Source organism: Salvelinus alpinus, chromosome 37 (assembly GCF_045679555.1).
Source record: "Salvelinus alpinus chromosome 37, SLU_Salpinus.1, whole genome shotgun sequence".
NCBI lineage: Eukaryota > Metazoa > Chordata > Actinopteri > Salmoniformes > Salmonidae > Salvelinus > Salvelinus alpinus.
The window spans coordinates 17,292,765-17,364,389 of NC_092122.1; the positions used below are offsets into that span (position 1 = coordinate 17,292,765).

Consider the following 71,625-nt stretch of genomic DNA (forward strand, 5'->3'; position numbering starts at 1 on the left):
GTTACTTTCCATAACATATGTATATTTACAATGTTTAATTCCTCTATATGATTTTATTATATTAGATGTTTGAGCAATAGTTTTCAACATTGTGTACTCTACACTTCTCCATTATATTTCACCTGGTCTTCTCTACCTCTAACCCCCTGGGAACAGAGTGAACATCTGGTGACAGTGCTGCTCTATTCTGGGACAAGCAGAACCACCCATCCCTGTCCATGTAAATCTCAGTTTCACTCCCACAGCATCCAGTCTAGCAGTTGACCACTATCTGAAATACCCTGGACTGGGACAGATGAGTGCAGAGTTACTCTACAGAGTAGTCTATCTGGTATCTGGTTAGTCGACTGGTTTTAACCTCTATGGTGGATTCAGAGAGGGAGACATAACAGATATTCCACCATGCAATTAATGACAGATAAAACGGGTATTATACTTTATGTAAAAACACATATTTAACAAACTTTTAGCTAACTCAAATGGATTACGTTTCATTAAACAAAGATGGAATTTTCTTTACACTTGAAGCAGAAAGCAAGTGTGCAGGTGAAGATGGTGATAAAGGTCATGGTTGTTGTGGGTTCTGTTGTCATGAAGGACAGCTCTCAGTCATGAAGTGTTAAACTCACAGGGCTATAAACACTCCCAGACCACTGAAGCATGTGCTGCCAATGCAGAGCATCATCACTATGCAAATCATCTTCTGATCTTCTCCCCATCACCGTTATTCAGTAAACTTAGACCACTAAGGATCCATCAGATTACAACTGAGATTCCATTACAACCTGATGATCTTACTCCCACAATTGTCACCTAATAATCATAGAAGTCCTATTAATATGTAAATAAATTAAGCAAATAAAAATATTATGAATACAATGCTATTATTGGTTTAAGTGCCATAACATATGATCACTATCAATGTTGTTTAGCAAGACAAAACCATAATTAATACTGAAGAAAATACTCATATTAATGTATCTAAAGAACATATATGACTTTGTCTGTTGATTGGTGTTATAGTGTTATGTTAATATGGTATGGGAACATATTGATATTTATGGAAAATAGGAATACTAATTTGTCCTGTTTTGTCCCCTGCAGGCAAAGTAGTGTTAGTGCAGTGAACTGTGTGGACTGAATGCTGGACTACTGGACTATTGGACTGCCACTGAGAGAAGAGGGGCTCCACTGTGCAGGACTGCTACTCTGTTACTGACTGAGTTCAGCTTCCTCCCTCCTCTCCTCTGTCTCTGACCAGACACACCATCATTACGATACATGAAACCCAGTATGTTCTCTTTATATTAAGATTTCATTGTATTTATTTATCCTTTATTTAACATGAAAATTCCCATTGAGATTTACATATTGTTCAATTGAGCCCATGTCAAGAGAGCAGCATCCATACAGTATACACATGAGACACAACACCACATAAAACATGAATGGAAGTTAAAACATTAAAAGAGCAGGTTTAAAAACGTGCAATCTGTGGTCAGCCTTCCTCCAATCCGGGATTTTAAATCATCAATCAGAATAAGATGATGTAATTTTAAGTCCTTTTGCAAGGTGTTCCAATATGATGGGGCAGCAAGGCTAAACGCCCTCTTACCAAACTCAGTTCTTGTGTTGAGAACATTATATAAAATACAGTTCTGTGATCTCAGACAGTAATGTCCATGACTCTGTAGGGTGAGTAAAGTTCTTAAATATATTGGCAGCTGCCCTAAGATGTCCTCATAGACAAACATTTTTTGTGAATATGTGACCTCCCAGTTAAGGATGGCCATCCTGCTAACTGATACAAGGTACAGTGATGGGCTAGAGGTATTGTGTTGGTTACTAATCTAACAGCATCATGGTAGTGTCTAGTGTGTGCAGGTAAGATTTGTGTGCAGGGTGCTTTTTAGTGAGCTGTTAAATGTACAAAGTCATTGCTGCTATCCTCTGTTTAAGAAGATACCAGATTTGAACCTTTTTGTAGATAGATGGTTTCATGGTTCTCCATGAGATACTCAATAAAAATGAGTAAAAATGCAGAAAGGAACACATGGGATAATGACTGAATATGATCTAACAGCTTTGAGTTAACAGACAGATATTGTTGTTCAGCTCTACTACACACTGTGTCATTGTACTGGATCATCTCCTCCCCTCAGCACCTGCAGTAGGTCCCAGCTGTAGCAGTACAGTCACTGTGCAGTCTGACTGAGGGAGGTTTTTGTACGGCTCTGTATCACTGTGTGAACACTGGACCACTGTGGAAACTCTGACAGTAATAATCTCCTGCATCTTCAGCCTGGACTCCACTGATGGTCAGAGTGAAGTCACTCCCAGATCCACTGCCTCTAAATCTAGATGGAGTCCCAGACTGAAGTGTTGAAGCAAAGTAAATAAGGAGTTTAGGAGCTCCTCCAGGATTCTGTTGGTACCAGGCTAAAAATGTACTGTTGTAAACATTACTGCTGGTTTTACAGTTCAGAGAGACTGGCTGTCCGGGGACAACAGCTTTCACTGCAGGAGTCTGTGTCACAACGTACTGTCCTCTGGCTTCTGAAAAATAAAAAATAAACATGTATATAAATAAAATATTACATGTTGTAATGAATAGTTCTGAATAGAAATATTAACATTGATATACTGTACATGTATATAGATTAAATTAATCTTCAACAATAGATTCTGAAAATTGTAACCTTGTAAACAGAAAGCAAGTGTCACGATCGTCTTGATGTGGAAGAGTGGACCAAGGCGCAGCGTGATACGAATACATCCTTTTATTATAACGAAGACGTAACACGAAACGAAACACTTAGACAAACTAACAAAAACAACAAACGACCGTGAAGCTACAAAACGAAAGTGCATACACAAGCTACTAACGTTAGACATAGACAATTACCCACAAAATACCCAATGAATATGGCTGCCTAAATATAGCTCTCAATCAGAGACAAATGAACAACAGCTGTCTCTAATTGAGAACCAATCTAGGCAGCCATAGACATACAAACACCTATACAAGACACTGCCCCATTAAACATACAAAACCCCTAGACAATACAAAAACACATACATTCCCCATGTCACACCCTGACCTAACTAAAATAAGAAAGAAAACAAAGATAACTAAGGCCAGGGCGTGACAGTACCCCCCCCCCCAAAGGTGCGGACTCCGGCCGCAAACCTGACACAGAAGGGGAGGGTCCGGGTGGGCCTTCTTATGGCGGCGGCTCGGGTGCGGGACGTGACCCCCACTTCACCATAGTCAATTTCTGCTTTGGTGGCGCCTCTGGAACGGCAAGTCCCGGACTGAATACCATCCTAGATGGCGCCACTGGACGGAGGGGCAGCTCCGGACTGAAGGGCATCTCCGGACTGAGGGGCAGCTCCGGACTGAGGGGCAGCTCCGGACTGAGGGGCAGCTCCGGACTGAGGGGCAGCTCCGGACTGAGGGGCAGCTCCGGACTGAGGGGCAGCTCCGGACTGAGGGGCAGCTCCGGACTGACTGATGGCTCTGGCAGATCCTGGCTGGCGGGCGGCTCTGGCAGATCCTGGCTGGCGGGTGGCTCTGGCAGATCCTGGCTGGCGGGCGGCCCTGGCTGGTCATGGCTGGCTGACGGCTCTGGCTGGTCATGGCTGGCTGACGGCTCTGGCTGGTCATGGCTGGCTGACGGCTCTGGCTGGTCATGGCTGGCTGACGGCTCTGGCTGGTCATGGCTGGCTGACGGCTCTGGCTGCTCCTGTCTGGCGGGCGGCTCTGGCTGCTCCTGTCTGGCGGGCGGCTCTGGCTGCTCCTGTCTGGCGGGCGGCTCTGGCTGCTCCTGTCTGGCGGGCGGCTCTGGCTGCTCCTGTCTGGCGGGCGGCTCTGGCTGCTCCTGTCTGGCGGACGGCTCTGGCGGCTCCTGACTGACGGACGGCTCTAGCGGCTCCTGACTGACGGACGGCTCTAGCGGCTCCTGACTGACGGACGGCTCTAGCGGCTCCTGACTGACGGACGGCTCTAGCGGCTCAGGACAGACGGGCGGCTTTGAAGGCTCAGGACAGACGGGCGGCTTTGAAGGCTCAGGACAGACGGGCAGTTCAGGCGGCTCTGGGCAGACAGGCAGCGCAGGCGGCGCTTGGCAGACGGACAGCTCAGACGGCGTTGGGCAGGCGGGCAGTGCAGGCGACACTGGGCAGACGGACAGCGCAGACGGCTCTGGGCAGGCAGGCAGCTCAGATAGCGCTGGGCAGACGGCAGACTCTGGCCGGCTGAGGCGCACAGTAGGCCTGGTGCGTGGTACCGGAACTGGAGGTACCGGGCTAAGGACACGCACCTCAAGGCTAGTGCGGGGAGCAGCAACAGGACGCACAGGATTCTGGAGACGCACAGGAGGCTTGGTGCGTGGTGCCGGAACTGGTGGTACCGGGCTGGAGACACGCACCATAGGGCGAGTGCGTGGAGGAGGAACAGGGCTCTGGAGACGCACTGGAAGCCTGGTGCGTGGTGTAGGCACTGGCGGTACTGGGCTGGGGCGGGGAGGTGGCGCCGGATATACCGGACCGTGCAGGCGTACTGGCTCCCTTGAGCACTGAGCCTGCCCAACCTTACCTGGTTGAATGCTCCCCGTAGCCCGACCAGTGCGGGGAGGTGGAATAACCCGCACTGGGCTGTGTTGGCGAACCGGGGACACCATGCGTAAGGCTGGTGCCATGTATGCCGGCCCGAGGAGACGCACTGGAGACCAGACGCGTTGAGCCGGCTTCATGGCACCTGGCTCAATGCCCAATCTAGCCCGGCCGATACGAGGAGCTGGTATGTACCGCACCGGGCTATGCACTCGTACAGGAGACACCGTACGGGTGCACCCGTACAGGAGACACCCCCCCAAGAAATTTTTGGGTTTAACTCGCTGACTCCAGCCTCGCTTCCGTGCTGCCTCTTCATATCGCCTCCTCTCGGCTTTAGCTGCCTCCAGCTCTTCTCCCGGTTGTGCCCAAGGTCCCTTACCATCCAGTATCTCCTCCCAAGTCCAAGAATCCTGTATGCGCTGCTCCTGCTGCTGCTTATCACGCTGCTTGGTCCTGGTATGGTGGGTAATTCTGTCACGATCGTCTTGATGTGGAAGAGTGGACCAAGGCGCAGCGTGATACGAATACATCCTTTTATTATAACGAAGACGTAACACGAAACGAAACACTTAGACAAACTAACAAAAACAACAAACGACCGTGAAGCTACAAACGAAAATGCATACACAAGCTACTAACGTTAGACATAGACAATTACCCACGAAATACCCAATGAATATGGCTGCCTAAATATAGCTCTCAATCAGAGACAAATGAACAACAGCTGTCTCTAATTGAGAACCAATCTAGGCAGCCATAGACATACAAACACCTAGACAAGACACTGCCCCATTAAACATACAAAGCCCCTAGACAATTGAAAAACACATACATTCCCCATGTCACACCCTGACCTAACTAAAATAAGAAAGAAAACAAAGATAACTAAGGCCAGGGCGTGACAGCAAGTGTCCAGATGAAGATGGTGAAACAAGTCATGGTTGTTGTGGTTCTGTTGTCATGAAGAACAGCTCTCAGACATGAAGTGTTAAACTCACAGGGATATAAACACTCCTAGAGCAGTGAAGCATGTGCTGCCAATGCAAAGTGTCCAAGCTATGCAAACAGGGGTGTACTCATTCCCGCGACTCTGTTGCAAAACGTTTCTTAAACGGAAACAAACTAAACTAAACAGGGATGGACCTATCTGAAATTTTCCAATTGAAACTCTAATTTTGCTCTGTTTGCTTCCGTTTGTTTCTTTTGACTAACAAAAATACAGGACGTGACCACTACAATACCAATGTCCAAGCAAGGCACAAATTGGGATATCAAGAATAGTTAAATGGTCAATAATAAAATAATATAAAAATAATAACAACAATAACAGACAACTTAAAGAAAAAGTAGAATTAAGAATTATAATATTATTCACAGTTACACCACATTAGAAATTGACTTGAGTTACATCCATTATGACCTCTAAAGTCCATTAAGCCGAGCAATAAAGTATCCATTTGGTTCTAAAATGGTAAAGGGTTTCTGTAATGAATACACTTCCCCAGAGGGAACCTAATGGAACCTAACACAAGCAAACAGTAGCAAACGGAACAAAATGGGGAGGGACCTAGCTGAATTTGTCCAAAAGAAACTCTTGTATTTGTTTCAAATCTTTTTCCAATGCAAAAGTTTTGCTACAGTGTACAACTAATAAATTCTTAGTCCCACAGAGACAGTGTAATTGAAGAGATCTGTGTGAGCAGGAGCATTCTTAAGAGGTGGGGCTGATTGCCCAGCCAATCATGGCCTTGATTGGGAAACAAGCTTCAATTAAAGGCTGGGAAGGTGCTGGAATGTTCTAGCAGTGCGTGGTGTTAGAGAGGTTTTGTGTTGACTGCGCCACAGGTCATTTCAGGGCAGTGTTTCCCAAACCTCTCTTGAAGTCCCCCCAGACTTACAGTATTTGATGTGTTCCTGAACTAACACAGCGGATTCAAATGGTCCCCTAATCAGCAAGCCCCTCACTAGGAAAAGCAGTTGTAGTAATTCTGGAATAAAATCAATATGTGGACTTCCTCAAATACTTAAGGAGAGGTTTGGGAAACACTGTGTTAGGGATTAGGGGTTATAATCATGTAATACCATCTCAATAAATAAAGTAGATTTTTCGCTTGAAATTAAAACCTGACAGAATAATCTCACAGAGGCTGGAGGTTTTATTCTGAAATGTTGTGAGACATTATTAGTGTTCATAGATGGATTCCGTTCAACATATTGTGTAACATGTTTCAGGTTGGCCATAACAAAATGGGAGGACTGTTTATGTCATCTGGACGTATGGGTGTTATCACTTCAAGAATGATTTAACATGAGAGGGGATAAGTTGACATTATTGTCAGCATCACCTGTGTATTTATCTCAGTGTATTTTAGTTCACTCAGTGTTCCATGTCAATGTCTCTTCCCCCTCAGCACCTGCAGTAGGTCCCAGCTGTAGCAGGACAGTCACTGTGCAGTCTGACTGAGGGAGGTTTTAGTACAGCTCTGTATCACTGTGTGAACACTGGACCACTGTGGTAACTCTGACAGTAGTAATCTCCTGCATCTTCAGCCTGGACTCCACTGATGGTCAGAGTGAAGTCTGTAATTGTAATTATCTGCATTCTACAGTGGATTATACTCATAACCCAGAACTATCAGTCCCTATTGTATTATACTAGTACTGCAGTACTATCTGTCCCTATTGTATTATACTAGTACGTCACTACTATCAGTCTCTATTGTATTATACTAGTACTTCAGTACTATCAGTCTCTATTGTATTATACTAGTACTTCAGTACTATCAGTCTATATTGTATTATACTAGTACGTCACTACTATCAGTCTCTATTGTATTATACTAGTACCTCAGTACTATCAGTCCCTCTTGTATTATACTAGTACTTCAGTACTATCAGTCTCTATTGTATTATACTAGTACTTCAGTACTACCAGTCCCTATTGTATTATACTAGTACGTCACTACTATCAGTCACTATTGTATTATACTAGTACTTCAGTACTATCAGTCCCTATTGTATTATACTAGTACTTCAGTATTATCAGGCTGGTAACAGATATGCCACCATGCAATTAATGACAGATAAAATGGGCATAATACTTTATGTAGATACTGTATGTAGTGTAAATGTGTCTTATGTTTGAGTCCAGCATCATGTCTCATTCACAGATCTAACAGCCAGTAACCTGCTCATTAAAATAGTTAATATATAATGTTAGAAGATCACATCCATTTAAATCAGACATTTGTTTGAGGTCCAAATGAGGACTTGTTTTAGGGGGCTGAAGTTATTGTAACTTTGAAGTAATGTTAAGGTCATAACATATTTAGTTTTACTTCTGTAGATCTTGCTTTGCATATGGACAGGAATTGTGTTTCAAAACTTCAAATAACTTGTATATATATACACTTAAAGGCCATGACAAAAACTATAAGTAATAACCATGATGGTGATGATGAGTATGGTCATGTGATCTGAATGATTACTTTCTAACCATATTGTCACATGTCACAGTTGACCTCCTCTAGTGACCATTGTTCCATTTCACTGCCTCTGCCCCCTCACCACCTGCAGTAGGTCCCAGCTGTAGCAGTACAGTCACTGTGCAGTCTGACTGAGGGAGGTTTTTGTACGGCTCTGTATCACTGTGTGAACACCCTGACACTGTTGGGATAGTGGAAACTCTGACAGTAGTAATCTCCTGCATCTTCAGCCTGGACTCCACTGATGGTCAGAGTGAAGTCACTATGAGATCCACTGCCACTGAATCTAGATGGAGTCCCAGGCTCAAGTTCTTCAGCATCATAAATAAGGAGTTTAGGAGCTCCTCCAGGTTTCTGTTGGTACCAGGCCATACAGGTGTAATCACCACGACAACGATCTGCTACATCTGCACTGGTTTTACAGTTTATAATAACTGTCTGTTCTGGGAGAACAGCTTTCATAGCAGGAGTTTGAGTCACAGTGACCTGTCCTCTGGATTCTGAAACAGAGAGAACACTAATAATTGTACATCACAAGGAATTAACAAAACAAATCTTAACAATCTTTCAGTTCGCTGAAATTGTTTACTTTTCAGTATACAAACATAAAACTCCTATATATTATTTACCTTTGATGTAGAAAGCAAGTGTCCAGATGAAGATGGTGATAAAGGTCATGGTTGTTGTGGTTCTGTTGTCATGAAGGACAGCTCTCAGTCATGAAGTGTTGAACTCACAGGGATATAAACACTCCCAGACCACTGAAGCATGTGCTGTCTATGCAGTGCATCATCACTATGCAAATAATCTACTGGTCTTCTCCCCATCACCATTATTCAGTAAACCTAGACCACTAAGGATCCATCAGATTAGAACTGAGAGTCCGTTACAACCTGATGACCTTACAACCTTACTCCCACAATTGTCACCTAATAATCATAGAAGTCCATAATAATATGTAAATAAATACAATGAGTAAAAAGGGTATAAATACAATGCTATTATTGGTTTAAGGGCTATCACATATGGTCACTGTAATGGTGTTCCTCCTCCTCTTCATACGAAGAGGAGGAGTAGTGATTCGACCAAGGTGCAGCGCGTTGAAATGCCATAATGAATTTTATTAAACAAGAACAAAAACGAACTATACTTGAAATGATTACAAAATAACAAAACGAATGTAGACAGACTAGAACGACGAACTGACATAAAACACGCAGAACGAACGAACAAGTACTTACTACAAACAAAATGACGAACGAACGAAACAGTCCTGTATGGTGCAAACAAACACAGACACAGGAGACAACCACCCACAAACAAACAGTGTGAAAACACCTACCTTAATATGACTCTCAATCAGAGGAAATGAAAAACACCTGCCTCTAATTGAGAGCCATATTAGGTCACCCTTTAAACCAACATAGAAACAGAAAACATAGACTGCCCACCCAAACTCACGTCCTGACCAACTAACACATACAAAACTAACAGAAAACAGGTCAGGAACGTGACATAACCCCCCCCCCTTAATGTGAGAACTCCGGGCGCACCAGCACAAAGTTTAGGGGAGGGTCTGGGTGGGCATCTGACCACGGTGGTGGCTCAGGCTCTGGGCAAGGTCCCCACCCCACCATAGTCAATCCCAGCTTCCGTTTCCCCCTACGACTGACCATCCTCCTATTCCACCCACTGAATTTCCTGGGTAACATCGAGACAAGGGGCAGCACCGGGATAAGGTAGTTCAGGACAGAGATATAGCACAGGACAGAGAGGTAGGTCAGGATAGAGAGGTAGCTCAGGATAGAGGGGCAACTCCGGACTAAAAGGCAGCTCCGGACAGAGAGACAGCTCTGGACTGAGGGGCAGTTCTGGATTAATGGCCGCTCTGGGCTGAGCGGCAGCTCATGACTGGCTGACGGCTCTGGACGCTCATGGCTGGCTGACGGCTCTGGACGCTCATGGCTGGCTGACGGCTCTGGACGCTCATGGCAGGCTGACGGCTCTGTACGCTCATGGCAGGCTGACGGCTCTGGACGCTCATGGCAGGCTGACGGCTCTGGAAGCTCATGGCAGGCTGACGGCTCTAGACGCTCATGGCTCGCTGACGGCTCTGGCTGCCCATGGCTCGCTGACGGCTCTGGCTGCCCATGGCTCGCTGACGGCTCTGGCTGCTCATGGTTCACTAACAGCTCTGGACGCTCATGGCTCACTGACGGCTCTGGCATATCCTGTCTGGCTGGCGGCTCTGGCAGATCCTGTCTGGTTGGCGGCTCTGGCAGATCCTGTCTGGTTGGCGGCTCTGGCAGATCCTGTCTGGTTGGCGGCTCTGGCAGATCCTGTCTGGTTGGCGGCTCTGGCAGATCCTGTCTGGTTGGCGGCTCTGGCAGATCCTGTCTGGTTGGCGGCTCTGGCAGATCCTGTCTGACGAATGGCTCTAGCGGCTCCTGACTGACTATCGGCTCTGACGGCTCGGGACAGACGGGCGGCTCTAATGGCTCGGGACAGACGGATGGCTCAGATGGCGCTGGGGAGACGGATGGCTCAGATGGCGCTGGGGAGACGGATGGCTCAGATGGCGCTGGGGAGACGGATGGCTCAGATGGCGCTGGGGAGACGGATGGCTCAGATGGCGCTGGGGAGACGGATGGCTCAGATGGCGCTGCGGAGACGGATGGCTCTGGCTGATCCTGTCTGGCGGAAGGCTTTGGCTGCTCCTGTCTGGCGGAAGGCTCTAGCGGCTCCTGTCTGGCGGAAGGCTCTAGCGGCTCCTGTCTGGCGGAAGGCTCTGTAGGCTCATGGCAGACGGGCGGCTTTGCAGGCTCATGGCAGACGGGCGGCTTTGAAGGCTCAATACAGACGGGCAGTTCATGCGGCGCTTGGCAGACGGACAGTTCAGGCGCCGTTGGGCAGACGGCAGACTCTGGCCGGCTGAAACGCACTGTAGGCCTGGTACGTGGTGCCGGAACTGGAGGCACCGGACTGGAGACACGCACTTCAAGCCTAGTGCGAGGAGCAGGGACAGGGCACACTGACCTCTCGAAGCGCACTATAGGCCTGGTGCGTGGTACCGGCACTGGTGGCACCGGGCTGAGTGCACGCACATCAGGACGAGTACGGGGAGAAGGAACAGTGTGTACAGGGCTCTGGAGACGCACAGGTGGCTTAGTGCGTGGTGCCGGAACTGGAGGCACTGGGCTGGAGACACGCACCATAGGGAGAGTGCGTGGAGGAGGAACAGGGCTCTGGAAACGCACTGGAAGCCTGGTGCGTGGTGTAGGCACTGTTGGTACTGGACTGGGGCGGGGAGGTGGCGCCGGAAATACCGGACCGTGCAGGCGTACTGGCTCTCTTGAGCATTGAGCCTGCCCAACCTTACCTGGTTGAATGCTCCCGGTCGCCCGACCAGTGCGGGGAGGTGGAATAACCCGCACCGGGCTATGTAGGCGAACCGGGGAAACCATGCGTAAGGCAGGTGCCATGTATGCCGGCCCGAGGAGACGCACTGGAGACCAGACGCGTTGAGCCGGCCTCATGACACCTGGCTCAATGCCCAATCTAGCCCTACCAGTGCTGGGAGGTGGAATAACCCGCACCGGGCTATGCACACGTACAGGAGACACCGTGCGCTCTACTGCGTAACACGGTGTCTGCCCGTACTCCCGCTCTCCGCGGTTAGCCTGAGAAGTGGGCGCAGGTCTCCTACCTGCCCTTGGCCCACTACCTCTTAGCCACCCCCCAAGACATTTTTGGGTAGTACTCACGGGCTTTTCGGGCTTCCGTGCTAGACGCGTCCCCTCATAACGCCGGTTCCCTTCTCCGGTTGCCTCTGCTCTCCTCAGTGCCTCCAGCTGTTCCCATGGGAGGCGATCCCTTCCAGCCAGGATCTCCTCCCATGTGTAGCAACCCTTTCCATTTAAAACGTCCTCCCAAGTCCACGAGTCCTGGTTCCTCTGCTCGACATTACGCTGCTTGGTTCTGGATTGGTGGGTGGTTCTGTAACGGTGTTCCTCCTCCTCTTCATACGAAGAGGAGGAGTAGTGATTCGACCAAGGTGCAGCGCGTTGAAATGCCATAATGAATTTTATTAAACAAGAACAAAAACGAACTATACTTGAAATGATTACAAAATAACAAAACGAATGTAGACAGACTAGAACGACGAACTGACATAAAACACGCAGAACGAACGAACAAGTACTTACTACAAACAAAATGACGAACGAACGAAACAGTCCTGTATGGTGCAAACAAACACAGACACAGGAGACAACCACCCACAAACAAACAGTGTGAAAACACCTACCTTAATATGACTCTCAATCAGAGGAAATGAAAAACACCTGCCTCTAATTGAGAGCCATATTAGGTCACCCTTTAAACCAACATAGAAACAGAAAACATAGACTGCCCACCCAAACTCACGTCCTGACCAACTAACACATACAAAACTAACAGAAAACAGGTCAGGAACGTGACAGTCACTATCAATATTGTATAGCAAGACTAAACCATAGTGAATGCTGGAGAGAATAAAATACAAGTAATACATAATGTATTCAGACAACATACATCACTTTGTCTGTTTATTAGTGTTATGGTAATATGCTATGGTAACATACTGATGTCTATGGAAAAGAGGAATACCAGTCAGTTTGCACCTCCTAGTGATCATTGGCCATGTGTCGCCCCCTGCATGGAGACTAGTGTTAGTGCAGTGAGCTGTGTGGCCTGCTGGAGGTCATTTTGCAGGGCTCTGGCAGTGCACCTCCTTGCACAAAGGCGGAGGTAGCGGTCCTGCTGCTGGGTTGTTGCCCTCCTACGGCCTCCTCCACGTCTCCTGATGTACTGGCCTGTCTCCTGGTAGCGCCTCCATGCTCTGGACACGCTCTGACAGACACATGCTCTGACAGACACAGCAAACCTTTTTGCCACAGCTCGCATTGATGTGCCATCCTGGATGAACTGCACTACCTGAGCCACTTGTGTGGGTTGTAGACTCCGTCTCATGCTACCACTAGAGTGAAAGCACCGCCAGTATTCAAAAGTGACCAAAACATCAGCCAGGAAGCATAGGAACTGAGAAGTGGTCTGTGGTCACCACCTGCAGAACCATTCCTTTATTGGGGGTGTCTTGCTAATTGCCTATAATTTCCACCTTTTGTCTATTCCATTTGCACAACAGCATGTGAAAGTTATTGTCAATCAGTGTTGCTTCCTAAGTGGACAGTTTGATTTCACAGAAGTGTGATTGACTTGGAGTTACATTGTGTTGTTTAAGTGTTCCCTTTATTTTTTTGAGCAGTGTATATATTTTTTCTAAATGTGCTAACATTTTTGTAAAACTTTTTTTGCTTTGTCATTACGGGGTATTGTGTGTAGATTGATGATGGGAAAAAACAATTGAATCCATTTTAGAATAAGGCTGTAACGTAACAAAATGTGGAAAAAGTCAAGGGGTCTGAATACTTGCCGAATGCACTGTATACCACTACATCATAAAAAAACTTTAACTCTTCTGCAGTAAAATCTTGTACACCAGGTACTTCTCTTCAGCTACCACCTACACATTAAAACCCACTACCCCATTCCACTACTTTGACCATATCTGCTCCTGCACCATGCCAACGACCTGGGAGGACGGGACACCACCCCTCAACACACCCTGTAACTCTTCTGAAGTAAAATCTCGTATGTCCAAATACTTCTCAGCAGCTGCCACGACAACATCCATTCTCTGTGTTTTACCTACCATTCCTGTGGAACAGTTGATAAACATTGCTATGAACGCTAAGACGACAACCTTAGTGAAGCGTAACTCACTCGTTGCCCTATCCCTCTGTGCTGGCACAAATCTACTTCTCACTGGTATCAGTTCTAGGGTCCTGGAGAAGGATGGTCTGTACAGCTGGAGCAGCACCCTGACTCTCACTGGCCAGGAGTGGACCAAGGCAGGAGAGGTGACCTGTGAAGCCCAGCAGAAATCCCAGACTCCAGTCACCAAGACCCTGAGGAAGGCTGACTGTTCTGGATAGGATCCCTCAGTCACACATCCCTGTGGAGAGAGGCTGCTGGTTCCTCTGCTTTGACTCTGTTCTGAGATCAGATGTTCTCTGTCTTATTGATCACTGACATGTAGACTAACAGAGGGCTTTCCTCTCTTAGAGGGCACTGCGCCCGGCCCGCCACAGGAGTTGCTGGTGCGCGATGAGACAAGGATATCCCTACCGGCCAAACCCTCACGATGCTAGGCCAATTGTGCGTCGCCCCACGGACCTCCCGGTCGCGGCCGGCTGCGACAGAGCCTGGGCGCGAACCCAGAGTCTCTGGTGGCACAGCTAGCGCTGCGATACAGTGCCCTAGACCACTGCGCCACCCGGGAGGCAATATAAGGAATTTTCAATGATTTATTCTTGTACTTTTGATACTTAAGTATATTTTAGCGATTACATTTACTTTTGATACTTAAGTATATTTTAGCGATTACATTTACTTTTGATACTTAAGTGAATTTTAAACCAAATACTTTTTTACTTTTACTCAAGTAGTATTTTACTGGGTGACTTTCACTTTTACTTGAGTCGATTTCTATTAAGGGATCTTTACTTTTACTCAAGTATGAAAATTGGGTACTTTTTCTACCACTGGTAGGTTCACGGATCCCCCATTTACTGCTGCTCATTCCGTTCACCAGCTCCGGAGGTCTATGTCGGCGCCCTTCTAGGCATCACGCAACTAGATTCATTACCACCAAAACCGGACTGTCTTGTCTCATTACGCACACCTGGTTCCCATCCCCCCTGATTAGTATGTATATATATGTGCCCTCTGTTCCCCATTGTCTTTGTCGGTTATTGTTACCATGTCCGTTGGTCGTGTGACAAACGGACATGTGGTTGTAACTGAAGTGATTGTAACTTTGAAGTAATGTTGATGTCACAACACCTTTTGTTTTACTTCCTTATTTACATATGGAAAGGCATTGTGTTTCAAAACATCTAATAACTTGTATATACACTTTCAGGGCATAATAAATACTATAAGTAATAACCACGATGATGATGATTATGGTCATGTGATCTGAATGATTGCTTTCTAAACATATTGTCACATGTCACTGTTAAAACCTCATCTAGTGACCATTGTTCCATGTCACTGTCTCTTCCCCCTCAGCACCTGCAGTAGGTCCCAGCTGTAGCAGTACAGTCACTGTGCAGTCTGACTGAGGGAGGTTTTAGTACGGCTCTGTATCACTGTGTGAACACTGGACCACTGTGGTAACTCTGACAGTAGTAATCTCCTGCATCTTCAGCCTGGACTCCACTGATGGTCAGAGTGAAGTCACTATGAGATCCACTGCCACTGAATCTAGATGGAGTCCCAGACTGAAGTGTTGTAGCATAGTAAATAAGGAGTTTAGGAGCTCCTCCAGGATTCTGTTGGTACCAGGCTAAACAGTTATTGTTGTAAACATTACTGCTGGTTTTACAGTTCAGAGAGACTGGCTGTCCGGGGACAACAGCTTTCACTGCCGGAGTCTGTGTCACAACGTACTGTCCTCTGGATTCTGAAAAATATAAGAAAAACATTTATATGAATGAAATATGACATATAGTAATGAATAGTTCTGAATAGAAATATTAACATTGATATACTGTACATGTATACACTGTAGATTAAATTAATCTTCAACAATAAATTCTGAAAACTGTAACCTTGAAAACAGAAAGCAAATATCCAGATGAAGATGGTGAAAAAAGTCATGGTTGTTGTGGGTTCTGTTGTCATGAAGGACAGGTCTCAGTCATGAAGTGTTAAACTCACAGGGATATAAATGCTCTCAGAGCAGCGGAGCAGATGCATTATGCAAATGAATGTTTCAAATCTATTTCAGTTTCCAAGTAGGCTCCAATGATTAGAGTGTTTTATCCTTCATGTCACAGCTTTTAAACATCAAACAGCAACTGTTTACTCAGATAACTAATGTATGGTACCTTTTATGTCACACAACCATTATATTGTTATTCTGATGATGATCAAATCAAATTGTATTGGTCACATACACATGGTTAGCAGATGTTAATGCGAGTGTAGCGAAATGCTTGTGCTTCTAGTTCCGACAGTGCAATAATATCTAACAAGTAATCTAACAAAATCACAACTAATACCTTATACACACACAAATGTAAAGGGATGAATAAGAATATGTACATATAAATATATGGATGAGCGATGGCCGTGCGGCGTAGGCAAGATGCAATCGAATACAGTATATGCGTAAGAGATGAGTAATGTAGGACATGTAAACATTATAAAAGTGCCGTTATTTAAAGTGACTAGTGATCCATTTATTAAAGTGGCCAGAGATTGAGTCTGTGTGTTGGCAGCAGCCTCTCAATGTTATTGATGGCTGCTTAACAGTCTGATGGCCTTGAGATAGAAGCTGTTTTTCAGTCTCTCGGCTTCAGCTTTGATGCACCTGTACTGACATCGCCTTCTGGATGATAGCTGGGTGAACAGGCAGTGGCTCGGGTGTGGTTGTTGTCCTTGATGATCTTTTTGGTCTTCCTGTGACATCGGGTGGTGTAGGTGTCCTGGAGGGCAGGTAGTTTGCCCCCGGTGATGCGTTGTGCAGACCTCACTACCCTCTGGAGAGCCTTGCGGTTGTGGGCGGAGCAGTTGCCGTACCAGGCGGTGATACAGCCCGACAGGATGCTCTCGATTGTGCATCTGTAAAAGTTTGTGATTGCTTTTGGTGACAAGCCAAATTTCTTCAGCCTCCTGAGGTTGAAGAGGCGCTGCTGCGCCTTCTTCACCACGCTGTCTGTGTGGGTGGACCAATTCAGTTTGTTCGTGATGTGTACGCTGATGAACTTAAAACCTACTACCATCTCCACTACTGTCCCGTCGATGTGGATAGGGGGGTGCTCCCTCTGCTTTTTCCTGAAGTCCACGATCATCTCCTTTGTTTTGTTGACGTTGAGTGTGATGTTATTTTCCTGACACCACACTCCGAGGGCCCTCACCTCCTCCCTGTAGGCCGTCTCATTGTTGTTGGTAATCAAGCTTACCACTATAGTGTTGTCTGCAAACTTGATGATTGAGTTGGAGGCGTGCATGGCCACGCAGTCGTGGATGAACAGGGAATACAGGAGAGCGCTGAGAACGCACCCTTGTGGGGCCCCAGTGCTGAGGATCAGCGGGGTGGAGATGTTGTTACCTACCCTCAACACCTGGGGGCGGCCCGTCAGGAAGTCCAGTACCCAGTTGCACAGGGCGGGGTCGAGACCCAGGGCCTCGAGCTTGATGACGAGTTTGGAGGGTACTATGGTGTTAAATGCTGAGCTGTAGTCGATGAACATCATTCTCACATAGGTATTCCTCTCGTCCAGATGGGTTAGGGCAGTGTGCAGTGTGGTTGCGATTGCGTCGTCTGTGGACCTATTGGGGCGGTAAGCAAATTGGAGTGGGTCTAGGGTGTCAGGTAGGGTGGAGGTGATATGGTCCTTGACTAGTCTCTCAAAGCACTTCATGATGACGGAAGTGAGTGCTACAGGGTGGTAGTCGTTTAGCTCAGTTACCTTAGCTTTCTTGGGAACAGGAACAATGGTGGCCCTCTTGAAGCATGTGGGAACAGCAGACTGGGATAAGGATTGATTGAATATGTCCGTAAACACACCAGCCAGCTGGTCTGCGCATGCTCTGAGGACGCAGCTGGGGATGCCGTCTGGGCCTGCAGCCTTGCGAGGGTTAACACGTTTAAATGTTTTACTCACATCGGCTGCAGTGAAGGAGAGTCCGCAGGTTTTGGTAGCGGGCCGTGTCAGTGGCACTGTATTGTCCTCTAAGAGAGCAAAGAAGTTGTTTATTCTGTCTGGGAGCAAGACATCCTGGTCCGCGACGAGGCTGGTTTTCTTTTTGTAATCCGTGATTGACTGTAGACCCTGCCACATACCTCTTGTGTCTGAGCCGTTGAATTGCGACTCTACTTTGTCTCTATACTGACGCTTAGCTTGTTTGATTGCCTTGCGGAGGGAATAGCTACACTGTTTGTATTCGGTCATGTTTCCGGTCACCTTGCCCTGATTAAAAGCAGTGGTTCACGCTTTCAGTTTTGCGTGAATGCTGCCATCAATACACGGTTTCTGGTTTGGGAATGTTTTAATAGTTGCTGTGGGAACTACATTCATTGTTGTTGTTTGACGCAATGCGGAACATATCGCACTCCACGTGATCGAAGCAATCTTGAAGCGTGGAATCCGATTAGTCGGACCAGCGTTGAACAGACCTGAGCGCAGGAGCTTCCTGTTTTAGTTGCTGTCTGTAGGCGGGGAGCAACAAAATGGAGTCGTGGTCAGCTTTTCCGAAAGGAGGGCGGGGGAGGGCCTAATGTGCATCGCGGAAGTTAGAATAACAATGATCCAGGGTTTTACCAGCCCTGGTAGCACAATCGATATGCTGATAGAATTTAGGGAGTCTTCTTTTCAGATTAGCCATGTTAAAATCCCCAGCTACAATAAATGCAGCCTCAGGATATGTGGTTTCCAGTTTAGATAGAGTCAAATGAAGTTCGTTCAGGGCTTTCGATGTGTCTGCTTGGGAGGGAATATACACGACTGTGATTATGATCGAAGAGAATTCTCTTGGTAGATAATGCGGTCGGCATTTGATTGTGAGGAATTCTAGGTCAGGTGAACAAAAGGACTTGAGTTCCTGTATGTTGTTATGATCACACCACGACTCGTTAATCATAAGGCATACACACCCGCCATTCTTCTTACCAGAGAGATGTTTGTTTCTGTCGGCGCGATGCGTGAAGAAACCGGGTGGCTGTACCGACTCTGATAGCATGTCTCGAGTGAGCCATGTTTCCGTGAAGCAATGAACATTACCGTCTCTTATGTCTCTCTGGAATGCAACCCGTGCACGGATTTCATCAACCTTGTTGTCAAGAGACTGGACATTGGCGAGTAGTATGCTTGGGAGCGGTGCACGATGTGCCCGTCTACGAAGCCTGAACAGAAGACCGCTCCGTCTGCCCCTTTTTCGGCGTCGTTGTTTTGGTTCGCCGGCTGGGATCCGATCCATTGTCCTGGGTGGTGGGAAAAACAGAGGATCCGCTTCGGGAAAGTCGTATTCCTGGTCGTAATGATGGTGAGTTGACGTTGCTCTTATATCCAATAGTTCCTCCAGACTGTATGTAATAAAACATAAGATTACCTGGGGTACCAGTGTAAGAAATAACACGTAAAAAAACAAAATATTGCATAGTTTCCTAGGAACGCGAAGCGAGGCGGCCATCTCTGTCGGCGCCAGAAGTTCTTTTTTTTTAAATCAATTTTAGAATAAGGTTGTAATGTAACAAAATGTGGAAATAGTCAATGGGTCTGAATACTTTCCGAATACAGTACTTTACATCCTTGCTTTGCTGATGATAATCTCTTACTGTAGCTTCACTTGATATAGTTACTTAGTTGATGTGTTCTGGTTGTTCCAGGTAACAGTGCCCCCACCCTCACTGTCCTGCCCCCCTCTAGTGAGGAGCTGTCCAGTACAACAACAGCCACACTGACGTGTCTGGCCAACAAGGGCTTCCTCTCAGACTGGACCATCAATCAATCAATCAAGTTTATTTTATATAGCCCTTCGTACATCAGCTAATATCTCGAAGTGCTGTACAGAAACCCAGCCTAAAACCCCAAACAGCAAGCAATGCAGGTGTAGAAGCACGGTGGCTAGGAAAAACTCCCTAGAAAGGCCAAAACCTAGGAAGAAACCTAGAGAGGAACCAGGCTATGAGGGGTGGCCAGTCCTCTTCTGGCTGTGCCGGGTGGAGATTATAACAGAACATGGCCAAGATGTTCAAAATGTTCATAAATGACAAGCATGGTCAAATAATAATCAGGAATAAATGTCAGTTGGCTTTTCATAGCCGATAATTAAGAGTTGAAAACAGCAGGTCTGGGACATGTAGGGGTTCCATAACCGCAGGCAGAACAGTTGAAACTGGGACAGCAGCAAGGCCAGGTGGACTGGCGACAGCAAGGAGTCATCATGCCCGGTAGTCCTGACGTATGGTCCTAGGGCTCAGGTCCTCCGAGAGAGAGAAAGAAAGAGAGAAGGAGAGAATTAGAGAGAGCCAAGATGTTCAAAATGTTCATAAGTGACAAGCATGGTCAAATAATAATCAGTAATAAATGTCAGTTGGCTTTTCATAGCCGATCATTAAGAGTTGAAAACAGCAGGTCTGGGACAGGTAGGTGTTCCATAACTGCAGGCAGAACAGTTGAAACTGGAACAGCAGCAAGGCCAGGTGGACTGGGGACAGCAAGGAGTCATCAGGCCCAGTAGTCCTGACGTATGGTCCTAGGGCTCAGGTCCTCCGAGAGAGAGAAAGAAAGAGAGAAGGAGAGAATTAGAGAGAGCATACTTAAATTCACACAGGACACTGGATAAGACAGGAGAAGTACTCCAGATATAACCAAATGACCCTAGCCCCCCGACACAAACTACTGCAGCATAAATACTGGAGGCTGAGACAGGAGGGGTCAGGAGACACTGTGGCCCCATCCGATGATACCCCCGGACAGGGCCAAACAGGAAGGATATAACCCCACCCACTTTGCCAAAGCACAGCCCCCGCACCACTAGAGGGATATCTTCAACACCAACTTACAATCCTGAGACAAGGCCGAGTATAGCCCACAAAGATCTCCACCACAGCACAAACCAAGGGGGGGCGCCAACCCAGACAGGAAGATCACGTCAGTAACTCAACCCACTCAAGTGACGCACCCCTCCTAGGGACGGCATGAAAGAGCACCAGTAAGCCAGTGACTCAGCCCCTGTAATAGGGTTAGAGGTAGAGAATCCCAGTGGAGGGGAACCGGCCAGGCAGAGACAGCAAGGGCGGTTCGTTGCTCCAGAGCCTTTCCGTTCACCTTCACACTCCTGGGCCAGACTACACTCAATCATATGACCTACTGAAGAGATAAGTCTTCAGTAAAGACTTAAAGGTTGAGACCGAGTCTGCGTCTCTCACATGGGTAGGCAGACCATTCCATAAAAATGGAGATCTATAGGAGAAAGCCCTGCCTCCAGCTGTTTGCTTAGAAATTCTAGGGACAATTAGGAGGCCTGCGTCTTGTGACCGTAGCGTACGTGTAGGTATGTACGGCAGGACCAACTCGGAAAGATAGGTAGGAGCAAGCCCATGTAACGCTTTATAGGTTAACAGTAAAACCTTGGAATCAGCCCTTGCCTTAACAGGAAGCCAGTGTAGGGAAGCTAGCACTGGAGTAATATGATCAAATTTCTTGGTTCTAGTCAGGATTCTAGCAGCCGTATTTAGCACTAACTGAAGTTTATTTAGTGCTTTATCCGGGTAGCCGGAAAGTAGAGCATTGCAGTAGTCTAACCTCGAAGTAACAAAGGCATGGATAAATGTTTCTGCATAATTTTTGGACAGAAAATTTCTGATTTTTGCAATGTTACGTAGATGGAAAAAAGCTGTCCTTGAAACAGTCTTGATATGTTCGTCAAAAGAGAGATCATGGTCAAGAGTAACGCCGAGGTCCTTCACAGTTTTATTTGAGACGACTTTACAACCATCAAGATTAATTGTCAGATTTAACAGAAGATCTCTTTGTTTCTTGGGACCTAGAACAAGCATCTCTGTTTTGTCCGAGTTTAAAAGTAGAAAGTTTTCAGCCATCCACTTCCTTATGTCTGAAACACAGGCTTCTAGCGAGGGCAATTTTGGGGTTTCACCATGTTTCATTGAAATGTACAGCTGTGTGTCATCCGCATAGCAGTGAAAGTTAACATTATGTTTTCGAATAACATCCCCAAGAGGTAAAATATATAGTGAAAACAATAGTGGTCCTAAAACGGAACCTTGAGGAACACCGAAATGTACAGTTGATTTGTCAGAGGACAAACCATTCACAGAGACAAACTGATATCTTTCCGACAGATAAGATCTAAACCAGGCCAGAACTTGTCCGTGTAGACCAATTTGGGTTTCCAGTCTCTCCAAAAGAATGTGGTGATCGATGGTGTCAAAGGCAGCACTAAGGTCTAGTAGCACGAGGACAGATGCAGAGCCTCGGTCTGACGCCATTAAAAGGTCATTTACCACCTTCACAAGTGCAGTCTCAGTGCTATGATGGGGTCTAAAACCAGACTGAAGCATTTCGTATACATTGTTTGTCTTCAGGAAGGCAGTGAGTTGTTGCGCAACAGCTTTTTCAATTTTTTTTGAGAGGAATGGAAGATTCGATATAGGCCGATAGTTTTTTATATTTTCCGGGTCAAGGTTTGGCTTTTTCAAGAGAGGCTTTATTACTGCCACTTTTAGTGAGTTGGGTACACATCCGGTGGATAGAGAGCCGTTTATTATGTTCAACATAGATGGGCCAAGCACATGAAGCAGCTCTTTCAGTAGTTTAGTAGGAATAGGATCCAGTATGCAGCTTGAAGGTTTAGAGGCCATGATTATTTTCATCATTGTGTCAAGAGATATAGTACTAAAATACTTAAGTGTCTCTCCCGATCCCAGGCCCTGGCAGAGCTGTGCAGATCCAGGACAGCTAAGCCCTCGAGGAATACGCAGATTTAAAGAGGAGTCCGTAATTTGCTTTCTAATGATCATGATCTTTTCCTCAAAGAAGTTCATGAATTTATTACTGCTGAAGTGAAAGCCATCCTCTCTTGGGGAATGCTGCTTTTTAGTTAGCTTGATCTACAACATTTATTCCATGGGACAAAACTAGGTCCAGAGTATGACTGTGGCAGTGAGTAGGTCCAGAGACATGTTGGACAAAACCCACTGAGTCGATGATGGCTCCGAAAGCCTTTTGGAGTGGGTCTGTGGACTTTTCCATATGAATATTAAAATCATCAAAAATTAGAATATTATCTGCTATGACTACAAGGTCCGATAGGAATTCAGGGAACTCAGAGAGGAACGCTGTATATGGCCCAGGAGGCCTGTAAACAGTAGCTATAAAAAGTGATTGAGTAGGCTGCATAGATTTCATGACTAGAAGCTCAAAAGACGAAAACGTCATTTTTTGGGGGGGTAAATTGAAATTTGCTATCGTAAATGTTAGCAACACCTCCGCCTTTGCGGGATGCACGGGGGATATGGTCACTAGTGTAACCAGGAGGTGAGGCCTCATTTAACACAGTAAATTCATCAGGCTTAAGCCATGTTTCAGTCAGGCCAATCACATCAAGATTGTGATCAGTGATTAGTTCATTGACTATAACTGCCTTTGAAGTGAGCTGGAAAGTGGACGGGACCAGCAAGAAGCAAGAGGCCAGTCCCATAAATCGCAGACTCCAGTCACCAAGACCCTGAGGAAGGCTGACTGTTCTGGGTAGGATCCCTCAGTCACACACCCCTGTGGAGAGAGACTGCTGGTTCCTCTGCTTTGACTCTGTTCTGAGATCAGATGTTCTCTGTCTTATTGATCACTGACATGTAGACTAACAGAGGGCTTTGCTTGAGTTCATGTATCAGTCCTCTCTGTAGACTGAGGTTGTATCAGTGTTAGATTTGATATGTACTGCTTTATTACTATTAAATACTGTACAAATGTTTGCATTGATGCTTTGATGAATTGATGAATAGATGAAAATAAAGATTTACTTTAAGAACAAATATTTTTGTTGTCTCTTTCAATAAACCAAAGTAGACTTTAATCTTAAATGTTGTTGAATGATATAGAAATATATTCATAAATCCTTGTTGACAGTTTGAAAACTTTCAGACCTAAATGTCATTGCTTAGTTATTTATGTTCACACTTGAAACCACATCATCATCAACCACTAGTTCATACTAACACAATATACTACAATGTTAACAGATTAACATGAGAGGTCTAGATACTACAATGTTAACAGATTAACAGCCACATCTAGTAGATGGAGATTTTTACCTGCTTGGTTTATAGATTTATAAAGGCTGTAATCTACAGATGTACAGTTTAAGTCGGAAGTTTACATACACTTAGGTTGGAGTCATTAAAACTCGTTTTTCAACCACTCCACAAATTTCTTGTTAACAAACTATAGTTTTGGCAAGTCGGTTAGGACATCTACTTTGTGCATGACACAAGTCATTTTTCCAACAATTGTTTACAGACAGATTATTTCACTTATAATTCACTGTATCACAATTCCACTGGGTCAGAAGTTTACATATATAAAGTTGACTGTGCCTTTAAACAGCTTGGAAAAATCCAGAAAATTATTTTATGGCTTTAGAAGCTTCTGATAGGCTAATTGACATCACTTTAGTCAATTGGAGGTGTACCTGTGGATGTATTTCAAGGCCTACCTTCAAACTCCGTGCCTCTTTGCTTGACTTCATGGGAAAATCAAAAGAAATCAGCCAAGACCTCAGAAGAACAATTGTAGACCTCCACAAGTCTGGTTCATCCTTGGGAGCAATTTCCAAACACCTGAAGGTACCACGTTCATCTGTACAAACAATAGTACACATGTATAAACACCATGGGACCACGCAGCCTTCATACCGCTCAGGAAGGAGACGCGTTCTGTCTCCTAGAGATGAACGTACTTGGTGCGAAAAGTGCAAATCAATCCCAGAACAATAGCAAAGGACCTTGTGAAGATGCTGGAGGAACAGGTACAAAAGTATCTATATCTACAGTAAAACAAGTCCTATATCGACATAACCTGAAAGGCCGCTCAGCAAGGAAGAAGCCACTGCTCCAAACCGCCATAAATAAGCCAGACTACAGTTTGCAACTGCACATGGGGACAAAGATCATACTTTTTGGAGAAATGTCCTCTGGTCTGATGAAACAAAAATATAACTGTTTGGCCATAATGACCATCATTATGTTTGGAGGAGAAAGGGGATGCTTGCAAGCCAAAGAACACCATCCCAAACGTGAAGCACGGTGGTGGCAGCATCATGTTGTGGGGGTGCTTTGCTGCAGGAGGGAATGGTGCACTTCACAAAATAGATGGCATCATAAGGAAGGAAAATTATGTGGATATATTGGAGTAACATCTCAAGACATCAGTCAGGAAGTTAAAGCTTGGTCACAAATGGGTCTTCCAAGTGGACAATGACCCCAAGCATACCCCAAGTGGTCCCCAAGTGGTCATCACAAAGCCCTGACCTCAATCCCATAGAAAATGTGTGGGCAGAACTGAAAAAGCGTGTGCGAGCAAGGAGGCCTACAAACCTGACTCAGTTACACCACCTCTGTCAGAAGGAATGGGTCAAAATTCACCCAACTTATTGTGGGAAGCTTGTGGAAGGCTAGCCGAAACATTTTACCCAAGTTAAACAATTTAAATGCAATGCTACCAAATACTCATTGAGTGTATGTAAACTTCTACCCACTGGGAATGTAATGTAAGAAATAAAAGCTGAAATAAATCACTCTCTCTACTATTATTCTGACATTTCACATTCTTAAAATAAAGTGGTGATTCTAACTGACCTAAGACAGGGAATTTTTACTTGGATTAAATGTCAGGAATTGTGAAAAACTGAGTTTAAATGTATTTGGCTAAGGTGTATGTAAACTTCAGACTTCAACTGTAGGACCTATATTTGATCACCCTATTGCAGGAGAACTGTCCTGCAATGCAGGAAATGTAAAACATTTAGTGTATTTAAGGTTTAAAATGGCTTCTGACATTTGTCATTTCCACCTTGAAATTTCAGATTTGATTTTCCTTGATGAAAACGCATCATCCCCTACAAAAATGTAAATTAATTATCATCCCCATTATAATTCACATTACCTGTTACTGTTGGATTATTTTCCTGCTGTAGTAAATTGGATCAAATTAAGAATGCTATTGAACATTTCACCAATATCTTGGACACTCACCAATGTGATCACATCTGTATTTAGCAAACCCCTGGGGACAGAGTGAACATCTGGTGACAGTGATGCTCTATTCTAGGACAAGCAGAACCACCCAGCCCTGTCTATGCAAATCTCAGTTTCACTCCCACAGCTACCAGTCTAACAGCTGAACAGTTTCACTGCCTGAAATACCTTGGACTGGGCCAGATGTGGAGACAAGGGGTGGAGATGACTCAATGAAATGAATGGATGATTAAACCGTCAACCAATTTCAGTCACATTGTGGTGACTATTATAGAAACGATACTCAGCACTGCTAAAAATAGCCAGGAATCAAAGTTTATCGATCTAAACTATTTTCCCTAGGTTAACAAGAGGTGAATATTTCTGCTGGAATTTTGATTCCTTTGCAAATGCTGCCCTCTACTGTGGTTTTCTGTGACCTTTGTCCTATTTTTTTGTCCCTTCTTTAACCATATTTATCATAAGCTCTGGCTGTCTATTCAGACACAAGTTAAACCTGAAAAACACTAACTGGCACATGGTGTGAGGTGTCATGGCTTGGACGTTACCATACATATGGACAATATTCCTTGTCTTGGTTCGCACAGAGCCTACCTCGCCCCCACCTCACTGGTGGAATGCACTAGTTAAATGGCCCTCCAAGGTATGCCCCTCTCCCATGCCCCTCCCCCCTGATGGATGGTTGTCCTTTTCAAACAACGACTTCATTGTGCAAATGTGTTTAATTAGCGGAAGGGGCTTTAATGAACCCTGATTGTTGTGTGTGTGTGTCGCAGATGGACGATGGAGATGACCAATGTTTGAGAGGGATGCACTCAGTCCAGCCGGGGACAACGGGTTACCATTTAACAGCACCTGAGAGAAGGAGATATCTTCGGTCCATGAATTGGGAGACTATATTTAGCATTCAGAATCTATTTGGTGCAGATACCGTAGCCTGTTTAATCTCTTCCATGACTAAACACTGTAAACCAATGCTATTTCTGGAAAATATGTATAAAACTTTGAGGTCAGTGCCATTTGCAGCAAACTCAGAGGGGAAAGTATATGAATGTGTCCAGGAAGCCCAAGATGGAGGATATACCATGATATAGTGGTGGGGCTATGACATCAAACTGAGACCTTGGCTAATGGTTCCATGTTGTTAACGGCAATCAGGCCATTAAACCCAGTACCCCAACAAACTCTTTAGTTGTATTTGGTTTCCCATTGGCTATCAAAATCAACTCCGGTCTAATTCTAATTAAAACATTGTTCCCAAAATGGCTGAAGCGTATCGTAGGTGTAGAGGAGGTCCTGTTGTTGTAATCTCTTTGTAAATTACGCAGATGTTACCAAAAATGGAAGCTAGCATGACAAACTAACTGAAACTATAGCATGCTAGCTAACCAAATACATTGTCAAGTTTATTTTGGTCTCATAATGACAGTGGAGGATGCTGAGGGGAGAACGGCTCATAATAATGGCTGGAATGGAGTTAATGGAATGGTATCATGTTTTTGATACCATTCCATTAACTCCATTCCAGCCATTATTATGAGTCGTCCTCCCTTCAGCAGCCTCCATTGCATGACGACAGTTTGGAAGAATTACAGCAATCGGCTCAATTTACATTTAAAAGCTACCGATCGCTAATGTCTACGGGAAGGCTAGGGGACATGCCTCTCCTTCGACGCCATATCATTTGTAGCAAAATTTCTGCTGGAACATTTGTCATTCAGCAGACACTCTTATCCAGAGCGACTTACATTAGTTGAATGCATACATTTTCAACTCTTTTTATACTGGATCAAACACACAACCATGGCATTGCAAGCACCATTCTCTACCAACTGAGCTACACGGGACCTCTAATTTGCATGGATTTTGCAGGATATTATGGGATTAGTCGGGCTATAGTCAACAAAGCAATTATATAGCCTAACTTAGGAGGTGTAACCAGTTGTGTTTCGTTATCTAGTACAGTTGATCAGATTCAGAGCACTCATCTAGTACAGTTTATCAGATTCAGAGCACACATCTAGTACAGTTGATCAGATTCAGAGCACTCATCTAGTACATTTCCAGTAGCGTTAGTTTATATTGCCATCCAAACCCATTCCAAGTGCCATAAAGTACAGTAGTCCATACAGGTCCTGGAATGATATTGGTTCATAAAATGCTTGTCGACCACTTGCCTTATCTCAGCAGAATATCATACATGCGAGTGCATGTGTCTTTATTGGGATGATATTCACAAAATACAGGACATACCAGAATAGGGGAATTTCTTTCCGGCTCGTTGATGCTACAAATCAACCAGAGTAGGTACTAAAATCCTGACAAGTGACTCCTCCGCACCGAGAGAGGGGGTGCGTGGTTGGTTTCTGAGTCCAAGCCATCATAAACACCTCTGCTCCTGACCATAGAGCGAGAGGATGCGGCACTCACCATAGTGACATGGAGCTCTGGTGACCACGCAGGTGGAAGGAATCCCCGAAATAAACAGATAAATAAGACAGAAAGAGGGGGGCTGCGGATGCAGATAACACCACGACACGACGTCTCCGTCAACGAGATTTACGGTGAAGTGGGGGTACGAGGGGGGGGGGGGGTTAACAGCCAGTAGTAAATAACTGGGGGAGGGTTGCCTCGTAGGGGGAAACAAGGGAGAACTGGAGGAGAGAGAAAGAGAGAGAGAAAGAGAGAGAGCAAGAAAGGGAGGTAGATAAAGCTTGAACCGGCATCATGAGCTGTGCACTGCCCTACGACTCCTTGCCCGCTCGGCTGAGCCCCAGGCGAACGGTGGACTGGGAACGTGAGCAGCTAGCGGCGCGGAGGCTCTCCTCTCCCAGAGGGCTGAGCCTCCTCAGCCCTTCTACTGGGCTTCGGCGGCACTCGGCACTCCCCGGGTACATGCTCTCGCCCTTCCAGGAGAAGAAACACCAGGAGCACCAGGAGCAGCTGCAACAGCATCTCTCAATATCCCTGTCCTCCGAGGCCTCCATGGCGCCCCCAGCTCCCCGTGTGGGTGGACCCCTGCCCTGCTGCCGGCCAGTGGGCGTCATGCCCCTGCTGCGCCTGGCCCTGCTGGCCTTCAGCTGCCTCTTTTGGGCGTCCGGTCTGGCCATCTTCACCCTGGGCGTGTGGGCCCAGGTATCGCTGGCCGACTACATGCTGCTGTCGGCCAACCGCTACCCCAACGCCCCGCTCATCCTTCTGGCCACTGGGGCAACCGTCACGGCCTGGGGCTTCCTGGGTTGTCTGGGAGTGGCCGCCAACCTACCCTTCGTGCTGCGGGCATACGGCTTCATACAGTTGGCGGCACTTATGGCAGGGCTAGCCGCCGGGCTCTCAGGCCTGTTTTACCGCGAGGACATCGCCCTAGGGTTCCGTAGTGGACTGCAGCAGGCAGTGGCGGGCTATGGTGAAGACGAGGGCCGCTCCAATGCTCTGGATAGCCTGCAGAGGGGGCTAGAGTGCTGCGGGGCCGAAGGCTGGCGCGATTGGCTGACCTCCGACTGGGCCAATCAGGACGCAGTATTCTCGCCCATGTGCAACGGCTCCTCTGTGTCGCTACCCGAGAGCTGCTGCATCCGACGCAAGGCCTGCAGGAACCAACCCCTGCCAGCAGTGAGCAGCGAAGGGGTGGCGGCTGCTGGGATCCATCCACACGGCTGTTTCCGGAAGGTGTTCAGTTTCGTCAATGACAACGTCTTCCACATTGCTGCCACCGTGCTGGGGCTAGCCTTCACTCAGATAGGAGGCATCGCCCTGGCCTGTCTACTAGCTAACCGCCTGCAACCAAGACCACACCGACCAGTCGCACACTGATAAAGAGAGTGGGGCAACCCTGGACCTTGACTAGGGATCAACCCATCGGAGAGTAATACCATTTGGACTGTACAATGCCTCTAACTTCAAATTTCGGGTCGTGTGTGGAAGAGGAAAATATAGGAAATATAATTTTACTCTGTCTCTGACAGTGTAGTGCCACTACTTTAACCCAAGAACGAGGTTAGCTGCTCCTTTTCATATCCACTCACCATCTCTTTCTCCGACCAACAACCCTGAGATAATGACTGTATATACACGGACATCTGTGAGGAGCGACCATTGACATGACTGTAAATATACTGCTTGATGCTTATGAACATGCCCCTTTAAGAAATGTGAAGACTGAACATTTACATGTGTGAAGATGTGCAGTGAAACAAAGTGTTATTTTATTCTGTGCTATTTTGGCAAGTCATACCAACTAATTTGGTTGTTTCTTGTAAATAATCCGTCAGAGAAATGTAACATTTACTGTTATATTTGAACCGTATGATTGTAATGATCAGACTTGACCATACACTCTTAGAAAAAGGGGTTCCACAAGGGTTCTTGGGCTGTCCCCATAGGAACATCCTTTTGGGTTCAATGTAGAACCCTCTGTGGAACGGGGTTCTACAAGGAACCAAAAAGGGTTCTTCCAAGTGTTCTCCTATAGGGACAGCCGAAGAACCCTTTTAGGTAGCACCTTTTTTTCTAAGAGTGTACTGACTATACCATTTTCAGTTTGGTGATATTTGTCTTGTATATCAATATTTGACAGTCAGTTGACCATTATGGAAGATGTCTAATGTCCAAATTGCTATGTACATTTTTATTAAGTGTTTGTGCTGTTATATATTTAGATACATACTCATCTTATGATGATACAATCCCAACATTGTGATAAATTGTCAGGTTAAGCTTTTGAAAAGACCAGATACATGTCTGTACCTCCATGTGGAGTATTATGATGGGAAAGTATCATCCTTTTCTGGTCTCGGTTTACTAAGTTCCTGTGACAATAATACTTTGTTATATTTAGCGCATACACCAATTCAACTACACACCAATTCTGTAATGGTCCCAAAGCATTGGCATGACACGGATATAGTGCATTGGTTGGGCTGCCACATAAGCATGAAGCAGTACTGGACAGCCTGAAAAATCATCATTACCTCAGTGATTCCTTTTGTACAACTATCGCAATTCCTCACAAGGTGCATTGTTGTTCATCAAACTGCAATAAGAATGGCAATTGACATTGATTTTATATTAAATATGATTGCTATTTATAATCAATGGCATTGAAATCCTTTCACGGTCAAGTAACTCAGACCTATGGAAGTCTATCATACAAAAAAGAACCATCTATACAACCAGGAATTAAAAAAGGATTTTGTAGGCGGGGGAACTGTCTTCAAAATGTCTTGTTCCCCTAATCATTTGTAATAGACATCTATTCCCATTATAGGTTGTTTCAACACCCGCCTCCTAATTTATGTCTTGTGTACAGCCCAATGGATCAATACATTCCCTAATGTGATCTCACAATCACCTCTCCCCTCCAATACTCACTGTGCATTTTGATTCTCTTCCTCTTGTAATTGTGTTGTGTGTGTGTGTTGTGTTCCAGGTATTATAATTAAGCAATAATGCCTGAGGAGGTGTGGTATATAACCAATATACCAAGGCTAAGGGCTGTTCTTAATGCACAACGCAACGCGGAGGTATATTGGCCATATATCACAAACCCATGAGGTGCCTTATTGCTATTACAAACTGGTTACCAACGTAATTAGAGCAGTAAAAATACATGTTTTGTCATACACATGGTATACAGTCTGATATACCACGGCTGTCAGCCAATTAGCATTCAGGACGCAAACCACCCAGTTTATAATGTATAACATCTATTCTAATGCTTATCGGTGATGGTGAACCCGACACACAGACATTACCTCATGACTCATGACTCATACCTCGTGAAAGAACGGGTGTACTTCAGTCTGTTGGTTGCTCTTGACACAAACACATGACACCACTGTACTACTCATGTTGATGTGGCCATAATCTGATAAACACAACTCGTGTATATAAAAATACATTCACAGGAAAGTAAACTTCACTCAAATACTCAAAGGAAAGGACGAGGGTGAGTTCTTTACTGTAATGAACTACAATCCAAAGACAAAATTATCTAGTGAGTGAATCTTTGAAAACAGATTGTGTGTGTTGATGTTTCTGCAACTCTTTATAAACCATCTGTCGTGTATATCCTTTATGTATTTTGTGACGGTATACAGTATATGACTTGATGTTGTACACATTTAAGCTATGGGAATATGCATGATAGTGGTCAATTGTGTCAAATGCCTATACTGTATTTTTCAAACTAAGCTTTTATGATTAAAATTCCATAGTCATATCCCACCATTTTGCCCAAAACGAATCCAGAGAGTCCTTCCCCAGTGCATTCTCTTTAAAGATATAAACTGCCAATTTTATCTCCAGCTTCACAGATTGGCAGGCACAGCACTTCCATCTGCATTTTAAAAGCCTTGGATGCTAGCTGGGTTTATTTTATGACCAGGATCCGTGCTGGAAGTGCACCCGAGTGTTAAATCTTCTGCATCGGGAATGGTCGATTCTGCCTGGGCCTCTCCGGCCAGACACAGTCACAGTGTTGAATTATGGGTACCTGTATGACATCTCATTTCAACCTAAGACAGGAGTGATAAGATCTCCTGCACAAGGAAGCAATAATTTGCCCTGGTCTATATTATTGCCAATTAAAAAGGTTACATTACAAACCACACACATAGCTACACACCCACACACATAGCTACACAAACATACACAACGCAACACACACTGAGCTACACACACATATCCAGGCATACCTTACTTACACACGTGCACATGCACACACACACACACACACACACTTTGAAAGCTCACTGTAGAATAATACTTTCTTTGAGCATTGTAGCCCACTCCATCGGGCAATTAACATTCCCAATCTGGTTTAACCAAGGCAAAATAGACTAGAGGGATGTCACATGACCATAATGACAACATTCAAGTGAGTAAAATTGAGACTTTAAAGACTTTCTATGTAGGCTGGTTTTGAATAGTGCACTAATAAACTCCACTCACTGTTTTGCACCATGATCCAGTCAGCGTGAGAGAGTTGCCATAGGCTAAATCTATGGGTGGATTATAGAGCACTTGTATTGTGCCGGGCACGACTAACTGGCCGACTCGACCTCTGTTGACCACTATAGTGGTCACTGTCGGCATGCACTCAGAAGGCTCTGCATCCTCATCTCTCAAGCGTCTACCTTTCAACAATGTCGCGCTGAAAAAACTTTACTTCGTTCTAGCATCCGGGAGTTCCTGTGCAGCGAGGCCATGGCCGCTCTGGGCATCCCCACCACCCGTGCCGCCTCTCTGGTGACATCAGACCACTATGTCAACAGAGACCCCCTCAACAATGGCCGGCGCCGCTCGGAGAGGTGTTCGTTCGGTGGTCCTGCGCATCGCCCCCTCCTTCATCGGGTGAACGGTTATTGGTGGTTCCCCTCTTCCTCTCAATTACAATATATGTATCAATGGCCTCCTTTCCTTGTCTCCATTCCTTCATGATGACCACAGTAGGAAGGTGAATGGAATGAATGGATTTATACAATATTTCTCTACCTTGTTAAGTTCTCAGTGGTAGAGAGAGGAATCCATTGAATATGATGATTTGGCCATATTATATTACTGTGATAGCTTTCTTACTGTATGTGGGGTACCAGGGTCATAGGTGAAAGAAAACAAGGAAAATCATTAATTTAACAGCATTGGGATGTAGCTGACCGGCTGATTGACTGGCTGACTGGCTGGACTGGCTGGCTGACTGGATGACTGAATGACTAGCTGACTGACTGGCTGGCTGACTAGCTGACTAGCCATGAACTCTGCTTTTGGTACTGAATGCTGACTTGCTTGTGCAGGTTCGGGTCCTTTGAGATCTTTCAGTCTCGGGATGAGTTTTCAGGCCGACAGGGTCCCAGTCCAGGGCGCCACGACATTCGGGCTCAGCTAGTGGACTAAGTCATCGACACCTTTTACCCTCACATCCAACTAAGCCATGGCAACCGCAAAGAGAGGAACACAGCATTTTTCAAAGAGGTGTGGCCTACACTGAAACTTCAGATTCAACGTGGAGGTGCCTGTAGCACTATACGACAACTGTACTACCCTTTGTATTGCTACTCTTGTGATAAATATGAGATTGTAATTTACTATCAATATGAACAACGGTACCAGATGGACATTGCTAATATCCTAAAATGATTCTCTAGCACTGTATATAAACTATACAGGGTGAATACATTTCACCTTCAGTACACACTGACAAAATTACATTCATTTGTAGACCTGCTCTGTGGCTCCCCCTTGTGTTCCCAGGTGACAGTGCGGACGGCTCATCTGGTGGCCCAGTGGCAATGTGTTGGCTTCTGTCATGGTGTCCTCAACACAGACAACATGAGCATATTGGGACTTACTGTGGATTACGGTCCCTTTGGCTTCATAGACAGGTATATCTGCCTCACTTCCCCCTTCAACAGGAACTTCAAGATCTCCTATTGACATCAAAACATATTCATTCAGGAAATGGATACTTGTATCACGAGTGCTGTGCGGAACTCACAAAATAACTTATAGGCAAGCTGAATATACAGTATTATTAGGTAGAAAGAACACTGAGTTAAAATTTGTTATTATACATTTTTGCTAACAAAATGTAATTTGTGCAGTTATATACGGTACATAATTGATTAATCATAAGGGCTTATTGGTAAACCCTTCATATCTCTTCCCATCTTCCAGATTCGTCCCAGAGTTTGTGTGCAACGCATCGGACCAGACCTCACCAACACATTCCGCCTGCTGAGTGGCGTGTCCTGCCCTGTGGCGGGGGAGGGGAAGGGGGGCCACGGGGTGCCCGGTGGTGGACCTCATCCTGGAGAAGTGTGTCTCCCTGGAGGAGCTTAAGGTGGACAACAAGCTCACCATGGAGCCCCGGTGGGGAGGGGTACAGTTGTGTGGCCCACCTGGGGTCTAGTCCTCAATCACATGAAACCTATATATGATCTTTAGTGATCAGAATTTCCCCATTAGACGGTCATCAGAATAGATTTGACGTCAACTCTGTTTTAATTCACAGTTCACAGGATTGGAAATGCAAGATGTATACATGTAATGCTCTACAACATGCATTGAGGTTAACTTGGAGGGAATTGACTTCAACAATTCTGCCACCAAACAATCCACTGTGATCCCCTCATTTTCATTCACACACAAACCCTAAATGACTGGGCTATACAGTAGGTTAACCTAACAAATGACTGGGCTATACAGTAGGTTAACCTAACAAATGACTGGGTTATACAGTAGGTTAACCTAACAAATGACTGGGCTACACAGTAGGTTAACCCCAAATGACTGGGCTATACAGTAGGTTACCTGACAAATGACTGGGCTATACAGTAGGTTAACCCCAAATGACTGGGCTTTACAGTGGGTTAACCCCAAATGACTGGCCTACACAGTAGGCAAACCCCAAATGACTGGGCTATACAGTAGGTTAACCTAACCTAACAAATGACTGGGCTATACAGTAGGCAAACCCCAAATTACTGGGCTATACAGTAGGTTAACCCCAAATGACTGGGCTATACAGTAGGCAACCCCCAAATGACTGGGCTATACAATAGGTTAACCAAACAAATGACTGGGCTATACAGTAGGTTAACCCCAAATGACTGGGCTATACAGTAGGTTAACCCCAAATGACTGGGGTATACAGTAGGTTAACCCCAAATGACTGTGCTATACAGTAGGTTAACCCCAAATCACTGTGCTATACAGTAGGTTAACCCCAAATCACTGGGCTATACAGTAGGTTAACCCCAAATGACTGGGATATATAGTAGGTTAACCCAAATGACTGCGCTCTACGGTAGGTTAACCGCAAATGACTGAGCTATACAGTAGGTTAACTCCAAATGACTGGGCTATACAGTAGGTTAACCCAAATTACTGGGCTATACAGTAGGTTAACCCAAATGACTGGGCTATACAGTAGGTTAACCTAACAAATGACTGTGCTATACAGTAGGTTAACCTAACAAATGACTGGGCTATACAGTAGGTTAACCCCAAATGACTGGGCTATACAATAGGTTAACCTAACAAATGACTGGGCTATACAATAGGCAAACCTCAAATGACTTGGCTATGCAGTAGGGTAACCTCAAATGACTGGGCTATACAATAGGCAAACCCCAAATGACTGGGCTATGCAGTAGGTTAACCCCAACAACTGTGCTATACAGTAGTTTAACCTAACAAATGTTCTCAGAAATGTTTGCTTGTCGGGATGTTCCTATCCACGTTTGCAAGATGTTGTGGTTCCTAATATCATCCTTCATTGTACCCTTGATGTGCAATCAGCGATTTGGAGAAAAATCATAAAAGGATCATCTGTAAATTTAAGCTGTTTAAGTGCGGAAGGACTTGTTTAAGGTTGCTATACATTTTTATTATCTGTCTGGTTAAGTAGGTAGCTAGCAATATTAGCTACACATGCTAATGTAAGTATGTCAGATATAGCACCTCAGTGTATTTATTCATATTCATATAGTTATCCCCAAGTAATTAGCTAACTTGCACAATATTGCCCATTCTCCTAGTTAATGTTTTCAATCTAGCCCCTTAGTCTCAGTTTTTACCTCTCTCTTGACTCCCTGTATGCACACAGTGAGCTGGCTATGGTCCTCTCTTTGGCCCAGACCAACCCAGCCATGTCTGGCCTGGTGGCAGACCGACCATCAGCTGGAGAAGATGGGCAGGCTGAAGGAGCTGCTGAGCACCAATCAGGAAGAGCTGAGGGCAAAGCAGAGAGAGGATTGGCTATGCTGGATCAGTCAGTACAGGTTGGTTAGTTAGGAGATGCCGGATCGAGGATCCTACTCAATCAAAACCACTTACTTGGTTATTGATCAAAGAAATAGCATCCTTTCTGCATACCAAAGCATATATGAATTGATCCATACTTTCTTGGTATTGTTGCACGCCAGTGTTGGCTGGTGGCGTTTTAAATTGGGAGGACGGGCTCATAGTAATGGCTGGAACAGAATAAATGGAATGGTCTCAAACACATCAAACACCTGTTTTCTATGTGTTTTATACCATTCCATTCACTCCATTCTATTAATTATTATGAGCTGTCCTCCCCTCAACAGCCTCCTCTGTTTCACGCTGTCATCATGGTTTACATCATCCCCCCTGTGTGTTCGATGACCCAGGAAGTGGTTGGTGAAGGAGTGTGATGGAGCAAGGGAGGTGTGTACCATAGAGGAAGAGAGGATCCGTGTGATGGACAGCACCAACCCACCCGTGGTGATCCGCAACTACATTGCCCAGAATGCAGTGCAGAAAATGTTGACTTCTCAGAGGTATAGAATTGACATGTTGTATCTACTTCATACACTGTAGCTATCAACACACGGTGAATATTTTTGTTGTTGCACTTTCTGTTTGTAGTGATATTACAGTATACAGTGAGCTCCAAAAGTATTGGGACAGTGACACATTGCTAGGAATATTCCTTGCTAGGTATATGGGACCAAATATTAAACTTTTGACTACTTTAATACACTTAAGTGAATTTGTTCCAATACTTTGGCCCCCTAAAATGGAGGGACTATGTGCAAAAAGTGCTGAAATGTCTAAATGGTCACCCAATATGGATGAAAATACCCTTAAATTAAAGCTGACACTCTGCACTTTAATCTCATAGCCAAATCCAAAGTGCTGGAGTACAGAGCCAAAACAACAACAAATGTGTCACTGTGCCAACACTTTTGGAGCTCACTGTACTGTATATCCATGGTTGGGCTGATTAATTGAAAAATTTAATCAGTAACTGATTACAAATTACATAATAAATCATTAGTAATGTAATCCATTGGATTACTCGAAATGAGTAACGTAATCTGATTACTTTTGGATTACTTCTTTGGTTAGCCAGCATCTGCCACCTCAGTTTATGCTGCAGATATCTTTAGGCAAGTGCTGGCTCAGCTGCCTTATGCATCTTCTTGATGAAATTGCATCACTGCTAAAAGGTCAGCTTCACTGTCAAGTTCCAAGGAAAGCATTCAACACTCATTCTTTGGTTGTGCAATGGGCCTACTCCACCCAGCAACCAAGCAGATCGTGGCCAGTAAAAGAGGAAATGTTATTTTGAATGTCTGACCCAGCTATGAATGTCTGTTCCACACATAAATGTCTGACCCAACCATGAATGTCTGACCCATAACAGTCTACTATGATAAAGCCGTCAAAAGACAGATGTAACAGATCCAGGAGTAATCAGATTATTTCATGAGTTGGATGATCAATTGTGCAAATATTTTGAATGTGGACTATTCTAAGTTTGCACAACACGTAGATCTATCTGAAAGGCAGATGGGTAGATTTTTGTGTACTCATTTCTACTGAAACTAGAGGTTTAGCTGAGTAAGCAGCTGATTTGTCATGTGTGTCATCCCAGTACTTGGAAAATGAACAGAATGGAGCTGTGTTGACTAACCCAAAAAATCATTTCGAACCAAAGATCCTGATGAAATTTGGGATGATTCAGTTCTCAGGAAGTGGGGGTCTGATGTTTTTAGTTTAAAATAGATTCGAACGGCTGGGAAAAACTTCCATTCTCTCTGAAAGGTGACTTCCGGGTTGTCCAACGGCAGGTAGCCTAGCAGTTAAGAACGTTGTGCTAGTAACTGAAATGTCGCTGGTTCAAAACCACGAGCCAACTGGGTGGAAAATCTGATGTGCCCTTGAGCAAGGCACTTGACTCTATTATGCTCCTGTAAGTCACTCAGGATAATAGCATCTGCTTAAAATGTAAAAACCTGATACTTCAGTGTGCTTGAGTCAAACACATGCAGATAATCCAAAATGTAATTATCTGTTTTTAAGACTAACTGTCATCCCATTATTATTTTATTTTTTGTAATCTGGGTTGATTAGTTGCTTTATTTTTGTAGTCTAATTACGTCATCCCTGTTACATGTAATCCGTTAGTACCCAACCCTGTATATCATTGCTCATTATGTTAAATCAACTCTTGTTCAATCTCTCAGGTCTGCAGAGTTCTAAAAGTTCTAGTGAACCCCTACTCTGCCCAACCTGAGTCAGAACTACCTGGTGGGCCTAAAACATTTGGAGAGAGGGACCAGAAAGGGATGGAGAAAGACAAAGAGGGAAGGCAGGACGAGGGGAGGACAGATGGAAACCAAAATGGTGTCCCATATGACAGCAAGCCTCCTGTGTGGGCACGAGAGATCTGTGTCACCTGATTGTCATAGTGCCTCCCTGACCCCAAAACTCAACTGACAGTGGAGAAAGATGTAGATGGTGTTCCTCAGGGCACTGTTCTAGGTCCATTCCGCTTTTCAATGATGGAACCCTCCTCTTTGTTCTGAGTCAGTTGGGTTAATGTCAAGGGAGGTAGTTCAGAGTGTATACTTCAGAGTGCTCCTGGATGTCAGTCAGTAGAATAAACTGATGGTGAATGAAGACTCAGGTAATCAGTCAGTGACCTGTCTGTGTTGGAGAGACCAGGAGCACCCTGACTGTGTGTCTATGCACACACACACACACACACACTTGACTTTTGCATGCATTTAGATTATTTCACACACACCATGTAGTGTGTGCATGATTGAAGAGATATAATCAAATAAACTCATACATTCAGGAACATAATCATTGATCATCTTACTAACACCCGCAAATGGTCTTCATCTTAGAACAGTGGTTAAAAACTGTATCTACACACAATGTCTTGAATCCATAAATAAAATAATGTATATCTTAATAATAAATCTTAATACAAGAGGCAAGGTTTCACACAATGTTATGTTAATTTATATTATGTGATGTGTTGAAAGTGGGAAAAAATGCTTTAAAAATATTTTTTTCTGAACTTCGATGTGCATTTAAAAAATATGTATGCAAATGTTTATGTACAGCAGGTTTGGAATTGCTGATTGATAACTTACTCTGTCAAAACAGCAAACATTTAAATAAACCTATCATTACTTTATATTCAGCTGTATCTTTAAATTCTTCTGTGTTTGATTCACATGTCTTTTCAGAATGTAGATAATGCTGTACGTTTGTTTCATATTGATAGTACATACAGAACAGTGCTCAGTACGTAGCCAATGTGCCACATTTTATTATCCTCACTTGGAGTGTTATCATAAGAGGGCTTGATTTGACTGTCCTGATTGCTATAACCAACCCACAAGATACAGTCTAACACATGTACTGTGGTAGAGTGAACCTAGAGCTATGGCCATAGCCTTGTTACATAAATCAGGTACAGTACTACAGGTGTTTCCTGGTTTTAGTCATTTTAATCCTGTAGTTCTCCTATCCAATGGTTGTTCTTAACTGGACCAGAGGGTGGCGCTAGTAGTTAGAAAACATAAATAATTCCTTTTGAAACACTGCAATTGTTTTTGAATAGGATATATCTAAAGACATTTGAGAGATAAACACACATGGATTTGGTAACAAGTGTCCGTACTTTTATTTTGATTTATTGTTCATTGGACTGTGCTGTGTGTATTCCTGGCTGTTCGTAATTTCCTGTAAAGTCCAGTATTGGAATGTCAAGAGTGTTTTGCTTTGGAGCGGGGGCTCTGAGTAACAGGGATCGCCCACAATAACATTAGCACAAGCACGGTGTGGGGGAGTGTTTTTCCGCAACAACACTATGGGCAAGTTCATTTTGCATGGCCCTGTGTCCCGGTTGGGAGGAGTTTTCACATTTTAGAACCTTCCATTGGTCCTTAAGTGAAATCTCCCTGTCTGTGAGCCCTGTCTGTGATACTTTGAGGCATCTGAGAACACTAAACTGGAAACGTGGAGTCAGAGTGTGTGCAGAAGGCGGTGCTTGAGTCAATAAATAAATAGGCTTACAAGCAATCCTCTCTGAATTAACTTTAAACTGACTGGTTGTAGACAATACACCATAAAGGAATACACGGGAGGAGGTAGGTTTTCTCTACATATGTGAATCACACGATGTCAATTTCAAATTTGCGATTATAATATTATATTATGTGATATATTATGCATAGTATTTATCCTGTGTGAAATGTCTAATGATGGCAGCATAACAAAAAATTATCTATAATTTTTCATTTTTTCTTATTTGGGAACATGTATGGTGTTTACTGTTCTGTTAATGGAGTGAATATGGGGATGTTTCAAGTTCTCTCCAAATGTTTGAGTTTTCTAACACAAAAGTACAGTAGCTCTGGCTCAGAATGTCTGTTTCTCAATTTTTGGTTTTCTACATAATCACTACATTTTAGAGGAGACAGAAAAAGTAATTTACTTGCAAGAATGGCCTACAACAAATGCTTGCTTGTGTAGGGGACCAGTGTGGTTTCAGATGTGGACAGGTTACTGATGCCATAATAATCATACTAACACACACCGAATACTACTAAGAGATAGATTTGGGTCTAAGGATATTATCTATGTTTGACATCAGTTTTCTGTTTAGGACCTGTACAGGATGCAATTTAGGAAACATTGCCGTTTTACAATGTTGGGTCACACAGGGATAATAAGGAAACAACAGAAGAAAAAGTAACTAAAATGACATTTTCATCTCTCCCTCTGTCTCTCAGAAAATTGGACAAAATGTGGAATAGGATATTTTTTTGTGGACTGGTGGTCTGTCTCATCTGCCTCACTGAACAGACTCAGGTAAATACACAGTCAGTTAGCACTGATAAACAGAGAAACATGTTATTCCTTTAAACCTGGGAGTAATCATTACTTATCTACTGGTTTTGTACAGGGCCAGAAAACACCTTTAGTTGTTCAAGGTAAGTGTTAGTTATTTTTTTTAATCACTTACATTGGAAAGACAAGAGTTCATGTGCTGTATGTGCATGTGTGTTTGCTTGTTTCAGGGACAGATTGCACACAGATCAAAACTCTCTCCCCTCGAGCCACCAGTGGAGTGTATGTCATTCAACCTGCAGGAGTCAGATTCCCCTTTAAGGTATGGAAACATCTAAATATTTATGCCAGGTACTATATCTACTGTTGTCATTTGGTTACACAGCCACACAGGGGAAGTAAAGCTTAGCAATGGAATGTTGAAGGTGTCGCCAGGCTTGCCAGAGTTACTGAAGTTCTACACAGTTCCATTCTTGGACCGTTTTTGTTCACAAAAAAACTATTTGTTGATTTAAAAGTACATTGATGTTGTATACAGGTGTACTGTGAGATGCTGGTGGACGGAGGCTGGACAGTCTTTCAGAGGCGCTCCGGGGCAGAGGTTCTTTTCAACAGGAAGTGGGCAGTGTATAAACAAGGCTTTGGGCATCTGCGGAGTAATGAAGGGTCCCTCTGAGCACCTCACATTTCATCAGCAACTAATACTGTAAAGTACTGTGTACTTTGCTGAGCCAATGTTGGCCAAATTTAAATTCATTTATGTCTATAATATATTACCTCTAAGGCAATTTATAGAGAGTTCCCTATACTGTCTGTTTTTCACTTCTCAATTCAGTGCTCTTCCCTGTTGTTTCCTAGAGGACCACTGGCTGGGTCTGAGTAAGGTGTTTGCTCTAACCAAGGGGGGCAGGGGGCGGAGATCGACTATGCGGGTCGACCTGTGGGACTTTGAAGGCGGCATTGCCTTCGCTGAGTACAGTGACTTCCGTCTGGGCCCGGAGAGGGGGGCCTATAAGCTGAACGTTGGAGCCTACAAGGGCAACGCAGGTAACAGTTAATTTCAACAGCACAGGGGGACAGTGGTCATATTATTTACTGCAGTGTTATAGTATTTCACATTTGGTGGCAGCAATGGGACTTCTACACATGACATAATATGTCATATGATATGTATGCTGGGTTGATATTTTTAAATGGTGTAGGCTTTGGAAGTCAATACAATCAAGAGTGTTCTCTCTTCATCACTCCCTATCTCTCCGTAGGTGATGCCATCCGTGGGAAATACGCCGGCATTGACCAGAATGGCTTTGGCTTCAGCACAACCGACAAGGACAATGACGGCTGCTCACCCTGCATCTTTGGCGACATCGCCGAGAACGAGTGCAGCTTCTCTGAGGGAGGAGGGTGGTGGTACAGCCGCTGCGGCTCCGCCAGCCTGAATGGAGACTGGCACCCCGCCGGCGAACACATCGGCTGGGCCTCCGGCCTCCACTGGGAGACCTGGAAAGGACCTGCCCCATACTCGGCCCGAGCCAGCCGCATGATGATCAAGTCTGTGTAAGGCCACGTCTCAATAAATCTGAAATGGTTTCCTAGACCTATGTCTCCTTTGCTTTATGACCACCGGTCTGAGCCACATTGGTGGGCATGAGCAGAGGAAACCATTGAAATAACTGGAACACACACAGCTATGTGTTCCATGGAGTGATGCCTGCATATCGTGCTATTTGCTTATATTGCTTGGTCTGTTTATTTGGGTCTGTTGTGCAATCAACCCACTGTATTTAAAAAATTTTTTATCCCATTCGCTTTGTTGTTTTATATCATGGTGCATAAATCAGAGCCAACATGTAAGTGACAGAAATAGAAAATATCAATTTTATACACTTTTTACCCTCTGAAGTCTACCATGAGTTATGTTTTCAGTGAAGAGAAAATACCTTGTGGAAGTTTTATTTTTTACACTGCAACAATTCTACATCCAACTTCTGAACAGTTTCCTCACATTGTTTGACATAATTTATATTCTAGAATGTTGATATTGAATACATTTTTAAATAAAATAAATTTTTGAACATTTGTTTAGCACGAACACATTCAATAATGTTCAGAAACCAATTCATTTTGCTTGAATTCACACATTCAAAGCTCTGTGTTTATAGAGAAAAAGAAGTTGTACTTATTGTATATTAAATCATTCATGGTTTCTCATCATACAGTAAATAGGTTGTTGTTCTCCTACCCTAGAAGCCTGGTTTCTAGCTTTCATTGATTATGGATCTTTAACTTTGTTAAACATTGCTACATAAAAAATTAAAAATGTGTGGTGACATCATTTAGGACCTTTAAGGTTGCAGTGACACATCCATAACCTGAGCGGAAACCAGATTGCATACCAGAGAGAATACTATAGACATCAAGAAAGCCAGTCAGTTGATTATTGACAAGTTTTTCCATCACTTTTGATTAACAGGGCAACATAGAAATAGGCCTATAACAGTTAGGATCAGCTTGATCTCCTCCTTTAAATAAAGGACAAACCGTGGCTGTCTTCCAAGCAATGGGAACCTCCCCAGAAAGGAGAGACAGGTTTAGTGAGTGTATACATTTTCTTACGTATTATTTCTCCATACTGGTTCTCTGTGGGAATCGAACACACAACTCTGGCGTTGAAAGCACCAATGCTCTACCAACTGAGCCACTCCACTTGCTGCATTTCAGCCATTATCATGAGCCATCCTCCCCTCAGCAGCCTAATGTGCCACACATACACGTATTATATATATATGATGTATTATATTGAGGTATTAACCAAGAATAACCCAGAATGAAGACTAAATGGACTGACGGACTTCGAACATTCTCAAGTGGTCATGTCTTGTGTCTTTCTCTCCTTTTTCTCTTTCTTCCGGAGGACTTTGCCATCCGGCTGCTCCTTCCATCGCCCAGATGCACCTCCATCTCTCTTGGTGATCTCTGCCTGTATCTAAAAACAACATGGATGACAAATGCTGTACAAAGATGTGATCCACAGGAAATCTGATGTGATCTGATGGCCAATTACTAATTTGTATAAGTGTTGTCACATGTCTGAGAGGTATTCTTTCACTTCATTGATTAGGCTACAGTACAACACTGTCAAAGAGCCATAGCAAATCTATACAAAGATCCAAAGTTCCTCCCTAAAACTAATATTCCTGTTGATATTCAAAGGTATTGGATTTTAATTATGGCTTTATAAGGTTGATTTGTGTCTTTAATGTCTGCACTGGCTGTTCCTTATGTTTGTGAAGATCCTCCTTTTTAGCCTCTGTTACATCACTACTGATACTAAAGGTTAAATGGCTGGATATGTTGCCATCAGACTTCTATTACCTTCCATGTACCTGTACCTTCATGAAGGAATGGAAACGAGGACAGTACATCTATTCTTGAGGATTGGGACACTCCTGAAAAACTCTTCTCTCACCTGGGCCAGAATTTGCTCTGAAACTGTATCAAATTCTCTGCTCTGCAATTAGTTGAGCCCTTCAGATAGCACTCCTGTTGACTTTGTGAGAAGATGAAAATGTACATGTAGAAATAACATATTGAATCCCTAGAATAGACAATGGGATCATTGCAACATGCCTAAGAAACTAATCAAATATGGTAAAACATTGAATCAAACAATTAATTTGTATATGTATAATATATAATATATATATATACAGTATATATATGTTTTAGGCAATAAGGTCTGTGTAACGATGACGAGGGGAGTCGAGAAGCAGGTGCAGGTGAAACGTTTAATAAAACAACAAACATGAAACAAGACAACGTAACAGTGGCGAGATACATGAAAACAGGAACAATACAAACTGAGGAATGAACAAAGGGATGGGACATATAAAAGGAAGGTAATGAGATCCAGGTGTCCGTTATGATTAGTGCCAAGACCTGTGGTTAGTATTCCGGCGACGTCGCAGGGGAGAAGCAGGAGTAGACGTGACAGTACCCCCCCCCCCCCTGACAATCGGCGCCTGCCGCAGGACGACACCGACCAGGAGGACGACCCCGGGGTTGAGGAGTGGGTCAATCCGGGCGGCGAAGTAGGAAATCACGGATTATGTTGGGATACAGAATGTCCTCCATCAGAACCCAACACCGATCCTCGGGGCCATACCCCACCCAGTCCACCAGATACTGAAGCTGACCCCCACTGTGCCGGGAGTCCAGCAGAGATCTGACAGCATATGCCGGACTGCCCTTGATGTCCGGGGGGGTGGGTGTTGGGCTGTCGTGGGAGACAGCATCAGCTAGGGGACCAGGGACCACCGGCCTGAGAAGGGAGACATGAAACGAAGGTGAGATACGGTAGTGACTGGGCTGTTGTAACCTATATGTCACCTTGTTGACCCCCCAGAGAACCTTGAACGGCCCAACAAACCAGGGGCTCAGTTTCTTGCAGAGCAGGCAGAGTGGGAGGTTCCTGGTAGAGAGCCAGACGCGATCGTCAGGGTGGAACACAGGGGTCTCACTGCGGTGGCGGTCTGCCTGTTCTTTTTGACGATGGAAGGCGCGCTGGAGTCTCACTTGAGTGTCTCTCCACACATCTGTTCGCCGGAACCACTCATCAACTGCAGGTGCTTCGGTCAGGCCCGGGGTCCATGGGGCCAGGGCCGGCTGAAAACCCAGAACACACTGGAAGGGGGGTCAACCCAGTGGAGGAGTGACGCAGTGAGGTCTGGGCAAACTCTGCCCATGGAAGAAATCGTGCCCACTCACCCTGCCCGTCCTGACAGTGACTCCTCAGGAACCTCCCCAGCTACTGGTTCATCCTCTCCCTCTGCCCATTGGACTGAGGCCGGTACCCAGGAAGTGAGGCTGACCGTGACCCTGAGCTTCTCCATGAAGGCCCTCCATACTCGTGATGTGAATTGGGGGCCACAGTCGGAGACGATGTCCTCCGGAAGGCCATAATGCCGGAAGACCTGCTGGAAGAGTGCCTCAGCAACCTGGAGAGCAGTGGGGAGACCAGAAACAACATGACTTAGAAAATCTATACACTACCACCAGAATGGTGCTGAAACCGTCAGAGGGGAGATCGGTTACAAAGTCAATGGATAGATTAGACTAGGGTCACTGAGGCATGGGAAGTGGCAAGAGCTTCCCTGCTGATGCATTCCGGGGGGACTTGGTTTGGGCACATATGGAACAGGAGTTGACATAACGAGTTACATCCTGCACCAAGGTGGGCCACCAGTACTTCTCAGCAATGGAGTGGATAGTGCGAGAAATACCTGGATGTCCAGCAACAACAGCTGTATGTGCCTAGGTCAGCAGTTGATCTCTTATTCCTGTGGGAACGTAGATGCGCTCAGGAGGACAGTTCAGGGTTGTGGGCTCCCTCTCTGTGTCCCAGGCCACTGGACCTACAACTCGGGAGGATGGGATTATAGGTGCACTCAGGACCCTCTCTGGACAGGACCCTCTCCCGAATCGTAGATACAGGACAGGGCATCGGCCTTGATGTTCTTGGAACCTGGGCGATAGGTCAGCGTGAAGTCGAACCTGGTGAAGAAAAGTGCCCACCTGGCTTGGGGCGGATTCAGTCTCCAAAACTGCCCCCGCGCCCACCTCTGACGCTTCCACCTCCATCACAAAGTATATCGTGGGATCTGGGTGTTTGAGGAGAGAGGTGAGAGCGGCGGCGACGGAGCTGAAGTTCCTGATGAAGCGGCGGTAGAAGTTGGCAAACCCTAAAAACCATTGTAACCCCTTTATGGTGGTTGGGACTGGCCATGACCTAACCACATCTACCTTCTTGTCATCCATCCTTACTCCCTGCGGGCTGATTTGGTACACTAGGAAGGATACAGCCTTCTGATGGAGTTGGCACTTTTCAGCCTTGACGAACAGGTGGTTAGCCAAGAGGCGTTCCAGGACTGGACACCAAAAAGGGCCTAGTAGACAGTGATGAAGATGGAATACTAACTCCTGCCCTAGGTGCTGGAGTCTCACGTGACCGTCCCTCTGCTCATGTGGATCCCGGATTTGGACATGCCGGACACCTCTGGAGCTCATGCCCTCCTTGTCCACAGTACAGACAGCACCCCAGTTGTATATGTCTGCGGCGCTCTGCCACGGGGAGACGAGTGAACCCTACCTCCACGGGTTCTGACTCTGATCCCGAGTATTCACTGAGGGAGGGAAAGAAATTATGAGATTACCGGCGCTCCCGAAGTAGGTTATCCAGACGGATGGCCATCGCAATGAGTGCATCCAAGGTGAGATTGTCGTCTCGACAGGCAAGTTCCGTCTGGACCTCTTCACACAAACCACTTCTAAATAGCGTGCATAGTGCCGGCTCATTCGACCCACTGGATGCTGCTATAGTCCGGAAGGTGAGCGCGTACTCAGCAGCTGTCTGGTTCCCCTTCCGTAATTGCGGTAGCCGTTCACTTCCCTCTCTGCCCTCCGGAGAATTATCAAAAATACATTTAAACAGAGCCACGAACCCCTCATGAATCCAGCTCCTCCTCTCCTCTCTCCCAGACAGCCGTAACCCATTCCAACGCCCGCCCAGTCAGCAGAGAAATTACCGTGAACCTCTTGGTCATGGGAGCTCCCCTCTGATGCAAAAACTAGAGTGAGCACTGAAGTAGGAAGCCACGGCATTTGGATGGTGTAACGTCATATTTATCCGGGAGGGATAAATGGGCATCGCTGACTTGAGCGGGTTGATGAATGGGTTGATGTACTGGCTCACTGGGTCGACTGGTCGACTGGATGAAGGCAACGCCTCCCGGGTGTGTTTGAGACGTTGCACACTGTGAAGAACCTCCTCCAAAGCCGATCCCAGTTATGCCAGCTGGTCATGGTGTTGATGTAAAAGAGAACCCTATTCATTGACCGTCTGAGAGAGATTTGAATTTCCTGCTGCTTCCATGGTTTGAGTTGGTATTCTGTAACAATGACAGTATGAGTCAAGGTGCAGGTGAAACGTTTAATAAAAAACAAACATGAAACAAGACAGCGTAACAGTGGCGCGATGCATGAAAACAGGAATAATACCAACTTGAGGAGTGAACAAAGGGAAAGGACCTATAATGAGGTCCAGGTGTGAATCATAATGATGAGTACCAGTTGCGCGTAATGATGAGTGCCAGGTGTACGTAATGATGATTCCCAGGACCGGTGGTTAGTGTTCCGACGATGTCACACACCGGAAGGGAGGAGCAGGAGTAGACGTGACAGTGTAAGGCGGTTTGGTATAATTAAGCAATAAGGCCTGGTCGATGGCCCAGTTTATTGCTCTAATTACGTTGGTAACCAGTTTTAATAGCAATAAGGCACCTCAGGGGTTTGTGGTATATGGCCAATATACCACGGCTAAGGGCTGTTCTTATGCAGAACGCAAGGCGGAGTGCCTGGATACAGCCTCTAGCCGTGACATATTGGTCATATACCACAAACCCCTGAGGTGCCTTATTGCTATTAAAAACTGGTTACCAACATAATTAGAGCAGTAAAAATAAATGTTTTGTCATACCCTTGGTATACGGTCTGATATACCAATCAGAATTCAGGGCTTGAACCACCCAGTTTATAATGGTCAATATACCACAGCTAAGGGCTGTTCTTAGGAAAAACGGAATGGTTAGAGGGTAAAACAGGTAAAACAGTTTACCACAGGAGTAAATGTCAGTTGGCTTTTCATAGCCGAGCATTCAGCGGTCCAGACAGCAGGTCCAAGAGAGAACGTGAGAGTGAGAGAGAGAGATAGGGTTGAAACAGCAGGTCCGGGACAAGGTAACACATTTGGTAAAACAGGTCAAGGTTCCATAGCCGAAGGTAGAAACACTAGAACTAGATTGGCAGCACTACTAGGTGGACTGGGTACAGGGACAGACAGGAGTCATCAGGCCAGGTAGTCCTGAGGCATGGTCCTGGGGCTCAGGTTCTCCGGGATGGGGAGGGGGGACATAAAGAGAGAGAGGATAATTAGAGGAAGTATGACTAAGATCACACTGTACAGCAGATAGGACAGACTGACCCGAGCCCACCACCACATAGGGTAGCATAGATACTGGAGACTGAGACAGAGTGGGTTGAGGGACACTGTGGCCCCGTCCAAAGTTACCCCTGGACAGGGCCAATCAGGCAGGATATAATCCCACCCATTTTCCAAAGCACAGACCCCACAAGGGATATCAACAGACCACCAACTTACTACCCTGAGACATGGCCAAGTATAGCTCACAAAATATCTCCCCCACCATATGAGCAGAGGATCCAGTGAGTTATCCCCCGTAATAGGGTCAGAGGCAGAGAATCCCAGTGGAGAGTCAGCCAGGCAGAGACAGAAAGGGTGGTTCATCACTCCAGTGCCTTATTGCCGTTCACCTTTGCACCTCTCGGCCAGACTATGCTCAATAATAGGACTTACTGAAGAGATGACTATTCAGTAAGTCTTCAGTAACCTTTAAGTCTTCAGTAAAGCCTTAAAGTTTGAGACAGAGTCTGCATCTCTCACATAGATCGGCAGACCATTCTATAAAAGAGGAGCTCTATAGGAGAAAGCCCTGACTCCAGCTGTTTGCTTAGAAATTCTAGGAACAATAAGGAGGTCTGCATCTTGTGACTAAACTATGGTATTTCACATAAACCCAAAAAATGATTTTGCATTAATGACTCTGTGGTAGAAAATGTGTTCAACACCAAAGAGTGCTCATCAAAGATTCAGAACATAAAACACGGCATTTTAAGTGGAATTCAAGTTTTGTAAATATACCACTTATATTTGACAAACGTGCCAAAGTGATTGATAAAAACCTATATATACTGAGTGTACAAAATATTGAGAACACCTTCCTAATATTGAGATGCACCCCCTTTTGCCCTCAGAACATGCCTCCATTCGTCAGGGCGTGGACTCTACAGAGTGTCGAAAGCGTTCCACAGGGATTCTGGCCCATGTTGACTCCAATGCTTCTCACAGTTGTGTCAAGTTGGCTGGATGTCCTTTGAGTGGTGGACCATTGTTGATACACATGGGAAACTGTTGAGTGTGAAAAACCCAGCAGCGTTACAGATCCTGACACACTGAAACTGGTGCGCCTCACACGTACTACCATACCACGTTCAAAGGCCCTTAAATATTTTGTCTTGCACATTCACCCTCTGAATGGCACACACACTGTGCACAATTCATGTCTCAAGGCTTAAAAACCTTATTTAACCTGTCTCCTCCCCTTCATCTACACTGATTTAAGTGGATTTAACAGGTGCCATCAAAAAGGCATCATAGATTTCAACTGGATTCACGTGGTCAAGGAAAAAGCATGTGTTCCTAATGTTTTGATCCTCAGTGTAACGCTCGTCGGAAGAAGACCAAGGTGCAGCGTGGTATGTGTTCATGCTTCTTTATTAAAAAACCCAAACACCAAACAAAAGAACAACGAACGTAACGTCTTGAAGGCTCACCAGAAATAACAAAAACAACATCCCACAACCTAAAGTGGCAAAACAGGCTGCCTAAGTATGATTCCCAATCAGAGACAACGATAGACAGCTGTCCCTGATTGAGAACCATACCCGGCCAAAACATAGAAAACCAAAACCTAGAAATAAAGAACATAGAATGCCCACCCAAATCACACCCTGACCAAACCAAAAAGAGACATCAAAAAGGCTCTCTAAGGTCAGGGCGCAACACTCAGTGCATATTGTAGCAAACCTCGCATTATGAGCCACGTTATAATTCCCACCATGTGGGTTAACCCTATTGGCATGATGCGTAAGGTGTTTGCAGAGATTGATGTGAAGGTTTGAAAGGCAGTTGGCCGTCGGACAAGTCAGGAATCTTTTTTGGTTGCTCAAAGATTATGATCACTTGCCCGAAAATATAAATTAGCTATTTACATGCAGAAAAGTTATATACAGTATAGCAAGCCTTTCACCTACACATAGGGGATGAATCAGAAAGATCAGTTGTGGAATTCTTTGTATTTTAGTTGTCAGTAAAAAAAAATTGCAGAGCAGGCTTAACTTGCTCAACTAAAAAATGGGGAGGAACGAGAAAGACCAGCTTTAGGCTGGAATTATTTGCAGTTTGGTTGTTTTTTTAAATCACCTGCCCAATGGGGCAACCTCAGAGTAGGCTCAACTAGTATGACTGCTCAGTACACTTCCCGCAGACAATAGGGCAACGCTTAGTGTCAATCCCTGGTTCACATCCCTGCCCTGCTGTTCGATACAATATCTTAAATGACAGTGTTTTTAATGAATTTGATGATATAATCTTGAAGCCTATTCAAAACAGCATGGGAAAGGATACTGAAGTAAAGCATAAGCAGCTGTCACTTTCACAGTGAATATAAATCCCTGATTACACATGAAGGCGATATCATGAAGACGTTAGCTGGCTACACGCATGCACTTCTCCCTTAACCATAGCCCTAACCTTAAAGAGTGACTCCCTTTTAAAAGCAATACATTCCTTTAAAAGCGGCCTATGTGGCATCAATATGAGTCAGAAACAGTTATTCTAGTGTCAAAATGTACTTCTAATTTTGGTCAAGTCGGAGTTTGGAACATCAGTGCGTCATAACAGCTAAATTAACGTTGGGTTTCAATTTAAAAATGTCCATTTGCCCACTAACATGGGGTGAACAGTTGTGGTGATTGCTCTCTACCCAATAGCATAGACAGTGAGACAGAACTGCCCAGCATCTATGACTCTGTTTACATAAGACAACACATTGCAAAAAAATTTACTTGAGAAAAACTGTCACAAACACCTTAGTTATAATGCAAAAAATAATTACAGATTTATTGAGTCATCTTAGATTAATTCTGGGGATTTTGAGGAAGTGAAATAGGCTACAGTGTCTCATGGTGGACAAAAATCTTTAACAAATGCAGAATCAGTCAGGAAACACACCTCCAAGACTGATATTTTGTTTTTCTAACGAGCAACAGAAAAACACATGTGCCAATTGTACTTTAACCAAGTTGAAGCGTTGGCTAAACTGGGTTATTGTGTATCGAATCATCATTTTGATAAGCTAATGTCATCATTTTGACAAAGCAAGTAAATTCTTGTCATAATTCAACGTTCCAAAATCCGACATTTGCGACTGTTGGAGAAATGTCGAGTATCGCAGTGAGTTGATATTAAATACTTTTTGTGACAACTCTCAGTGACACAAGAAACAATGGAGGCAAACACATACTTAGAAAGGGAGTACTTTCCCTGGACCACAATTGAAGGACGTTGACTTAAAACGACTTGCCATTAACTATCTTCAGATGGTAGGTCAGCTGGTCTGGAGAAGCTCTGGTCATGCAGCAGTAGGTGAGGTCTACCTCTCCAGTGCTCAGAATGGTATTCTATGAAGCAAGATACTGTACATCTACTCAGGGTTTTCTGAAGCTAACCAGCTTCAGTTAGCTTCATGTTCCAGCTCAGGCTTAATCTGTACTACGACCTCTGGCAGGCTTGTAACTCCGCTTGCATGTCGCACATGGCTGGTCACAGACCAAACTCTTCATTGAGACAATGTTAAAACATAAATCCATGGGCAAGTCAGTGGCACATTTTAATTTGTACTGAAATCAAAATGAAAGAAAAAGTTATCTTGCAAATTCTGCAAGCTATGGTATGAAAAAGTATTTTAGAAGTGCTGTCTTTATTGTATTACTTATTGTTAATGGTCGACTTTAGTGTGCTTATCACTGCACAACCACAAGCACCTTTCTCCCATCTATAAAAAAAATTGTATTGAGTCATACAAAAGTGTTACTGTGCGTGAAGTTTAAATTGCATTCTCTCATTACTAAATGTGTAATGTGAGATATTTAAGAGGAGTTAGCCTTGAGTTAGCCTGCCCCCGAGCAGGCTAGTTCTGAAGGATTTGTTACAATAGAAATTGACCTGGCTAAAAGGTGAGCCACTTTTGTAAAACCAGTTATTCCGAGTTGCAGAGTTACCTCGCTAACACCTTAAACCTGCTTTGTAGGGTTACCCATCTGGTCACCTCCGAGCCTGTGTTTGGCAGGGTGTGTCAGGACAAAACATTTTTGGGCTCCTGATACCTCCACTATGGGTTCAATGCATCGAAACCATTGACATCTTTCTGCTCCAGCAAGCATTACTCATGTCAGAGTTTTTGCAGAGCAGAGTCACAGAGGATCCATCCCGTACAAGAACATCTGTGTTGGACACTGAGGATAAATCTGAGGGAAGAGCATCAACAGAACAGTGTTAGAGAAGGAACTGATCGGTCTAGAGCATTAACTGAGGAGTGTCCAAAAGTAATCAGATTACCAAAAGAACGTTACTCATTTTGCGTAATCCAATGGATTATGTTACTAATTACTTTTCTTGTCATGTAATCTGTAATCAGTAACTGATTTTAAAAAATCAAGAAATCCACCCAACTCTGAAACATAAATAATACTATTTGAAACACTCTGCAATTGTATTTGTGGTGAATAGGATACATCTAAAGACATTTGAGAGATAAACACATAAACACAAACTTTATTTTATTCCTTGCTCATTGGACTGTGCTGGATGTATTCCTGGCGGTTTCTAATTTACTCTCAACTCCAATATTGGATTGTTAAGAGTGTTTTCTGTGGGGGGCGGGGGGGGCTGTGAGTAGCATATCAACAGGGCTCACAGAGCCCACAATAACATTAGCACAAGCACATGTTGGTGGAGTGTTTTTTGCAACAACATTAACTATCTATCTATCATACTGAATCAGTGTCTGCAAGATCACATAATGATAGTATATTACATAACATAACCAAATAAGGCATAGTATAACATTACTGTGAGACAAAAAACACATTGTTTTTTACATTTTAGGATGATTGTATGAATGGTCAAATTTGTCTCATACAGCAACAACTCAACAACACGTGCCACTAGGAAAAAGATGTGCTTTGATTGAAACAAAACACTAGTATTCTACAGTTTCTTAACACCACCTTCTCTACATCTACACGCTGTACATAACTAAATAGATCTAAATGCGTATTCCCATGAAACTGATTGAGATCAAATGGTTGGCATGCAGATGCTGCATGGACATTTCACTGGTTAAACTTGAAGAATTATAACTCACGAATGACAGTGAGAAATGTGAAGGGAGGGTGACCACAAGAATGTGTGTGTAAAGTCACGGTAAAGAAACATATGCGCAATACATGATACAGATCTTTCCAGGAGATCAAGAGGGGCGGAACGAGGGCTGTACGGATGGTTACCTACAGATCCACCCCCTTGGCCTAAATAAATAGGCTTACAGGAAACCCTCTCTGAATAACCTTTAAACTGACTGGGAGTAGACCATAGACCGTAAAGGAACACACGGGGCAAGGTAGGTTTCCTCTTCACGAATCACACGCACGCATGTTTCAAAATTGTGATTATAATAACTTACATAATATTTATCCTGTGTGAAATGTCTAGTGATGGCAGCATAACAAAAAGCATATACTATAACTGTTATATTTTCCCTTATTTGGTCAAACTGAATTTCAACGTTACATGAATGGTGACCACTGTGTTGTGAATGGAGAGGGAATGGTGATGTTTCATGTTCTCTGTGATAATGTTGTGATATTTGCCACTAGTTTGATGGGTTAGACATTTCCTTTTCAGTTTAAAAATAAAATAATTTTGGTGGGATTAAAATTTAAAAAAATTGCTGTATGTGATGTCAATGCCACCCATAAAAAGAAAAAATCTGACAAATGTTAATCCCTTTATCTCTCTCTCTCAGAAAATTGGACAAAATGTGGAATAGGATTATTTTTTGTGGACTGGTGGTCTGTCTCATCTGCCTCACTGAACAGACTCAGGTAAATATACAGTCAGTTAGCACTGATAAACAGAGAAACATGTTATTTCTTTAAACATGGGAGTAATCATTACTTATCTGCTGATTTTGTACAGGGCCAGAAAACACCTTTAGTTGTTCGAGGTAAATGTTTTTTTTAGTTGTTTTTTTTACTTACATTGTAAATACAAGAGACAACCATTCTTAACCTGACCCCTGCCCTTTTCAATATGTTATTGTGTATGTGCATGTGTTTTTGCTCATTTCAGGGACAGATTGCACACAGATCAAAACTCTCTCCCCTCGAGCCACCAGTGGAGTGTATGTCATTCAACCTGCAGGAGTCAGATTCCCCTTTAAGGTATGGAAACATCAAAATATTTAGGCCAGGTACTATATCTACAGTTGTCATTTGGTTACACAGCCACACAGGGGAAGTAAAGCTTAGCTATAGAATGTTGAAGGTGTTGCCAGGCTTGCCAGAGTTACTGGAATTCCACAGGGTTCCAACAAAACAATTTGTTGATTCAAAAGTATATTTACATTGTATACAGGTGTATTGTGAGATGCTGGCAGACGGAGGCTGGACAGTCTTTCAAATGCGCACTGGGGCAGAGGTTCTTTTCAACAAGACGTGGGCTGAATACGAACAGGGCTTTGGGCCTTTACATAGTAAGGAAGTGTCCCTCTAAACACCACATATTCCACCAGCAACGGACACTGAGAACTGTGTAGTTTGCTGAGCCAATGGTAGACAAATTGAAATACATTTTTGTCTATAACGCTCATGTCTACTTCTAAGTCAAATTATAATAGAGGGTTCCCCATAATGCAATGCATTTACTTCAAGTATGTTTTTCACTTCTCAATTCAGTTCTCTTCCCTGTTGTTTCCTAGAGGACCACTGGCTTGGTCTGAGTAAGGTGTTTGCTCTAACCAAGGGGGGCCGGGGGCTGAACTCGACTATGCGGGTCAACCTGTGGGACTTTGAAGGGGGCACTGCCTTCGCTGAGTACAGCAACTTCCGTCTGGGCCCGGAGAAGGAGAGCTACAAGCTGAACGTTGGAGCCTACAAGGGCAACGCAGGTAACAGTTAATTTCAACAGCACAAGGTGACAGGGGTCATATTATTTACTTTAGTTTTACAATTATTTCACATTTGGTGGCAGCAATGGGACCATTACACATCACATATATGTCATATTATATGTATGCTGTGTTGATATTCTAATATGGTGTATGCTTTTGAAGTCAATACAATTAAGAGGGAATTTGAAGTAGAACTGATGTACTCTCTCTTCCTCCCTCCCCGTCTCTCCGTAGGTGATGCCATTCGTGGGAAATACGCCAGCATTGACCAGAACGGCTTTGGCTTCAGCACAACCGACAAGGACAATGATGGCTGCTCACCCTGCATCTTTGGCGACATCGCCGTGGGCACGTGCAGCATCTTTAATGGAGGAGGGTGGTGGTACAGCCGCTGTGGCTCTGCCAGCCTGAACGGAGACTGGCACCCCGCCGGCGAACACATCGGCTGGATCTCTGGCCTCCACTGGGCGACCTGGAAAGAACCTGTCCCGTACTCAACCCGAGCCAGCCGCATGATGATCAAGTCTGTGTGGGAGAAGATTATTATAGCAAACTAAAACTGAAACTTAAACTAATCATGAAAAAAACGATTTTGTAAACTGAAATAAAAGCCCATTTGAAAAACTAAAACTATGCTGAAAGTATTATCTTTGCCTCCAAAACCAAATATATATTTTTTAAAACATCATGAATTATGTTCAGTTGTATTTATACTTTTGGGCAAAAATCTAATGGGATTTTCAAGCCTTTTTCTAATGGGGTTTTAAAGTTTCTGAATCTGGTGGGTAAATTCTGCCAGGAGATTGCGACGTTTCAGATAGCTAGTGATAGTGTTGCACAAGCTAGGCCTAACAGGGAAAAATCCAATAATTTATGTCCCTAACACTAAAACTTCAACTGAAAATAAACTTTATAAAAACGCAATAGCAATGTTTTTATGAAACTCATACTAAATAAAAACTAGTAAATCAGGTCTGAAAACTAACTGAAACTAAACTGAATTTCAAAAAAACATTTAAAAAGTAATAGAAATAAAAATGAATATAAAAGCACAAAACTAAAACCATTTCAGATGTGCTGAGACATGGCCTTTCACACCAAGGTTATGGTTATTAAGGTTATGGCGTAATCTACACAGCAACAGCGTCGGGACATCACATGCGCTAAGGGGCTAGGACTAGCTTAAGCGCCAACGCCAACGATAGGCTGGGTGAGTCTAAACCACGCCCAGTCTCTACTCTGACAGGCCGGCTCGGAAGCGGGAACTATCTCTGTCATGAGTATATTATAATATCTTTGTCAGGAACAAGTGTCTTCTCTGTTTTCATCCTGCGTGATGTTACAGTGAACCCGTATATACGGAAATTGCATTTGCCATTTATTAACTTTTGAATTAAACAATTATTTTAACCAAGTTCAGGTGTGCTATTGTTCCTATCTCAGTTGAACCTTCGCAGCCTTTACACTAGCTAGCTACATCATATCAAACCTTTCTGGTTTGCTTGGTTAACTAGCTAGCTAATGCCATGGCAAGCAAGGTAGGAATTAAGCTAGCTAGCCTGTTATGCTCACGACAACACTAACTGTTTAGCTATCTAGCTAATGTCAGCAAGCTAAATACAGTGCATGGCTCTGAGTCTGGCTGGCACTGGCAAGAGTATGGAGTAACGTTAGTTACAGCATAGTGAGGGTGAATTCAATTCTTGAAAATCTTGCTAGCTAGCAACAATAGTGAAGCCAGCTGCAGTTACATATTGGCTAACTAGCAACATGACATCATTTCTCATTTCTGTCAGTGGAAGCGCAATTTGAGCTAGCCAAACCAAGGCCAGCCCAACCTGGGTTGACTTCAAAGCGCCAATGGAAAGGGGGCTTTGGGGTGTGTTCTGGGCGTTCATAAATTTAGAGTGTTGTCAGATTGTGCGTTTCACGTTTCACTCTTGGAGAGTTCAGAGAACACACTGGATGCTCTGGCCGAGGAGTAGGGTTGATCCGAGTGTTCTGACCTCAAGCATCCAAGCTAATTGGCTGAAGTTGGCTATCTTGCTAGCTACTTCCAGACACAAATGAGAGAACACCTCACTGTGACCATTTTACTTGCCCTAGCAGAGCTGCTTAGGCTGTTTTCATGTTTTCTAGAGCGTTGGTGACTGTAATTGTGCTGCTGGCCACAATTTAATAATAATGTTGTTTTTTTGCTGACGTTTACTGACATACTTAAGCATTCATAAATTCCTCAGTTATTCTGCGCTCTGGCACACTCAGACAAGAGCGCTCTGAAATCGGAGTAGATAGCCAGAGTAAATTTACAAACACACCCATAAGCTAGTCAAAGTCTATGGGTGCGTTTGTAAATTCACTCAGGCTATCTACTCCAATTTCAGAGCACTCTCAACACCCGCTGAATGTCAGTAAACGTCTGCAACATTCTTTTATTACATTGTTGCCAGCAGCAAAGTTACCAGCACTCTAGATAACATGAAAATAGCCTAAGCAGCTCTGCTAGGGCGAGTAAAATGGTCAGAGTGAGGTGTTCTCTCATTTGTGTCTGAAAGTAGCTACCCAGCTAGCAATAAGGAATCGGCCCAGAAGCGTCCCTCTTCCGGGGGGTCGGAACTGATTGAATCGGCCCGGAATCGGGTGTTGGACTCAGCCCAGAATCAAAATGAATGACTGCCCAGAATCGGCCCATGTACACTGGGCCGTTTCCGTCTACCGGAATTCAGCCGACTTTGCCGGCATCTTACCAGAATCCCCCCAAAAGTGGCCTAATGCAAATGTACGTAAATGTATACAAAATTGACCAATTTAGTAATTTTAAATATTACAATTATACATACAAATTATAACCATCCACAAAAAAACATTTTGTGTCGGAGGAAACACCACACACCTGGTGACCGTGTCAGCGCATGATGCACCGGGCCCGCCACAGGAGTCACTACAGCGCTATGGGACAAGGACATCCCGGCCCGGCCAAACACTCCCCTAACTCGAATGACGATGGGCCAATTGTGCGTCGCCTCATGGGTCTCCCAGTCGCGGCCGCCACAGGTCTCGAACCAGCATGTGTAGCAACGCAGTTTGCACTGTGATGCAGGGTCTTAGACCGCTGCGCCACTCGGGAGGCTCCATCCACAAAGTTTTGAATGCTTATCAATTGCCTTGCACAAAGTATCAAAATAATAAAATACTACACAGGACTCTTAAAGAATGTAATTTCAATGTTAATTGTATTTTTTGATCACAGAAACTATGAAAAAATATGGAAAAATGAATAATGAAATGTTAATTATATAGCCCCAATCGGCCCGAGTCCAAGTAATATATACATTTGGGCCAGATAACTCTCTCCAGAATCTGCCCGAACTCAATCCCCGCATACTAGCCATACGTAATACTGACTCGGGCCACATGACGTCGGCCGAGTCTGACTCTCAGCCGAGTACCCCGACTCTCAGCCAGAATCGTCCCAGATCCACTGTGCTAGCTGGGTAGCAAGCTATCCAACTTTAGTCAGTTAGCTTGGGTGCATGACTGCCTTTACCAACGGACAATCTGACAATGCTCTGGATTTAAGAACACCCAGAGCGCACTCTGGCACTCCTGAGTGAATTTACGAACCCACCCTATAAATCCACAATGGCCAGAGCAATGTTTTCAGTGAATACAAAATACTCTGTTGACATTTTATTTTTTACACTGCAACAATTCTACATATCTAACTTGTGAACAGTTTCATCACAGAGTTTGACAAAATGTATCATCTAGAATGTTGATATTGCATGAATTTGTTAGCACACACTTAGCCCATAACTGTTAACATGCTAGGAATCATGCTTTCAATGGTCTGTGTTTATGATGAAATAATAGTTGTACTTATTGAATATTAAATCACGCATGGTTTCTCATTCCACAGTTAATGGGTTTGTTTTTATCCAACCCTAGAATCCTGTTTTCTATCTTTGATTGAATACTGATCTTTAGCTTTGTCACGTGTTGGTACAATAAGCACTGGGCTCACTTGAAAAAAGATATGAAACTGATTCTGGTTAAATAAAGGGTAGACAAAATAATTAAGGATATACATTTGATAAATTATGGTTAACAAGGCAATGTAACCTGTTGCACCAACCACAACTATTTGAACATCATGTAACATTTCAGATGAAGCAGAACAATTTCAAGAAATTAGCCATTGTCAATCAGTTTAGTGCTGTTTCCAATGTTGCAGCCCAGTTTGTCACCTGTATGAGTCTAACTAAGCATTCCTGTGATTTCTTTACACAGTGTCCTGAAGAGATATTCACACACACACGAAGAGGTATTGTAACATGTAGTGCTATTGTTATTATGATAAGGATTATGGTAAGACGTTAAAACAGGTCCACATTCACAAGGCCGCAGGGCCAGACGGATTACCAGAACGTCTACTCCGAGCATGCGCTGATCAACTGGCAAGTGTCTTCAGCGACATTTTCAACCTGTCCCTGACTGAGTCTGTAATACCAACATTTTCCAAGCAGACCACCATAGTCCCTGTGCCCAAGAACACTAAGGTAACCTGCCTAAATGACTACCGACCCGTAGCACTCACCTCTGTAGCCATGAAGTGCTTTGAAAGGCTGGTCATGGCTCACATCAACACCATTATCCCAGAAACCCTAGACCCACTCCAATTTGCATACCGCCCCAACAGATCCACAGATGATGTAATCTCTATTGCACTCCACACGGCCCTTTCCCACCTGGACAAAAGGAACACCTATGTGAGAATGCTATTCATTGACAGGTCAGCGTTCAACACCACAGTGCCCTCAAAGCTCATCACTAAGCTAAGGACCCTGGGACTTAACACCTCTCTCTGCAACTGGATCCTGGACTTCCTGACAGGCCGCCCCCAGGTGGTAAGGGTAGGTAACAACACATCCGCCACACTGATCCTCAACGATCTGATGGCCATTCACTAATTTACTCAAGTGTAGTCATATGTCTGAGAGTTATTCTTTCACTTCATTGATTAGGCTACAGTACAACACTGTCAAAGAGCCATAGCAAATCTATACAAAGATCCAAAGTTCCTCCCTAAAACTAATATTCCTGTTGATATTACAAAGGTATTGGATTTTAATTATGGCTTAATAAGAAGGTTGATTTTTGTCTTTAATGTCTGCATTGGCTGTGTCCTTATGGTTGTGCATATCCTCCTTTCTTTTTAGCCTCTGTTACATCACTACTGATACTAAAGGTTAAATGGCTGGATTTGTGTCCATCAGACTTCTATTACCTTTCATGTACCTGAGGACAGTACATCTATTTGTGAGGATTGGGACACAGGCTGACTCCTGACAGCTCTTCTCTCACCTGGGCCAGAATTTGCCCTGAAACTGTCTTCTAAGTGTATCAAATTCTCTGCCCTGCCATCAGTTGAGTCCATCAGATATCACTTCTGTCGACGTTGTGAGAAGATTAAGATGAAAATGTATATATAGAAATAACATATAGAATCCCTAGAATAGACAATGGGATTCTTGCAACTTGCCTAAGAAACTAATTCATTATTTCTTACTTTTATTTCTTACTTCTTTTAGGTGTTTTCTTAAAACTGCATTGTTGGTTAAGGGCTTGTAAGTAAGCATTTCACTGTAAGGTCTACACCTGTTGTATTCAGCGCATGTGACAAATACAATTCGATTTTATTTGATCAGATATGGTAAAAGATTATATTAAACAATGAATTTGTGTATATATATATATATCGTGATCTGTGGTTAGCATTAACAGTTCTAAAAACTACACTACTAATTGTATCACTGGAATTATATATTTAGGCAATACGGTCCGAGGCAGTGTGGTATATTTGTCACACCCTGATCTGTTTCACCTGTCTTGTGCTTGTCTCCACACCCCACCAGGTGTCTCCCGTTTGTTCCCGTATTCCATGTGTATTTATACCGGTGTCTTCTGTCTGTCTGTTGCCAGTTTGGCTTGTCATGTCAAGTCAACCAGCGTGGTTTTCGCTGCTCCTGTTTTTCCTAGTCCTCCCAGTTCTGACCCTTTGCCTGCCCTGACACTATACCCGCTTGCCTGACAATTCAGCCTGCCCAGATCTCGAGCCTGCCTGCCGCCCTGTACCTGCTGGAATCTGATCTGGTTTATGAACTTCTGCCTGTCCTTGACCTGCCTCTTGCCTGCCCCTTGTTTTTCAATAAATATCAGAGACTTGAACCATCTGCCTCCGGTGTCTGCATCTGGGTCTTGCCCTGTGTCGTTATAATATTGGTCAATATACCAAAGCGAAGGGCTGTTCTTAGGCACGACTCAAAGTGGAGTGGTTATAGAGGCTGCAACAGATCAACACCTCAGGAGTAAATGTCAGTTGGCTTTTCATAGCCAAGCATTCAGAGGTTCAGATAGCAGGTCCGAGAGCAAGAGAGAGAGCGAGACAGGGTTGAAACAGCAGGTCCGGGACAAGGTAGCACCTCTGGTAAAACAGGTCAGGGTTCCATAGCCGCAGGTAGAAAGACTAGAACTGGATCAGCAGCTCTACCAGGTGGACTGGGGACAGGGACAGAGTTATGCCTAAGATCACACAGTACAGGAGACAGGACAGACTGACCCTAGCCCACCACCACATAGGGTAGCATAGATACTGAGACAGAGGGAGTCGGGGACACTGTGGCCCAGTCCAAAGTTAACCCTGCACAGGGCCAATCAGATAGAATATAATCACTTGGCCAAAGTGACAGCCCCACAAGGGATATCGACAGACCACAAACTTACTACCCTGAGACATGGCCAAGAATAGCTCACTAAGATCTCCCCCACAGTATGAGCAGAGGAGGCGCAAAGACAGACAGGAAGATTACGTCAGTGACTCAATCCACTCACGTCGAGTATAGCTGGGGGAAAAATCTGGAATGACGTGATGCGCCCTCCAAGGGATGGCATGAGAGAGTGCGAGCAAGCCAGTGAGTTATCCCCAGTAGAGGCAAAGAATTCCAGTGGAGAGTCAGCCAGGCAGAGACAGCAAGGGTGGTTCATCACTCCAATGCCTTATTGCCATTCACCTTTGCACCTCTCGGGCAGACTATGCTCAATCATAGGACTTAATGAAGAGATGAGTCTTCAGTAAGTCTTTAGAGTCTTCAGTAAAGCCTTAAAGGTTGAGACAGAGTCTGCATCTCGCACATGGATTGGTAGACCATTCCATAAAAGAGGAGCTCTATAGCAGAAAGCTCTGCCTCCAGCTGTTTGCTTAGAAATTCTAGGAACAATAAGGAGGTCTGCATCTTGTGACTGAAGTATGGTATTTCACATTAAAAAAAATATTTAGCATTAATGACTCTGTGGTGGAAGATGTGTTCAACACCAGAGAGCTCAATCAAAGATATACATAAAACAGGGGGCATTAAAAGTGATATCAGTATTAACTTTTTTACTAACAGCTTTTGCAAATATAGCACTTACATTTGAAAAACGTGCCAAAGTGATTGAAAAAAACATATATATGCCGTTTAGCAGAATATACTGTAATTGTATATACACTGTGTACAAAACATTAGAAACACCTTCCTAATATTGAGTTGCACCCCCTTTTGCCCTCAGAACAGCCTTCATTCACCGGGGCATGGACACAGAGTGTTGAAAGCATTCCACAGGGATGTTTGCCAATCTTGACTACAATGCTTCCCACAGTTGTCAAGTTGGCTGGATGTCTTTGGGTGGTGGACCATTGTTGATACACACGGGAAACTGTTAAATTGCCGTTTATGACACAAACCGGTGCGCCTTGCACCTACTACCATATTCCGTTCAAAGGCACTTAAATATTTTGTCTTAAACATTTACCCTCTGAATGGCACATCTACACAATCCATGTCGCAATTGTCTCAAGGCTTAAAAATCCTTCTTTAACCTGTCTCCTTCCCTTCATCTACACTGATTGAAGTGGATTTAACAGGTGACGTCAATAAGGGATCATACTGTAGCTTTCACCTGGATTCACATGGTCAGTCTATGTCATGGAAAGAGCAGGTGTTCCTAATCTTATGTTTAGTCAGTGTATATGGTAGCAATCATCGCTATATGAGCCACGCTACAATTCCCAACATGTGGGTTAACCCTATTGGCATGATGCGTAGGGTGTTTGCAGGGATTGATGTTGCCCATCGGGCAAGTCAGAAATATTTTTGGGTTGCCCAAAGATTATGATCACTTGACCGAAAATGTAAGTGAGCTATTTACATGCAGAAATGTTATATACAGTATTGCAAGCCTTTCACCTACACATATGGGAGGAACCAGAAAGATCAGTTGTGGAATTCTTTGTATTGTGGTTGTTGCCAGTAAAAAATGTTTGCAGAGCAGGTTTAATTTACTCGACTAAAAAATGGGGAGGAACGAGAAAGATCAGCTTTAGGCTGGAATTATTTGCAGTTAAGTTTTTTTTAAATAATCACCTGCCAAATAGGGCAACCTCAGAGTAGACTCAACTAGTATGACTGCTCAGTACACTTCCCGCAGACAATGGGGCAACACTTAGTGTCAATCCCTGGTTCACATCCCTGCCCTGCTGTTCGCTACAATACCTTAAATTACAGCGTTTTTAAATTAATTTTATTACATTATTTTGAAGCCAATTCAAAACAGCATGGGAAAGGATACGGAAGTAAAGCATAAGCTACCATCCCTTTCACAGCAAATTAAATCCCTGATTACACATTTAGGCAATATCATGGCGACGTTAGCTGGCTAAACTCAGAATCAGGTCTAACGTGATCAGGTCTAACTGCCTTGTAACTTCTCCCTTAACATTAGCCCTAACCCTGACCTTAAAGAGTGACTGCCTTTAAAAAGCCACAAATCCCTTTGAAAACGGACTCTGTTTATGGCTCTGATATGAGTGACACACAAAAACACACAAAAAATGAATAAGATATTTAATAAGTTGTCTTCCTCAAATGAAAGGGATGATGATGCAATCTTTGCAAGAGGGAGGGAATCTGATTTATATTGGTCCTCAACTTGAAGCTCAGTCATTTCATTCAGGGTAAGTGGAGTTCAGCGGAGACTGCTGAGGGGAAGACAGCTCATGATAATGGCAAGTTAGTTCTGAAGGATTCATTGCCATAGAAATGTATCTGACTAAAAGGTGAGCCACTTTTTTAAGACCGGTTACCCATCTGGTCACCTATGAGACAGTGTTTGTCAGGGTGTCAGGACAAAAACATTTTTGGCTCCTGATACGTCAACTATGGGTTCAGCGCATCGAAACCAATGACATTTTTCTTCTCCAGCAAGCATTACTCATGTCAGAGTTTTTTCAGAGCAGATTCACAGAGGATCCATCCCATTCTACAACATTGGTGTTGGACACTGAGGATAAATCTGAGGGAAGAGCATCCACAGAACAGTGTTAGAGAAGGAACTGATCGGTCTAGAGCATTAACTGAGGAGTGTCCAAAAGTAATCAGATTAACAAAAGTATGTTACTTATTTTGTGTAATCCAATGGATTATGTTACTAATTACTTTTATTGTTATGTAATCTGTAATCTGTAACTGATTAAATTTTTCAAGTAATCCACCCAACCCTGATACATAAATAATGCCATTTGAAAAACTTTGCAATTGTATTTGGGGTGAATAGGATACATCTAAAGACATTTGACAGATAAACACAAACATTATTTTATTCCTTGCTCATCGTACTGTGCTGGATATATTCCTGGCTGTTTGTAATTTCCTGTAAATTCCTGTCTTGGAATGATGTTGTGTGTTTTCGCTGTGAGTTTAGACAGCGACAGGGCTCACAGAGCCCTCTTCAGGGGCTAAAGGTCCTGAAGTTTCTGCGCATGTGCGGGATTCTCTAATTATGCACAGTCTCTGCTCTACTCTTAAAGAACACGCTACTCTGGTGAATGGTGCTCATTTAGTAAAGTTAAATCAAAGCTGAATCAGTGTCTGCAAGATCACATAATGATAGTATATTACATAACATAACCAAATAAGGCATAGTATAACATTACTGTAAGACAAAAAACATTTTTCTTTTTTACATTTTAGGATGATTGTATGAATGGTCAAATTTGTGTCTCATACAGCAACAACTCAACAACACGTGCCACTAGGAAAAAGATGTGCTTTGATTGAAACAAAACACTAGTATTCTACAGTTTCTTAACACCATCTTCTCTACATCTACTAAATGCATATTCCCATGAAACTGATTGAGATCAAATGGTTGGCATGCAGATGCTGCATGGACATTTCACTGGTTAAACTTGAAGAATTATAACTCACGATTGACTGTGACAAATGGTTGCGGTAAAGAAACACATGCACAGATCATGATAAGGATCTTTCCAGGGGATCCACGGGGTGGGACTGGGACTGAACGGGCAGTTACCTACTGCTCCGCACCCTCAGCCTAAATAAATACGCTTACAGGAAACCCTCTCTGAATAACCTTTAAACTGACTGGGAGTAGATCATAGACCGTATTGGAATACACAGGACAAGGTAGGTTCTCTACATTTATTAATCACATGCAGGCATATTTCTAATTTGTGATTATAATAACTTACATAATATGTATCCTGTGTTAAATGCCTAACTGTTTAATTTCTGCCTAATTGGGTCAAACTGAATTTCAAGGGTACATGTATGGTGACCACCGTGTTGTGAGTGGAGTGGAAATGGTGACATTTTAGGTTCTCTGTGATAATGTTGTGATATTTGACACTAGTTTGCTAAGATTTTAGATAAATTAGACATTAATATCAGTCTTTTTAGCCATTTCAAAAATATGATAATTTGTGGGATTACAATAAAAAGATTCATGTGATATCAATGATACCCATAAATAGAAAAAAGCTGAAAATAAAATGACATTCTCATCGCTCCCTCTCCCTTTCTCCCTCTCTCATCACTCCCTCTCTCTCTCTCTCTCTCAGAAAATTGTGACAACATGTGGGATAGGATTATTTTTTGTGGACTGGTGATCTGTCTCATCTGCCTCACTGACCAGACTCAGGTAAATACACAGTCAGTCAGCACTGATAAACAGAGAAACATGTTATTCCTTTAAACCTGGGAGTAATTATTACTTATCTACTGGTTTTGTACAGGGCCAGAAAACACCTTTAGTTGTTCAAGGTAAGTGTAACACTTATTTGTTTTACTTACTTACTTAAAAACACAAGAGACAACCATTCTTAACCTGACCCCTGCTCTTTTCAATATGTTATTGTGTATGTGCATGTGTGTTTGCTTGTTTCAGGGACAGATTGCACACAGATCAAAACTCTCTCCCCTCGAGCCACCAGTGGAGTGTATGTCATTCAGCCTGCAGGAGTCACATCCCCCTTTAAGGTATGGAAACATCAAAATATTTAGACCAGGTACTTTATCTACTAGGGATGAACAATATATCGGCGAGCATATCGGATTCGGCCGATATTAGCTAATAATGCCAACATTGGCATCGGCCCGATGTCTAGTTTAATAGCGATGTGCAAAACCGATGTCAAAGCTGACGAGCAGACCTATGTAACATAAGTAGATGATGTAATGATGCCACGAAAAATACACCGCTACACAGAACAAAAGCAGAAAAATACTAAGCGCATACTTCCAACAACTAGTCGAGCAGTCATTTGAAAGAGTAAGAACATTTCAGCGAGACAACTCAAAGGCGAATCTATTAATGCCAAGATAATGGTTTCATTGCCCTTGACAATCAACAGTCCTCTGTCGTGGATGATGTTGGCATTCGCCGACTGGTCGAGCCCCGGTTCACACTATTTTTCAGATGTTGCTCTACCGGAGTTACACAGTTTTGTTGAAATGTACATCTGTGAGCTACTTGCTATGGGCGTCACAACTGACATTTGGACCAGCTATGTCAGCCCCATGAGCATGCTGAGTCTGACAGCACAGTGGGTCGACGAGGATTTCGTACTGAGGAAAGCCGCATAGCTTGCTCAAGAATGTGCTGGTTCTCATACCGCTGCTGCCATTTCAATGACATTTGAGAACATTTGAAACTTAGAAACATGAACACTCCTAGCTCCATTCGAACAACTGGCTCGAGAAATAAGCTAATCAACTGCGTCTGTAGCAGATGTGAAACCCTCTGTCATGGCATTGAAACGCCTGCTCAACAAATCTGCCGACACAGACCGTGGGGTTAAAACTTACAAAAGTACTCGAGGCTGTGAACAAGCGATTTGGTGGCATTCTCTTTGAGCCTCTTTACTGTGTCGCCACCATGCTCGATGCTAGGTACAAGGACCGCTACTTCAATGCTGACCAGAAACAGGGTTTATGTGAAATGTTATATACACAACAGGACAAGATGGAAACGGACACAGTGACAGTGCGCACCGAGGAAGAGAGGCCACGGACAGACAGAGCTGAAACTTCACTGCTTGACATGTATGATGAAATCCTGGTTGAGAATGAAATGACTGAACAAATTAACCACGAAAGAGCACAGCAAGGAAGTGAAAGAAATAGGTTTTGATTATATTTTACTGGTAATGGGGACATACGTAAATGCCAACAAAATAACTTTTTGGTCAGTGTGGTGTGGTGTGTGTGTGTGGTGTGTGAGTGTGTGTGTAACCTTTATTTAAAAGTCAGTGGAGAACATTTTTCTATTTACAATGACGGCCTACCCCTGCCAAATCCGGACGCTGGGCCAATTGTGAGCCGCCCTATGGGACTCCCAATCATGGCCGGATGTGATACAGCCTGGATTCGAACCATGGACTATAGTGACGCCTCTTGCACTGAGAAGCAGTGCCTTAGACCGCTACATCCATGTGTGTGTGTGTGTTAACTATTTAACTGTAATTGAATGCTTAAAAGACCGCTAAAATGTTGTATTGGGTATCGGTATCGTTTTTTTGGGCAAGGAAAATATCGGATATCGGTATCTGCCAAAAATATCCTATCGGTGCATTACTAATATCTACTGTTGTCATTTGGTTACACAACCACACAGGGGCGGTAAAGCTTAGCTATAGAATGTTGAAGGTGTTGCCAGGCTTGCTAGAGTTAACGGAGTTCCACAGGGTTCCATTCTTGGACTGTTTTTGTTCACAACAAAACAACTTGTCAAAAACATTGTTGATTTAAAAGTACATTGCCGTTGTATACAGGTGTATTGTGAGATGCTGGTGGACGGAGGCTGGACAGTCTTTCAGAGGCGCTCCGGGGCAGAGGTTCTTTTCAACAGGAAGTGGGCAGTGTACAAACAAGGCTTTGGGAATCTACAGAGTAAGGAAGGGTCCCTCTGAGCACCTCACATTCCACCAGCAACTGATACTGAGGACTGTGTAGTTTACTGAGCCAAATGTTACAAACATTGAAATGCATTTGTTTATAATGCTCATGTTACCTTCTAAATCAACCTATCATAGAGGGTTCCCCATACTGTAGTGCATTTATGTGAAGTACATTTTTCACTTCTCAATTCAGTTCTCTTCCCTGTTGTTTCCTAGAGGACCACTGGCTGGGTCTGAGTAAGGTGTTTGCTCTAACCAAGGGGGGCCGGGGGCTGAACTCGACTATGCGGGTCGATCTGTGGGACTTTGAAGGGGGCACTGCCTTCGCTGAGTACAGTGACTTCCGTCTGGGCACGGAGAGGGGGGCCTATAAGCTGAACGTTGGAGCCTACAAGGGCAACGCAGGTAACAGTTCATTTCAACAGCACAAGGTGACAGTGGTCATATTATTTACTTCAGTTTTATAGTTATTTCACATTTGGTGGCAACAATGGGACCATTACACATCACATATATGTCATATGATATGTATTCTGGGTTGATATTCTTAAATGGTGTATGCTGTGGAAGTCAATATAATCAAGAGTGAAGTAGAACTCTCTCTCTCTTTTTTTTTTTTCTACCATGTTATTGACTTGTTTATTGTTTACTCCATGTGTAACTCTGTGTTGTCTGTTCACACTGCTATGCTTTATCTTGGCCAGGTCGCAGTTGCAAATGAGAACTTGTTCTCAACTAGCCTACCTGGTTAAATAAAGGTGAAATAAAATAAAATAAAAACTGAGGTACTTCCTCCCTCCCTGTCTCTCTATAGGTGATGCCATCCGTGGGAAATACGCCGGCATTGACCAAAATGGCTTTGGCTTCAGCACAAACGACAAGGACAATGACGGCTGCTCACCCTGCATCTTTGGCGACATCGCCGAGAACGAGTGCAGCTTCTCTGAGGGAGGAGGAGGGTGGTGGTACAGTCGCTGTGGCTCTGCCAGCCTAAACGGAGACTGGCACCCCGCCGGCGAACACATCGGCTGGGCCTCCGGCCTCCACTGGGAGACCTGGAAAGGACCTGCCCCATACTCGGCCCGAGCCAGCCGCATGATGATCAAGTCTGTGTGGAAGAAGATTATTACAGCAAACTAATACGAAAACAAATCATGAAACTATTTCGTAAACTGAAATAAAACAATTAAGGCAAGGTTTGACAAACAAACCTATACTGAAACTACGATCTTTAACTTACTAAAATAAAAACACTGGACCAGTTAAGGTCTATAAGTCCAACATGGTCAGAGCCACCATGTTTCCAGTGAAGACAAAATACCATGTGGACATTTTATTTGTTACACTGCAACAATTATGCATATCTAATGTGAACAGTTTAAATAGTTTGACATAACTTATAGTTTGGAATGTTGATATTGCATGCGTGTTCAAATATAATTATCTTTAGAACATTTGTTTAGCACACACTTAGCCCATACATACTTAGCCCAAGTTCAGACACCATTAGTTTGCCCTGTAAACATGCTTGAATTCACACATTCAAAGCTCTGTGTTTAAAGTGAAATAAAAAGTTGTACTTATTGCATATTAAATGGTTTCTCATCATACAGTAAATAGGTTGTTGTTCTCCTACCCTAGAAGCCTGGTTTCTAGCTTTGATTGAATAGGGATATTTAGCTTTGTTACACATTGCTACATTAATCCCAGGGCTCACTTGAAAAAGAGATCTCAATGTGACTGATCATGGTTAAATAAAGCATAAAAAGAATAAAAGAATGAAGGCTTCAACTT

General features: G+C 44.0%; 4 protein-coding genes, 1 pseudogene and 2 gene segments (V, D, J or C); 5 read left to right on the forward strand and 2 right to left on the reverse strand.

Moving 5' to 3' along the window:
* LOC139565951 (Ig kappa chain V region K29-213-like) overlaps positions 1–5,577 on the reverse strand; it is a 9,261-nt gene extending 3,684 nt beyond the window's left edge. The window contains exon 1 of the V gene segment in view: positions 5,566–5,577.
* Positions 5,578–7,990: 2,413 nt separating this feature from the next.
* On the reverse strand, positions 7,991–8,817 carry LOC139565950 (Ig kappa chain V region 3547-like). The segment is given in 2 exon segments: positions 7,991–8,602; positions 8,732–8,817. Coding segments are annotated over 2 exon segments (390 nt in total).
* Positions 8,818–28,614: 19,797 nt separating this feature from the next.
* On the forward strand, positions 28,615–35,393 carry LOC139565953 (tetraspanin-7-like). The gene is made up of 3 exons (XM_071386663.1): positions 28,615–33,960; positions 34,240–34,370; positions 34,663–35,393. Exon 1 carries the CDS (start codon positions 28,717–28,719, stop codon positions 29,800–29,802), a length of 1,086 nt encoding a protein of 361 aa, XP_071242764.1. The 5' UTR covers positions 28,615–28,716; the 3' UTR covers positions 29,803–33,960; positions 34,240–34,370; positions 34,663–35,393.
* A 243-nt stretch (positions 35,394–35,636) lies between these two features.
* LOC139565954 (protein adenylyltransferase SelO-1, mitochondrial-like) lies at positions 35,637–39,870 on the forward strand (annotated as a pseudogene).
* An 852-nt stretch (positions 39,871–40,722) lies between these two features.
* Positions 40,723–43,314, forward strand: LOC139565857 (angiopoietin-4-like). Its single transcript, XM_071386481.1, has 7 exons — positions 40,723–40,907; positions 41,553–41,631; positions 41,726–41,753; positions 41,841–41,932; positions 42,149–42,266; positions 42,469–42,657; positions 42,873–43,314. The coding sequence occupies exons 2-7, from the start codon at positions 41,566–41,568 to the stop codon at positions 43,169–43,171; spliced, it is 792 nt and encodes a 263-aa protein (XP_071242582.1). The 5' UTR covers positions 40,723–40,907; positions 41,553–41,565; the 3' UTR covers positions 43,172–43,314.
* An 11,569-nt stretch (positions 43,315–54,883) lies between these two features.
* Positions 54,884–57,951, forward strand: LOC139565855 (angiopoietin-related protein 5-like). The gene is made up of 7 exons (XM_071386478.1): positions 54,884–54,986; positions 55,392–55,470; positions 55,565–55,592; positions 55,718–55,809; positions 56,003–56,120; positions 56,346–56,534; positions 56,772–57,951. The coding sequence occupies exons 2-7, from the start codon at positions 55,405–55,407 to the stop codon at positions 57,092–57,094; spliced, it is 816 nt and encodes a 271-aa protein (XP_071242579.1). The 5' UTR covers positions 54,884–54,986; positions 55,392–55,404; the 3' UTR covers positions 57,095–57,951.
* Positions 57,952–65,892: 7,941 nt separating this feature from the next.
* Positions 65,893–71,625, forward strand: part of LOC139565880 (angiopoietin-4-like) — a 5,908-nt gene continuing 175 nt past the window's right edge. Inside the window, exons 1-7 of one of the 2 annotated variants that reach the window (XM_071386512.1) lie at positions 65,893–66,023; positions 67,495–67,574; positions 67,669–67,696; positions 67,821–67,912; positions 69,706–69,823; positions 70,048–70,236; positions 70,646–71,625. The exon at positions 70,646–71,625 is cut by the window's right edge and continues 175 nt beyond it. In XM_071386512.1, coding sequence (XP_071242613.1) covers positions 67,509–67,574; positions 67,669–67,696; positions 67,821–67,912; positions 69,706–69,823; positions 70,048–70,236; positions 70,646–70,971 — 819 coding nt within the window. In that variant the 5' untranslated portion in view covers positions 65,893–66,023; positions 67,495–67,508 and the 3' untranslated portion in view covers positions 70,972–71,625. Of the gene's footprint in view, positions 66,024–66,770; positions 67,061–67,494; positions 67,575–67,668; positions 67,697–67,820; positions 67,913–69,705; positions 69,824–70,047; positions 70,237–70,645 lie in introns of those variants that run through there. The other variant, XM_071386511.1, reaches the window with a different exon arrangement.

Coding starts and splice junctions, on each gene's coding strand:
- LOC139565953 (XM_071386663.1), top strand. CDS start 28,717: ATGAGCTGTGCACTGCCCTACGACTCCTTGCCCGCTCGGCTGAGCCCC.
- LOC139565857 (XM_071386481.1), top strand. CDS start 41,566: ATGTGGAATAGGATATTTTTTTGTGGACTGGTGGTCTGTCTCATCTGC. Junction 41,933..42,148: donor GAGTCAGATTCCCCTTTAAG/GTATGGAAACAT, acceptor TGTTGTATACAG/GTGTACTGTGAGATGCTGGT. Junction 42,658..42,872: donor AGCCTACAAGGGCAACGCAG/GTAACAGTTAAT, acceptor ATCTCTCCGTAG/GTGATGCCATCCGTGGGAAA.
- LOC139565855 (XM_071386478.1), top strand. CDS start 55,405: ATGTGGAATAGGATTATTTTTTGTGGACTGGTGGTCTGTCTCATCTGC. Junction 55,471..55,564: donor GCCTCACTGAACAGACTCAG/GTAAATATACAG, acceptor GATTTTGTACAG/GGCCAGAAAACACCTTTAGT. Junction 55,810..56,002: donor GAGTCAGATTCCCCTTTAAG/GTATGGAAACAT, acceptor CATTGTATACAG/GTGTATTGTGAGATGCTGGC.